The following is a 72,089-nucleotide window of genomic DNA, read 5'->3' on the forward strand; positions in this document are numbered from 1 at the left end:
AACTACAGAGGAATCTCCCTGCTGTCGACCATTGGGAAAGCCATCGCTAGAATTCTCCTCAATCGTCTTCTCCCCATGGCTGAAGAGCTCCTCCCAGAGTCACAATGCGGATTCCGTCCATTAAGGGGTACAAGGGACATGATCTTCACCATGCAAAAACTATAAGAGAAATGCAGGGAACAGCATCAACCCTTGTACATGGCCTTCTTTGACCTCACAAAGGCCTTTGACACTGTCAACCGCGAGGGACTATGGAGTGTCCTCCTCCGTTTCGGCTGCCCCCAAAGGTTTGTCACCATCCTCCGCCTACTCCATGATGACATGCAAGTCATGATCCTGACTAACTGATCCACCACAGACCCAATCCACATCTGGACTGGGGTCAAGCAGGGCTGCGTCATCGCGCCAATGCTCTTCTCGATCTTCATTGCTGCAATGCTCCATCTCACACTCAACAAGCTCCCCCGCTGGAGTGGAACTAAACTATAGAACCAATGGGAACCTGTTCAACCTTTGTCGCCTCCAGGCTAGATCCAAGACCGTCCCATCCTCTGTCATCGAACTACAATACACGGACGACGCTTGCGCACATTCAGATGCTGAACTCCAAGCCATCATCAACATCTTCACTAAGGCGTATAACAGCATGGGCCTTACACTAAACATCTGTAAGACAAAGGTCCTCCACCAACCTGACCCCGCCACACATCACTGCCCCCCAGTCATCAAAATCCAGACCATTTTCCATACCTCGGGAGCCTACTATCAGCAAGGGCAGACAACGATGATGAGGTCCACCACCACCTCCATTATGCCAGCGTAGCCTTCGGTCACCTGAGGAAGAGAGTGTTCGAAGATCAGGACCTCAAATCTGGCACCAAGCTTATGGTCTACAGGACTGTAGTGATACCCGCCCTCTTATATGGCTCAGAGACGTGGACCATATACAGTAGACACCACAAAGTGCTGGAGAAATACCACCAGCGCTGCTTCTGCAAGATCCTGCAAATCCACTGGGAGGATAGACGCACCAACGTTAGTGTTCTCGATCAGGCCAACGTCCCCAGCATCGAAGCACTGACCACACTCAACCAGCTCCTTTGGGCAGGCCACATTGTCCGCATGCTTGACACGAGACTCCCAAAGCAAGCGCTCTATTCAGAACTCCTACACAGCAAGCGAGTCCTAGGTGGGCAGAAGAAACATTTCAAGGACACCCTCAAAGCCTCCTTGATAAAGTTCAAAATCCCCACCAGCACCTGGAAGTCCCTGGCCCAAGACCGCCCTAAGTGGAGGAAGAGCATCCGGGGAGGGCGCTGAGCACCTCGAGTCTCGCCACCGAGAGCATGCAGAAATCAAGCGCAGACAGCGGAACGAGCGTGCAGTAAACGAGACTCCCCACCCACCCTTTCCTTCAACGACTGTCTGTCCCACCTGTGTCAGAGACTGTCATTCCCGTATTGGACTGTACAGTCACCTGAGAACTCACTTTTGGAGTGGAAGCAAGTCTTCCTCGAATTCGAGGGACTGCCTATGATGATGAATTTCGATACTATTTTTTCAGTTAAATTTTGATACTTAAAATGAAACCAAATGATTGAAGTTACATTGCACCCAAGTGCAAGTATAGAACTGCACCGACAAGGAGGCAAAGAGAGAAATGGAGAACTGCATAGAGTGAAATCAAAAGACAGGTGAATGAAAATTTCACAATTGTCTAATGCCAGCTTAAATTGTTGAATGTACCTTGGGTAGATCACCAAAAAGGGGCACGGCCTCTTCAGGCACAACAAACTAATTTTTTTAAACTGGAACTTCAAATAGGAGCTGCAGATTTTTTTTTCAATCTTGGATTGTGTGCATCACAGGCAAGGCCAGCATTTATTGCTCATCCCTGTGCTCCCACAAAGCTTTTAAGTAGGGAGTTCCAGGATTTTGATCCAGCAACAATGTAGGAACTTCCTACCTTACAACATGCTGAATTATTTTAAAATTTCCTCTTGAACCTTAATTCTAAAATACTTTTCATTTTTATTGATACAAAACAATAGAACTTTGCATCGGCTAATTTTGGACTAGAATTCAGGGTACAAGATTTCACTTTGGCATCTTCATTGAAAAATTACAGCTGAAGTTCCACTACACAAGTGTTAGATGAAAGTAAGTTTCCATGGAAACACTGTGCTTTTGATGCCAGACTGAAATGCTGCGTTCTGGCAGAAGACAAAGGTATTTGATTGTAATACTGAATCCTTAATCCTCTGAACAATAACCTTTTTATTTTACAGCACAGGAAATCCCGGCCCCTGAAGGTTATTGCCCCCAATCGGGGCAAAGGGCAATTTCTAGCCCAATGAGTCTCCCAGCTCTGCCGTCATAGCTCATGCAAGTGGCCAATTTCTCAATGAGGTATTGCATTACAAATGATAACCACTGTATTTGTAACAATATTTAACGTGTTACTGCCACTGAATGGTTGATTGAGTCAGAACTACATTGGAATGGGGCACAGAGTGTCGATTAAAGCATGAAGCAATAACCAAGAATTTTAATCAGCTTTGCAGAGTGGAACTTACTCATACACTGGGTATTGGTAGATGATACATGGGAAGTAAACATTATGCCGATTTTGTATCAATTAATAGAGCCTAATATTACTCTACCCAGTCTTAAAGGTACCACGAAGATGCAAAGTTGTGGTGTATAGGCCTGAATTGCATTAATATTCAAAACAAATATGACTTTGCTATCTGAAATAGAGTTCCAGACCTCAGAATTTTCTTAAACTATTTATGCAATTAAATGAAAATTAAATGGCAGGGATAAAAATATTGAGGTCTAGACATCCATTGCAGATAACATTTATTTTATACTCTTTGCAGACATCTTGGCCTTGAGGTCCCGCTATGTTGCGCTGTTTTTCAGCACAATTCACTCGAAATTGGCCAAACCAGCACAAAAGATCGAGGAACTTCAAGCGCAAATTCCGTCCAGCGTAAATCGGGTTTCTGCGATCTTTCGCGCTGGTTTAAAAACATTGCACTGGAAGACAGTCCCGCCCACAAAAACTTGCCACCCCACCAGATCAAATTAATCACCATGGCAAGTTTCTGCTAATTACGCCCTATTGCGGGCCTTCGTGGAGGCTCTTACAATTGGGCGCCTTTTTTTTAGGCTTAATGACTCTAAGAGGCACCATTTAAATATTAATAAAATAATGAATTTACTAAAAACTGACTACTGTACACCAATAAAACGAGCAAATGGTTCTGTATAGTTTTTTTTAAAAGTGATTTTCAGTTACTGAAAATCAATTTGCTCACAGGTGGACTAGACACTCTTATTAAAAATATTTTCAGCTGCATTAATGAAACTGCACCAGATTACCACTCTTAAATATATCAGGGGAATTTTTTTTTAATGCAAGAAAGCTGAAGTAAACAATTGCATTCTAAAACGCTGCCTGATTGTGCTGGTTCGTAGAAGATTTTACATTCAGGTGAAGGAAGAATCAAGGAGGTGCCATTGAATTCCATCTGCAAATGCAGGCAATGGACAGCAAGTCCAAAAGTTTGATTCTGCATGAAAATTGCTGATTTTTGACATGTGTATACAAGGAGATGCTTAGAGCAATTCCATGGGAAAAAACAAAGTCCAGTACAATACCTCTGTCATTCCACCCTGTGCTAAAGAATCCCGATGAGTGTCTTTTCAATACAACGAATATAGTTTTGACACAAAAGCAAAATATTGCGGATGCTGGAATCTGAAATAAAAACAGAAAATACTGGAAATACTCAGCAGGTCAGGCAGCATCTGTGGGGAGAGAAACAGAGTTAACGTTTCAGGTCGATGACCCTCCGTCAGAACTGGAAAAAGTTAGAGATGTAAAAGGTTTTTAAGCAAGTGTAGGGGCAGGGAAAGAGGGGGGAGGAGAGGGAGAACAAAAGGGAAGGTCTGTGATAGGGTGGAAGGCAGAAGAGATTAAGAGACAAAAGGGATGATGGTGCAAGGCAAAGGAGATGGTAATGGGGCAAGTTAAGAAACAAAAGGTGAGACTAGATAAGGTGTAAATGGCAGAATCATCAACATCTGCAGTGGGAAAGAGAAAAAAAGAAAAAAATCTGGGCCGAGGTTATGGTCTGAAATTGTTGAACTCGATGTTGAGTCCAGAAGGCTGTAAAGTGCCTAAACGAAAGATGAAGCCCTCAGATCCTTATTGTTTCTCGGTAGCAATAGGATTTGTGGCTGAGAAGAAGAACAGTACACACTGGGGAAAAACAGTTGGTAGAAACAAACAAAGGAAAAGAGAAGAGATATCTTTCAAAAATATGGATTTTTAATTCACTCACCAAATGCCTTTACTGAGTCCATGAAGGAAATAAAGTGAAAGACTGGTGTGTGTAGATCTGACAAAGGATTGTGCTGAAGGCCCTTAACTGCTCTGAAACATTCTGGAAACTCAGAACCTCAATCTGCAGTCCAATCCCATCAAGTTCTGCTCCCTCCTGTATTTTACGAAACATTTTCTTTTGGATCTGGTAGTTAATCACACAGACCAGACACATATATGCCAATCATTTCCAGCCCTCTGTTTGTGCTGTTGGTTCTGGGTCTTGGAAAACAGCTGATTTTGGCTAGCTGAAATTAACACCTCGTGCACAATGGCTGGAAAATATGGTAATAGTAACTTCAGCACTTGCTCTTATATGCTAGTTATACAGTTGTACAGTTCGAATTCCAACAAAAAGCCTTAGTTAGCCATCCACCCAGGTTACTGCTACCTCTACTTCCTTTAGCCCCACAGCAGCTGAGAACCAAACAGGAGTCATCTGAAATTACTAAATTCTCCAACACAAGAGGGATGGTCATGTACCCCTATATATATTTTCACTGAAGTAAATCATTGTCAAAAGCAGAGAATAAAAGTCAGATATTGGTATTAAACACCCAGGATATTATCACAAGCACGTATGCCAAGCTACCAGGTTCAAGCCATAGCTTCTACATAATCTCGCAATCATTGCTAAAGCGGATATTTGAGAATGGAAAACTATTAGGTGATTCGCTTCTTGTCTTACCTCTGTTGTTGCAATATGTTCTATGTATTAATTAATTAGTCTTCTGCTGAAGCAAGAGGCTACATAAAGGTGAAGTGATGGCTGGTGACTTAAGTTTCAAATTCTAGATTTAAATACATGGCCATTTATTATCCAGTGAGTGTGGGTCTTCTTTATGAACTACTGCAGTCCTGGTAGTGATGGTATTCCCACAGTGGTATAAGGTCGGGAATACCAGGATTTTAATCAGCCACGATGAAGGAACAGCACTATGGGCCAAATTTCCCCAAGAGTTGCCCCGTTTTTTTTTGGAGTAAATAGATTTTTTTGGAGTAATTTAAAAATCGCAAATTTCTCTATTTAACTTGCTCCAATGTAAGTCAGTTAGTTAGGTTTTTTTCTAATTTAGTTTGTTCTCTCCAAAAGGGGGCAGTGACAAGCCACTTACACCTCTTCTGGCCATAGAAGCAAATTTGGCCAGCTGAAAGTTACTCCAATCTAACTTCGGCCAGTGCACATGGCCACTTTTGTAGGCACAGAAAAACCGTACCTACATTTAAGAAATCAGCGCAGGTAGCCAGCGATGGTGGTGGGGGTGGGGGGAGGTGAGTTAGATTCTAAAGTCTTAAAGACCTTCACAACATCAGCACAACATCTTCAGCACAACAGCTGCACAACATCATCAAAAATAAATGAAAGATAAATCAGCTACTGAAAATAGAGCAGTCCTACCTTGCCGACTGCAGAACGCACCAGCTAGCCGCCCCCCCCCCCCCCCACCCCCACCAGGGCTAGGGTCAGCAGGCACACATGGCTGTAGGGGTGAGGGATTTTTACTTTTTACAGTTGGCTCTAAATGTTGTTGGTCCGAATGGAGGATGATTCAGTTTTGATGCAAAATATCTTTTATTGAAAATTTTACAGTGCACTTCAAAGATACCAACAACAGCAAAGAAAAGCTGCATCCATCCCTCACCCACATCTCGGGGAAAGTGCACTTCCTCATAGGGTCGGTGATGGTGGTAGCGGGGGGCGGGGGTGTTGGGGGCCCGGCTTGGGTCTGACCGGTGGCTGGTGCGTGGATTGAAGTGGGAGTGGCATTTGAGTGTCCGTCCTTTGTGCCCTTATTGCAGAAACTAGCTCCCTCATGGCATCTGCCATCGTCTGCACACCCTCTGAAATGCCCGCCCTCACTTCCTGTCTTAGTGCAGAGATTTCACCCGACAGTGTCGCGACCTCATCACACACCCCACTGACAGCCGCCACGAGTGATCTTATGAGGGCATTGGTCTCCTCACCCAACAACCTGATTAACCTCTGCTGAGGGCAGCATCTCAGGAGAGACTGGTCGGCTTCTCCTTCTCCCCCACATGAGGCACAGGCCGTTTCGGTGGGGAACTGGGTGTCCCAAGATGCAATTCCCGACTGCCACTGGGGCCTGCGACCTCGGAAGGTGTAAACCCATGGAATGTTGCCAAGGAACTCATGGAGGGTTCTGACAGTGTGATGTTCTGTGCTATGTCTTGATCCATATCGCGGTCAGCATTCTCCCGTGCACACACTTCCATGGGCCTCTCCTCCCCCCACCCGCCTTGGTCTGGAGCGCACGCATCTGGATCCTCTGGTGGATCTTCAGGATCTTGGGAGGAGTGTCTTCTTCTGCAAAATACAACAGAACAGCCAAATGGTTAGCAGCACAGGAGGGGGTAGTCTGACGCGTAGCAGGCCAGTCAGCAGGTTGATTTGAAGGGCGACTATGCATTTTAATGACTCGCCCTCACCCTCGCGTGTGGGTCCAGCTTGTGCAGAGCTGATTCTTTTTCTGCCGGTGCGACTCAGCAAAGCAGCAACCCTCTGTTCCAGGGGTGACAGTTGGTGCAGATTTGGTGGACCTCCTCGTGTTCTAGTTCTCTCCCTTTTGTTGTGGGCCAATTTCTTCTGCAAAGATGAAAATATTAATTTTCAGACATGGTGCGCTTCTGATGGGTGGGACACATACAGATGGTCACATTTTCCATTGCAATTCAATTTAAAGATGAAGATATTACTTACACTCACTACTTGACCAACGTCCTGCCATTTCTTCTTGCACTGGCTTCCAGATCTTCTGGTGTTGACCCCAGCGGCGTATTCTTCTGCAACGAGGTTCCATCTTTTTCTCATTTCCTTGGGTGAAACTTTTGACGGACCACTCTTGCTGATATCCAGCTCCAGCCATTTCTCCTCAATTACAGTCACTAATTTCTCCACCTCCTCATGGAGGAAATTCTTGGTTCATCTTGCATGCTCTTGTGCCATTCGTCTATTGGACTCACACGCAGGTAATGTTCAAAATTCACACTTCACACCTTTCTTCCACCTATCCAGCACTCCTTTCCAGTCCCTCAGCCACACAAAAATCAATATTCAAAGCTCACCTTTATATATGCTCCATTACCAATTATTCTGAGGACGCTCTCCCTTTAATTGGCCGATTGCCAAGCTTCCTGTTGCACTGCGCACATGCGCAAGCTGGACCGCCCATTGCGCATGCGCACACGCTCAAACGGTCATGCGTCTCCCTGCCGGCACTCCACAAAACGCTGGACCCAAGCTCCGCCCCTCCCCCCTGCCGGCCACGCTGAGCAAGCATGACCGAAGCTCCGCCACCCCCCCCCCCCCCCCAGGCTCTGCAGTGCCACGCCGATGCATCCGGACAACGAGGGAGCAGCCAAATTGAGAGGTACATTTTTGGTGCTTTTTTTCTCCCCCCATGAAGTTGGCGCACCACATCTATCTACGCCGCTCAAAGCGGCTGGGGAAATTTGGGGCCTATGTGTCCACACCAATATGGTATATGACTTGGAGGTGATGTCTTCCCATGATCCTGTCCTTCTTGAAGGTAAGGCTTGCAGAGCTGGGAGGTGCTGTTGAACATTAATCATAGAACTTTAGATCGCACATGAAATGTTCTATTGGATGTCATGAGATGCATTTTACTTACATCTTGGATCACCAGGAAAAGGATGATCCTTGTGCACAAGGATTAGCATTCATTTAAGAGCTGTTACAAAGAAGGAGAAAACACAGCAATATATGGCTGAAGTTGTTAACTAGATCCACAGGTAAACATCCATAAAACAATAAGAAAATTAATGTTTTCCCAGCAAATAAAATGAGGGAATTGACTTAATTTACAACCAAAAGAAGAGCCATTATAAATATAGTAATATTGATACTTTTTTGTCTAAATATACCTGTAAAATTAATCATAATTGTATTATGTTTGATATTTGAGGGGTTTTCTATTCTTATATGAATTGGGCATGTGACACTCTTTATTGGACATCTGACACGGTGTTGCAGCATCTGTTGTGCCTGAGGTGGGTTCCTACACATGCAGGCAATGTGAGGGAGCACGGGTGAGCCATCTATTCATTGGCAAGAAAAAGCTGCTTAAACCCTCCCAAAATATCATCCCTTATATTCTCATCTCTTTCATTGCTTTACCCATGTTCTGAATATCATCACAAAGCCCCTCAAATTCTCTTTGTTGTATATCCAGAAGATATATTAATGGACTTTAGGGTTACAAATGTTACAAAAAAGTTAGTGTTATATATTCTTCCATTCGTTAATTTTAGGCAAAAAGTAGAGGAAGTGTAACGTTTTGTATCCATGGCTACTTTTTCACTAAAATTAGTGAGCAAAGGAAAATACACCCCTTAATTGTGCAATCCATAGCCATTAAATGAGTTACAATTAGGAGCTCCGTAATATACATTTAAGCTGCTGTTGCCATCTTGTGGTCTTTTAAAAATAATATTACGCTCCGTAGTAACCATAAGATGAATTTCTGCCTTTTAGCAATTTTAATGGAGACTTATCATCACAAGCAAAACATTAGCTTGGTTGTTGTGCATTTGGGTAATACTTACACTTTTCTCAAATTCTGAAAAGTTTTTAACACGGCAGGATATCTTCAACTCCAAGAGAGTAAGCACAGTAACTAGGTTAATTGGGAGGGGCGGGGGAGAGGGGAGGTAGGGGGAGAGGGGAGATGGGGGTGAGGGGAGGCGGGGGAGACGGAGGGAGGGGAGGCGGGAGGAATGGGAGAGCGGAGGCGGGTGAGACGGAGGGAGGGGAGGCGGGGGGGGGGGATAGGAGCGGGGAGGCGGGGGAGAGGGGAGGTGGGGGAAGAGGGGAGATGGGGGAGACGGAGGGAGGGGAGGCGGAGGAAGAGGGGAGATGGGGAGACGGAGGGAGGGGAGGCGGGGGGGATGGGAGAGCAGAGGCGGGGGAGAGGGGATGCGGGGGGGAGGGGATGCGGGGGGGAGGGGAGGCGGGGGAGAGGGGATGCAGGCGGGAGGGGGGGGGGGCGGGGCGAACCTAAAAAAACCCACAAAAACATTCCCAAAATATTGCCCACGCCACAACACAAATCGCAAAAAAAAATGAAAAGAAAAACAATCACACTTACCTCAGGAATCCATTACCTATCTCTTCGCTGTTGACATTGTTGGATCACCCCGATTTCCCAGGTGGTCAGTGCGGGGTGTACGGGTCGGGCAATAGTCCAAACCCGCGCCGGAGTCGCAACCAGGGGCATTGCACACTGGACCCGAGGATCGCTACGGGGTGCTGGAGACCGACTGCCACCATTGCCACAGCTCCTGGATGAAAAAGGGAGCGGAGAGGAGCCGAAAATACGCCCCTATGCCTATAAAATACCATACATTTCATGTAGCTGCAGCTGGGTTTGATCTGGTTATGAGGCACAGAGATAGAGTGCAGGTTTTGGACATTGATCTCTGTGATTCAATGCTAATCTGTCATTGGGAACAGGTAACAATAATAATTTAATCATTTGTATATTGTGAAAGGGTCTCCATGGCGGAAGTTGAAAAGGGGGAGAAAAGGATCTGGAATGATCGTTGTCCACTGATTGTAAATCAATGTTAATCTGCAAAGATTGTATTCTGTTGGAAAATCAGATTGCTGATCTTCCCCACTATGACCTTTAGGCTAACTGACCTATAACTACTAGATTCATGCTTTACTCCTTTCTTGGAATACAGGAAGTACATTCTTTAGCTTCCAATCATCAGGTAATATTCCAGTATTTATGGAACTCTGAAAAATATTAACCAAAATATGCCTTTTCTTAATTAAATTATAAAGAGACACTGGGTTGCTGCAGTGTCATCAGACAAAAAAAAAAATAAAAGTGCCCCCTTTTAAAAGGGAAAAACCTATTAAAGAACTTAAGCAAAATCAAAGGAAAGTTATGGACTTAAATAATAATATTATTTCCATTATCCACCACGCTCTTCAGTTCCTGCTTTGCTCACCGATCACAGAGACCTCAAGCGTACCGGTGGACACCGCGTGCTCCTTCTCTGGGGCCACTTGGGCGCAGACAAAACTGTGGAAGGCAGGCAGGCAGCCAGAGCTGCCACCCCCACGGGCCGCGTCCAACCTGAACCTGTGGATGGCCACCTTGGTCAGGCCCAGAAGCAGACCCAAGAATAGGTCCTCGGACTTACCCGCTTCCCTCCGCACTGGGTGGCCAAAGTTCAGGCGTGTGGGACTGAGGTTGAGTCAGAAGTTGAGGAGCAGCCCCTTCGTATAATGAAAGGGAGGCTGCAACCTCTCACAGTTGGTCAAAATGTAGTACATGGAATCGTCCAGGCTGCAAAAGTTATAGGTGACCTGAGGTTCCGTGAGGTGACTTAAATACCTGTTTGACGGAACTGCTTCAAACAACACTCTCCACCCCAGATCCCCAGTGGTGCAGGGGAGGACTCCCGTATAGAGAGCCTCAACCAAAGTATGGGACAGATGCTAAATGTGACATTCCACTATTTTAACACGTGCTAATTTGTTTATTTTAACATCTTTAATAAAATAGCAGTCACATGAAAGTCGTACAAAGCATTAATACTCCAATACTTCAACAGTAATGGCTAGTCTTCAATGCCTTGAGGACTCTATGATGTATCGTTTCAGTACCTGGAGCCTAGTGGATATTTAATCCTTCCAGATGCTGCAGCACACATTTTTGATTAATTTCTATATATGTTATAGTTTACTCGACCTAATTAACTCAGACTGGAATTTCTCTATATGTTATTTACTGACATTTTAGGCACATTATTGGCTGCTGCCAGTTATTACTACATTGAGGATGCCTGGGAGTTAATGGTCTCCAAGATTTGTTGAACTGGGACATTAGATTAGAAATATTTACAACTGCAGTTGGTGGAAACATTTCAAATTGTGGTTCTCGAGCCTTCAATTTTGTCCCTTCTGATTAATGTGAGATGATGTGAGCTGTAACAATTACACTAAATGACTGTCAATAAAATGTTAGTTGCAATAATCATTTAAAGCAGCAAACTGCTTTAATAAGAACTGTATGACAAGGCCAGCTCTGATCACTTCCTTGACTTCCTCAAAAGACACATCACCAATCCCACTTAACACTGGCAAGACCAAAATCTCTCCTGCTTGGTTAGCTCACCAAAACTCCTTGCTCTTGCCCCGAATTCCATTACTGCCCTGGCTGCTCCCTCAGGCTGAACCCGACTGTGCACAATCTTGGTGTCTCAGTTGACTTGGAGCTGCATTTCAAATGCCATGCCCATTCCAAATACCATTACTTGCACAATATTGCCCAAATGAGCTCTTACCTCGCCACCACTACTGCTGAAATCCTCATCCATACTTTAATTACAATCAACTGATGCTCTCCATAATGTCCTCCCGACTTCCAAACTGCATTCATTCCCATTTGCCCAAAATTCCCCGCTCCAGCAAGTTCTGGACCATTATATTTACTGTGCTTAGCATGTTATTTAAAATCAAGTTGTGCTGTTGTTATTACATTCAGCAAATCTTCAATATTCAATGATTATCCATCTTAATCTTTACAAGTACACGTGTCAAAGTATTTGTTGAAATTAACCATGTTTGAATGTTTTCCACTAATTTTTCAACATGGGCTACTTGAGAGTTTGCTAGGCTGTTAATATTTCGACTTCACCACATTGCTAACATTATTTATCAATGTTTGTGGAACGATTGCCAATGACAAAATGGTTAACAACTCTCCAATTGAAACTTGCCTCATGTTACCGTGTGTGTCAACTGATGAACAGGCTATTCTTCTTGTACATCAAGATTTATTAAAAAAAGATATTCTGATGCGCTTCACAATCTTGGTCACACCGATGCCAGACATATTGATATCTGACAGTGCCATGCAAGTCCACTGAATAACCAGTAAGCATAGCATTGGTTTCCAGACCAGATTCTTGTGGGTTTAATCCTCACGATAGTTTGCCATTTGAATGTGCCTCTCAAAGCATGGATGAATTTCATCAATCGGCTCAGGCAGTTGGGTGAACTACTTTAGTATTGTGGAATATTTAAGTCAAGCTGATTGAAACTTACATTAATTGACCAACTCATCCCATTCCAACCTTCACTGCGTGGGTGAACTGTCGAGTCATCCATAGGCTGAGCTGCAATACTCTGGCAGTGAAAAAAATACCGGTTAATTGAGGAGGAGAAGAATATAAAAGATTCCTAATAAAACATGACTGGTTATGAAGCCAGGGTACATCAGACAATATAATAATGAAATGGAAAACAAATACTGCAGACTAAATATTCTAGTTATTTTATGAATATAGTGTATCTTGAGAAGAAGGAAATGTATAAATAGAAGTACCAGAATGCAGGAAAATATTGTAGTGTAAATGGTAGACGCACGCTACAATTTGTGCTTTCTTAGTGCCTTAGTTACACAACAAAAGCAATTACTCAGGAATTCAGTAAAAGTTGTTATTGGTAATGATTGTGCCTTTTTCAACTACAGTATAGAGGTTTTCAACAGAAATTGAAATGGATGATTGTATTTAATGGTTCAGAGATTATCTATAGCAAGAACAAGGCTTTGCAATTATTCCCAGCCACAATATTGTGACCATTGAACCCCAGAGGCTGTTATTTCTTTTTCTCTCAGAGATGTATGATTCATACCTGGTTATTAGGTGACTCAGTTTTCAAACATTCCCAGAGACTGACTGACTCAAATGTCAGCATCTTCCCTAGGGACAGAGAAACAATTGAACAAAACAAATTTAGCCCACACAAGCCATAAAGCCGGTTCATACTACAACTAATGATAATGGTCCTAGGAAGCCATGCTTAGATACTGCAAATGACTGATTAATGATATGCAGTCAATAATGATGCGTTTATTTAGGTTTTGATGCATGTTGTAAATTATGAATCACACTGTCATACCTGGTTTTATCCTCAATGATTTAACTTAGACACTGATGCAACATTAACCAAAATGTCAACTATAAAAACAAAAAATTACTTATAAATTGGATATAAGCCTGGGGCACAATCAAAACAGTACAAAAGATTTACAGCATTGTGTGCCTTTTTTCACCTCTGATTTTCTTCCCCTACCCCCTCCCTTGAAGGAAGGCACTTATGCTGGGGTACAGGCCCACAAAGGCACCCACTACGGTGTCTAGTACAAGTGGCCTTCTTCCAGCTTGAGCTTGATATTGAATATTAATGGGTTACCCCTAACTGTGGATTCATCACAGTTGAACCAGACTCTGACCTCATCCAGTGTCTACACTCAAACACTTCCAGCAGGATCACTGGTTAACAATTAGGATTGGGAATGCTGTTAAATTTATGTCCCTTCCTAGTTGGGGGCGGGGGGAGGCACGAAGGCCAATTACAGCATCCTTTATTGTCACCTTGGCTGTGATTAGGTAACTAGCACAAGCCACAAATGGAATATTAATTTAAAATAAATTAATAAACATAAAATAAATTCAATTGGATATTAAAATATATTTACATAGTATTTCTCAGATGCAGGCAGATAATTTCTTTCCATTTCACACCTCTTGTTTTGTGGATGAACAATGGTGGTGGATGTTAAATGGGGGAAAGCAGAGTGCAGCATTGGGGGCTTGGGTTGTGCTGTTGCCAGCAATTGAATTGTTCTTAAATTAAACTCTCCAGCTTTGACATCGAGCCACATAAGGAGATATTAGGACAGATGATCAAAAGCTTAGCCAAAGAGGGAGGTTTTAAGAAGGAGCGCGCGTGGAGAGAGACGGAGAGGTTTAGTGAGGGAACTCCGGGGCTCAGGGCCTTGGCACGGCCACCAATGGAAAGCGGGGCTGTGCAAAAACCAGAATTGGAGGAGCACAGAGATCTGAGAGGGTTGTGGGGCTGGAGGATGCTACAGCGATAGGGAGGGGTGAGGCCATGGATGGATTTGAAAACAAGGACAAAAATTTCAAAATCAAGGCAAGCACAGGGGTGTTGGATGAACGGGGCTTGGTGCGAGATAGGGCATGGGCAGCAGAGTTTTGGATGAGCTGTAGTTCACTACCAAAGCTCATCAACGCAGGTGACTGATTTACACGGGGCATTTACAAGGACACACAAGGGCTTTCAGATTAGTGACTTTTGAATTGCAGCATCTTATTGGAGCTAACACAACAATGAATATTTACAAATAAGAGATGCAGGAAGTGCACAGGCTACTGGTGAAGCATTGTATAGGGTATTCTGAAAGCATTCTTTAACCCTGATTGGAAACATCAAATACATTCTTGAGGAAGGTAACACGAGTTCTGACGAACTCCTGCTGGTCACGTCTCTGACTGTTACATCAGACAGTGTGTCACTTGCACGATGTAAATTGGCTGAAACATTTGCCTACATAATAAAGTAATTTATTGGATATGGATCACTTTTGAATATCCTGGTCACATATTAAAGGTGCTTTCTAAATGCTCTGCAAAGTTGAAATTAATGCTCATGTCATTTACAGGTCAGACTTTGTTTATTTCTCCCTTTTGAGTGTTTCAGGCTGCAAAATCTAGTGTTTGAATGAGTAGAGTCCTGGGCTAATCGGTGTTTAGTGTTGTTTGGCCAGGGTATTTTACAGATTGGAAAGCGCTCATTAGTTTCAGGCCGCTACTGAAAAACAGCCAGCAATAAATCACTGCTTTTGTTTAAGATTGTTTTTCCTCTGCAACAAGGTGTGGCATTGGTATGTGCCGGACATAGCATTTAGAATATTTTATTACTAGCTGACCGCTCTTGATGTTATATGTGATAAATCAGATGCGTTGTAAGGATAAGCGTGTTATATGTATTGCAAATGTATTATTTTGCTACGGTGAATCTGTGTCCCTTTAAGGGGAAGCTAGATAAGTACATGACGGAGCAAGGAATGGAAGGTTATGTTGATGGAGTGGGAGGAGGCCCGTATGGAGCATAAACACTGGTATAGACCGGTTGGACCGAATGGCTTGTCGCAGTGCTGTAAATTCCATGTAAGATCACAAAGTCTAAGTCCCTGAAATTCCAGGCTCCCATCTCTGCTGGCAGAAGAGCAGTGGCTCAGGAATCCTGTGTGCTGACATAGAAGGATGCAGATCCTGTCCTAAATCCCCAGGAATGGGGTCCTTTAAACCGGACAAAGTGGGTGGTTCACTCCTAGTAAGAGCGCTTTGGAGTCAGCTACCCGTGTCGCTGATGGAAGTTGGAGTGGCACCAAGCTGCTCTCACAGGGGATGCCGAGGCCCTTCCCGGGCTGAAGACCATCTCCAGTAAAAAAATGAATTGCTCTAAAGAGCAGCTATTTCAACATAATCAATCCTCTCCGAGATCAACAACCTTTCTCTGGGATATCTCACTCCTGATGCACAGTCGAAACTAATGTGAACTATCAGCTGGTGTAGGTTCTGCTGGGCCTATTTGGTAGCTCAATGGGCTGAATTTCCAGGGTAACCCAGGAACTACTCCAGACGTGCTACATCACATGGCAGGGGTGGAGAGGGGGGCTGGGTGGAAAAGTCGCTTCTGCTGTTCCCAGATGCAATTTAGGACACATGTTAAACAGGGCAGAAACCCGGCTCAACTCAGTTCCACCCCAACCCAATTTCTGACTTCCGACAGGTGATATGTGCACTCTGTGCCGTCTCTGCACCCTGGCATGTGATGTGAGCGCTCTGTGCCCCCTCCTGGCCCTGGCATTGGATGGGACTACTGTGCCCTTTATGGGCCCTGGCATGTGATGTGAGCGCTCTGTGCCTCCTCCTGGCCCTGGCATGTGATGGGACTACTGTGCCCTTTATGGGCCCTGGCATATGATGGGACCACTGTGCCCTTTATGGGCCCTGGCATGTGATGGGACCACTGTGCCCTCTATGGGCCCTGGCATGTGATGTGAGCGCGCTATGCTCTTTCTGGTCCCATGAATTTCAGGCCTTAATTGCTCTTAAGTAAACGGGCTCATATCAATAGAAATATAGATAGAGAGATGCTTACTTCACACATTACCAAAAACACATTTATTTATATATTTATATACACAGTACATACCCAAAATCAATCTTTCATTCGGATACTGACTAACCTGGTTTCACTTCCACCATTTGCTGTTTTTACTCTATAACCTACTTTTTCTATTACGTTAATTAGTTGCACGTTTTCACCATTCCTTCAACTCTCCAGAAACTGTATTAGAAATCACTCCAAAAAGTGACTGACTTGTTTTAGAATGCATTAATTGCAAAATATTTATCCTACGCTAAATGTTTCTCTCAGGAGAACCAGATTAGATCGGAGAAAACGCTACAACACAAATGATAACATCATATTTCCGTTAAATATGTTTCACATTTCGTGGAATTGCATCACATTCTAATTAATGGAACTATTTTTTCCTTTGAAATACCCTTTTGAAGAAAATATTCACAACATTAATACACATCACATAACAATTACTAAATTAGCCCTCATGTTGCCGCCAGGTGCACTGGACTCAAATCAAGAATGAAAATAATTCATTGTTAAATATGTTTTTTTACTTCTAACATAATTTACTTGAATAATATTCAATGGGTGGTATAAATACAGTGCATTATGAAGTTTCATGGGTTCAGATTCATGCAATGACCAGAGCTCGCAAGCACCTTCATTTCTTGTAAGTTATCAAGTCAGCAAACTTCTGAGAAATTAATCATTTCACTTACCAATTTAATGAGATGCCAGTAACTCCATTATAACCAATGAGTGCCTTGTGTATTTTGGATTATTAATGGTGTCATTGCCTATGCTATCATAGTAACAGTTTCAGGCAGGAGAAGGCCTTTGGTCATCTAATCCACCCATCTACAGTATTCCCTTGGTGTATTTCCAATAACCCTGAATCTCATTGTTGACAAGAACCTGTCTAGTTCCTGCATTTCCTATTTTCTTTTGTTGTAAACATGATCCCTTGTGCTCAAATTCTGAGAATGCAAGAAAAGCTTATTAGATCCAATTTGTCAAAACATTTCATCATTCTAAAAGAACCTCTCTAATTTAAACTTATGCCCCACCTCCATCCCCACTCCCACCCCCACCCCCAACCCACACCCACACTTCCACGCCTAGTTCTCTCCCTGCCTTTTAATTTAAAGTAATGTTCTGGCTTAATTTATTTCTACACCCTTAATGTTCTTATGTATGTCTTCAAGATGATCTCAGCCATCTCCTTCCCAGACTAAGCCTAAGAAGCTCAGGTTTCTCCATATTTTTCTCATAACTCAGACCCCTGACATTGGGGCTCGCAGCTTCGCGTTGCCTCCAGTGCTTGAATGTCTCTCATTTCTTGATGATCAGATCTGGGGATGCAGTATTCAAGGCACATCTGATTAGAGCACTGTACATTTGATTATTACTTCCTGAGTCACATTCTACTGTAGTTCAGTATCCCATTAGCTTTGTTGATTACCGTTCTGCATTGATTACCATCGGTAATGTTGAGTCTACTAAGACTGTTCGGTCTCTTTCAATTTTATCCGTGTTGCACGTTTGTGGGTATGTACACGCAGCAACAGGTACACAGGTAGCGTGCTGAGTCATTGTTCAACAGGATCAGGACCATCATAGCCACGCCTACAGGATTCATTGGAAGCCTCGGTATGTATGACCAAGTTCGCGAACCATTCAGTTCTTACATTGAGCGGATGTAAATGTTGTTTAGGGCCAATAAGGTTATTGAGATCAAAAGGTACAGATGAGAATGTTCAAGATCAAAATAAAGTAATTAATTAACGGAAGGTACACCCAGGGCCCCATCGTCCGAGGCTGCAGGTCCCACTGGGATGCTGCGAGCCACACCCAGGGTGAGGAGGAGGAGAGCTCAACAGCGCTCTCCTGAGGTGCAGGATCGAACAGATGTGGTTCAGATGATGGCAATGAGCGCAGAGAGCATTGATCTTACGCGATCACTCCTGAACACCATCAGTAGGGTGGGTGATGAGGTATCGGAACTGTCGGGAGAAGTAACAACACTCTCACAAGAAATGGGAATGGTGTCCGGGAACATGAGGGAGGGAATATCTCAGTCAGCTGAAACCATGTCGGTGCACAAGGGAGGGAATATCACAGGTAGTTCAAACACTCTCAGTGAACATGAGAGAGGGAATGTTGCAGGTAGTTGACAAATTGTTGCTTAACGTGAGGGAGGGCATTTCAATAGGTAGCTGAGACACTGTCGATGAACATGAGGGAGGGAATGTTGGAGGTAGTTGAGACACTGTCAGGGCACATGAGGGAGGGAATTTTGGAGTTTGCTACTGCAATAAGGGAACACTCCCAGACCCCGCAGCCATTGACAGAATCAACTGCCACTCCCACTCCAATCCCCAGACCTGCCTCTAAAGAGGCCCAAGCCGGGCCGTCCACATTACTACCTGCCCCCACCCCATCAAGAAGTGAAGTGCACATTACCCGAGATGTTCGAAAGAATAAGCTTGGTACCAACCCGAGAAACACTGCGCCACCGCCTGCAGGCAGTCTTAGAACAAGGTGGAGGAAAGATGGATGTAGCTTTTTTTTGCTACTTTTGTTGTTATTATTATTGTTGTTACTGTTGTAACTGTTCTCAAATTAAAAGCTTTTTGGAAGTTATGTAAATTTACAAGTTTAAAAGTTAGTAAGTGATCTTAAAGTTAGTAAGTGATCTCAAAGTTAGTAAGTGATCTTAAGTGAAAACTTTAAAGTTTGATACAAGAATAGATTTAGTAAAGTTAAGTACAAACAAATATTTGTTAAACTTTTGAATAAAATATATTTTAAATTGTAACTGAATCATTTACATTATTTGTTCCATTATTAACACAACTTTTCAAGTAAACAAGAATCATTTTCATCATGTGGGTCTGCTGCTGCCTCATGATGGCTAAGTTATGCAGCATGCAGCACACAAGTGAACTGACCGACAATCTCAGGGGAGTATAGCAAGAAGCCTCCGGAATGGTCCCGGCATCGGAAACGCTTTTTGAAGATACCAATGGTCCTCTCTGTTATGCTGCGCGTCACAATGTGCGACATGTTGTATTCCCGGTCAGCTTCCGTCCGGGTTACGCGTGGCTGTTGCTGAAACTTGCCAGATTTAACGCTCTCGCGTAGGATGAACCCATCATGGGTGTTCCCAGGGTATCTTGCATCAACTGAGATGATGTGATGCATGTTGTCACACACAAGCTGCACATTAATGGAGTGGAAGCCTTTTCTGTTCCTGTACATCTCAGAATCCTCCAAAAGCTGCTCGCTAGGCGATGTGGGTACAATCAATGCAGCCCTGTACCTTTGGGAAGCCAGCAATCCTGGAGAAGCCCACAGTCCTGTCACGCATTGCCTGGGCGGTCATGGGGAACTTTATGTAGTCATTCCCCATGGCATATAGTGCAGCAGTCACCTGCTGAATGCAGACATGTGTTGCATGTTGAGAAATGGCACACACATCCTCAGTTGTAGCTTGGAACGATCCAGATGCATAGAATGAAAGTGAAGCTGTAACATTCACGTCAACTGACAAAGCAGTCCTCCTGACGCTTCTAAGTTGCAAGTCCTCTTTTACTAACTCACAGATCTCAATTACAGCTTCTTTGTGGAAACGCAGCCTTCTGACAAAGGTACAGATGCAGGTACGAACGCCTGTCTCGATACACCCGACGTGGGTAAGGCCTCATGCCCAGCACCCTATGTGCTCTGAGGTTCCTCATGCGACGATGTCGAATCAATTGTCCCCTCCACAGCACCATGATGCAAAAGGCTTGCACAAGGTATGGTATTGCCCCCCTGCTTAAATGTTACCTTTGCAAGAAGCTCAAAGTGGCAGGCAGGCAGGACAAGGTTCATTGTTCTCTCTCCCCATAAGGTCTGTATGGACCTCATCCAGATCTGAGCAGGCGCAGTGATCGGGAATCCCCCCCCCCACCTCCTCCCACTCCCCCCCGGGCTTGATTTGAGGGGTAGTGCAGTCTTGTGATGCTTTCCGATCGCCTTCCACAGCCCCCCACCTATCCCCTCCGGGCTTCTTTTGCAGCCGAGCCCCAAGCCCCTGTATCCGGGCACAGGACCGATTCTGCCGGCCGACGCTCCCACCCTCCAGCCCTGTTTGCAGACGTCCGGTGGCGGCATGTCAGTTGAAAAAAAATATGAAAACTTACAGAATTCCATCAAACTTCCATTTACTGTGTTATACAGTTAAATCATTTTCTTTATTATGCATATTTAAGATTCTTGACTCCCTCCAAAACTTCGCTGACTGAAAAACAATGGTGTCTTACTGCGCTGCTTTTTCTTAACTCACCAGAAGGTTTTTCGGGAGTGGTCACATACGCCGACCTCGGAGAATTTTTTTTTGGGGGGGGGGGCAAACTTCCATAATTGATTAAAAACTGGTGCAGACATCAGGTTACGGCCCCTATGACACAAAAAAACGTAACTGAGTTACGCTGGCGCACATTCCTTGGGCAAGTTTTAATTGTTTAATTTACGCCCTAAAAAAGCGGCGCGCGCCCAAAAAAACGGCGCAAATCACTGCGGAAAATTGAGCTCCATAGAGTGGAACCTGTTCCTCACGACACTCTCGGAACCGTGCCGCGTGGGATCAGGTGTGGTGCATCTTCTGCCGTGTGTTGGCGACAAGGTTGCTTTTGGAAGCAGGGACAGCAGCCATGGTAATGATTCAAAGCCTGGGGACCCTGCAGGGATGGCAGCCATGGGAGGTTTCAAACCCCGGATACACAAGCAGGAACTAAAAGGAATGAAGGAACGATCCATGAGTGTTCACCATCCTCAGACTCGGATGTAGCACGTAACTTTGTGAACATTTTAAAAATGTGAGGCCAGCACAAGCGCAGCCTGTGGGGAGGGGGGCGGGGCGGTGAACGACAGACCAACAACTTCAGCATTTCCGCGTCGGGCTACGCGTTGCATAAATCCTGAAGTTGCGGTCGGTTTGAAAGGCGCAACGACGGCGAACGCTGCCAGTTCGAGGTCATCGTGGGACCGCCAATTCCGGCCCAACACACCCGGCGTGTCTCTGCACGGATTGCCAGCCCCCGCAGTGCTGCAGGCACTGAGGGACTGACCGGGAGCGGTGCAGGGAGAGCGACAGGAGCCACCGAGGGGACAGGGAGAGGAGAGGGGAGGGGGGAACGTTTGTCCGGACCCTCGGGCGCCGGGGAGGGAGCAGACGGTGACACGCAGCGGTGCGGGAAGGGTTTGAACAGCCCCCGCCCCCCGCCCGCCGCCGACCGCCCGCCCGCCGGATTTAAAACAAACAAGAAAAAAGACAAATCTCTTTCGGAGCGGCAGCATGAGCGAGACGGACATCGAGCCGCTGGTGCGCGGCGGTTACCGCTGCTCGCTGTGCGATGTCCGGGTCCCGAACAGTAAGTGGCGCCGAGGCTGGAACTTCCAACACGGGCCCAGACCTCAGCAAAACCTCCCGGAAAGAAAGACTTGGATTTATAGAGCGCCTTTCCCGAGTCCCCCTCCCCATCAATCAACCCGGACGTCCCAAAGCGCTTCTGCAGCCAAGAAGAACTTTCTAAAGTGTAGCCACTGTTGTCATGTGGGAAATGTGGCAACCAATTTGTGCACAGCAAGCTCCCACAAACAGCAATGTGCTAATGACCAGATTATCTGGTTTTGTGATGCGTGATTGAGGGATAAATATTAACCAGCACACTGGGGATAATTCCCCTGCTCCTCTTTGAAATAGTGCCATGGGATCTTTTACATCGACCTGTAAACATAACATAAGAAATAGGAGTAGGCCACTCAACCCCTTGAGTCTGCTCTGCCATTCAATAAGATCATGGCTGATTGGAACTTGGCCTCAACTCTACTTTCCTGCCGGTTCCCCATAACCCTCGACCCTCCTATAGTTCAAGAATCTGTCTACCTCCGCCTTAAATATATTCAATGACTCGGCCGCCACAGCTCCTGAGGTAGAGAATTTCAAAGATTCACGACCCTCAGTGAAGAAATTACTCCTCAACTCCGTCTTAAATGGGCAACTCCTTATTCTGAAACTATGCCCCCTACGAGTGGAAACATTCTGCAGCTACCCTGTCCAGCCCCCTCAGAATTTTCATGTTTCAATAAGATCACCTCTCATTCTTCTAAACTTTCGTGAGTACATGCCCAACGTGCTCAACCTTTCCTCGTCGGACAACCCCTTCCTCCCAGGAATCAACCGAGTGAACTTTCTCTGAACTGCCTCCAATGCAAGTATATCCCTCCTTAAATAAGGAGACCAAAACTATATGCAGTACCCTAGGTGTGGACTCACCAATGCCCTGTACAGTTAACATAGAAACATAGAAAATAGGTGCAGGAGCAGGCCATTCAGCCCTTCTAGCCTGCACCGCCATTCAATGAGTTCATGGCTGAACATGCAACTTCAGTACCCCCTTCCTACTTTCACGCCATACCCCTTGATCCCCTGAGTACTAAGGACTTCATATAACTCCCTTTTGAATATATTTAGTGAATTGGCCTCAACTACTTTCTGTGGTAGAGAATTCCACAGGTTCACCACTCTCTGGGTGAAGAAGTTTCTCCTTATCTCGGTCCTAAATGGCTTACCCCTTATCCTTAGACTGTGACCTCTGGTTCTGGACTTCCCCAACATTGGGAACATTCTTCCTGCATCCAACCTGTCCAAACCCGTCAGAATTTTATGAGGTCCCCTCTCACTCTTCTGAACTCCAGTGAATACAAGCCCAGTTGATCCAGTCTTTCTTGATAGGTCAGTCCCACCATCCCAGGAATCAGTCTGGTGAATCTTCGCTGCACTCCCTCAATAGCAAGAATGTCCTTCCTCAAGTTAGGAGACCAAAACTGTACACAATACTCCAGGTGTGGCCTCACCAAGGCCCTGTACAACTGTAGCAACACCTCCCTGCCCCTGTATTCAAATCTCCTCGCTATGAAGGCCAACATGCCATTTGCTTTCTTAACCGCCTGCTGTACCTGCATGCCAACCTTCAATGACTGATGTACCATGACACCCAGGTCTCGTTGCACCTTCCCTTTTCCTAATCTCATAGTCTGTCTCTCTGTTTTTAGCACCAAAGTGGATAACCTCACATTTATCCACATTATACTTCATCTGCCACGCATTTGCCCACTCACCTAACCTATCCAAGTCACTCTGCAGCCTCATAGCATCCTCCTCGCAGCTCACACTGCCACCCAACTTAGTGTCATCCGCAAATTTGGAGATACTACATTTAATCCCCTCGTCTAAATCATTAATGTACAATGTAAACAACTGGGGCCCCAGCACAGAACCCTGCGGTACCTCACTAGTCACTGCCTGCCATTCCGAAAAGTACCCATTTACTCCTACTCTTTGCTTCCTGTCTGACAACCAGTTCTCAATCCACGTCAGCACACTACCCCCAATCCCATGTGCTTTAACTTTGCACATTAATCTCCTGTGTGGGACCTTGTCGAAAGCCTTCTGAAAGTCCAAATATATCACATCAACTGGTACTCCTTTGTCCACTTTATTGGAAACATCCTCAAAAAATTCCAGAAGATTTGTCAAGCATGATCTCCCTTTCACAAATCCATGCTGACTTGGACCTATCATGTCACCATTTTCCAAATGTGCTGCTATGACATCCTTAATAATTGATTCCATCATTTTACCCACTACTGAGGTTAGGCTGACCGGTCTATAATTCCCTGCTTTCTCTCCCTCCTTTTTTAAAAAGTGGGGTTACATTGGCTACCCTCCACTCGATAGGAACTGATCCAGAGTCAATGGAATGTTGGAAAATGACTGTCAATGCATCCGCTATTTCCAAGGCCACCTCCTTAAGTACTCTGGGATGCAGTCCATCAGGCCCTGGGGATTTATCTGCCTTCAATCCCATCAATTTCCCCAACACAATTTCCCGACTAATAAAGATTTCCCTCAGTTCCTCCTCCTTACTAGACCCTCTGACCACTTTTATATCCGGAAGGTTGTTTGTGTCCTCCTTAGTGAATACTGAACCAAAGTACTTGTTCAGTTGGTCTGCCATTTCTTTGTTCCCCGTTATGACTTCCCCTGATTCTGACTGCAGGGGACCTACGTTTGTCTTTACTAACCTTTTTCTCTTTACATACCTATAGAAACTTTTGCAATCCGCCTTAATGTTCCCTGCAAGCTTCTTCTCGTACTCCATTTTCCCTTCCCTAATCAAACCCTTTGTCCTCCTCTGCTGAGTTCTAAATTTCTCCCAGTCCCCAGGTTCGCTGCTATTTCTGGCCAATTTGTATGCCATTTCCTTGGCTTTAATACTATCCCTGATTTCCCTAGATAGCCACGGTTGAGCCACCTTCCCTTTTTTATTTTTACGCCAGACAGGAATGTACAATTGTTGTAATTCATCCATGCGGTCTCCAAATGTCTGCCATTGCCCATCCACAGTCAACCCCTTAAGTATCATTAGCCAATCTATCTTAGCCAATTCATGCCTCATACCTTCAAAGTTACCCTTCTTTAAGTTCTGGACCATGGTCTCTGAATTAACTGTTTCATTCTCCATCCTAATGCAGAATTCCACCATATTATGGTCACTCTTCCTCAAGGGGCCTCGCACAATGAGATTGCTAATTAATCCTCTCTCATTACACAACACCCAGTCTAAGATGGCCTCCCCCCTAGTTGGTTCCTCGACATATTGGTCTAGAAAACCATCCCTTATGCACTCCAGGAAATTCTCCTCCATCGTATTGCTTCCAGTTTGGCTGGCCCAATCTATGTGCATATTAAAGTCACCCATTATAACTGCTGCACCTTTATTGCATGCACTCCTAATTTCCTGTTTGATGCCCTCCCCAACATCACTACTACTGTTTGGAGGTCTGTACACAACTCCCACTAACGATTTTTGCCCTTTAGTGTTCTGCAGCTCTACCCATATAGATTCCACATCATCCAAGCTAATGTCTTTCCTAAACTGTTGCATTAATCTCCTATTTAACCAGCAATGCTACCCCACCTCCTTTTCCTTTTATTCTATCATTCCTGAATGTTGAATACCCCTGGATGTTGAGTTCCCAGCCCTGATCATCCTGGAGCCACGTCTCCGTAATCCCAATCCCAGTTGTAGCAAGATTTCCCTACTTTTATACCCCATCCCCCTTGCAATAAAGACCAATGTTCCATTTGCCTTCCTAATTGCTGTACCTGCAAGCTAACTTTTTGTGTTTCATGTACGAGGGCACCCAGATTCCTCTGTACCACAGCATTCTGTAGTCTCTCTCCCTTTAAATAATATTTTGCTTTTCTATTCTTCCTATCAAAGTGGATAACCTCACATTATGCTGAGAGAGCAGACGGCGGCACCACCGACAGTGCAACACTCACCAGATACTGCACTGGAGTGCCAGCCTAGAATTTTCTGCTCAAGTCATTGGAGTGGGAATTAAACCCCTAATCTTCTGACTGCGAGGTGAGAGTGTCACCAACTGAGCCACTGGTTGACACAGTGGCAAATCACTGTTAGTGGGAACTAAGTTGGAGCCAGTTATCGTTGCGCTGGCCCGGGTTTACGGTGCTGTTGGGAATGGGTCAGCCTGAAGTCTTCACACTGATGTGAAGCCGTTTGAGTCGCAGTGTAACTACAGCCCGAGCCTGGCCTCTGCAGGAGGTCATTTCATTAGGCTTGGCTTGGAATCGGTTTGGACCGTGCCACCTCATCTATACTTTAGCTCAGCATTGATGGTGAAGGGGTTTGGACTTTTACACTGATGTTAAACGTGTGTGTGAAGGGAGCAAAAAAGTACGAGTCGCCTCTAGGAGGCAGTGTTTCTCCTTCACACTTGCAGATCCACACGATGCCAGTTTTTTTTCTGTGGAAAGATTACAGGTGGCCCATTGGAAAGCTTTGCAAACCGAGAGTGCGAGCTTACATGCAATCTGTTCTCACATTAACTGTGTACAGCTCCTTTTGTCGCTTGGAAAAATGCATCAGGTATTAAAGTACCAAAAAAGTTGGGACTGCCAACTATCCTTTGCAGGTACTGGTTTGAAACCTGGAATATAACATCTGTGATGTATCTCACCTTAAAAAAAAAATGAAACAAAAATCCACAGTGGATTTGTGGTCTCTTGTACTTACAATTTCCCTGATGGCAACTCTGATGTATTGCATTGCAAGACCTGTGATTAGAACCCGTTACTCCAAAAAAATCTAGCGGAGTTGTTACAGTAAAATAACTCAGTCCTTTTCTATTCTTCCTATCCGAGAAACAGCTTAAAGTTCACCAAACAGAAAAAAATGTAATATTAAAGGCTGTTGTACAAGATCTTCTGGACAGAAGATTAAAGAGACACTTAACTGAAGTGATATAAAGGATTAAAAATTGTTGTACATGTTCAAATAACTGCTAATGACTATTGTCATGAACTTGTTAGGAGAATGAAAATCTTGAAATTCAATTAAAATGGAGGATATATATTGCATACACATACCCACTCACCATTTAGTTGTATGCATGTTCTTCAGCATTACTCGTTTCAGTGGGAATAGACTGAGGAGTACTGTTCTATTCAGTAATGGTACATCTGTACTCTGCACTAAGATGTTGCTGAGGAGATGAAACCACTTGGCCCAATTTCTCTCTGGCTTCCAGCTGTGAACTAGATAAAATATTTAAATTACATAAATCAGATTTATAGTTTGGTGAAACAAAGTCTAAAAATTCTTTTAAAAGGGAACTAGCTGTTTGAAAAAGAAGAATATTAAAGGGTATGGGTGCACACAGAAGAGTGGGATTTGATGAGGTGTCTCATGGAATCATACATTGCAGAGGGAAGTCATCAAGCCAAACGTGCCTGTGGGAGTTTGCTGTGTGCAATTGGCTGCCGCGTTTCCTACATTATAACTGACTACACTTCAAAAGTACTTAATTGTCTGTAAAGCAATTTGCAACGTCCTGAGTTTGTGAAAGGCATAATATAAATGTCTGCCTGTCTATCTTTCTTTCTCAAATGCCTTTTAAAAGTCCATATACACACATCAACCGCCCTACCCTCATCAACCATCTTGGTTACTTCATCAAAGAACTCAATCAAGTTTGACAGATATGATTTGCCTTTAACAAATTCGTGCTGGCTGTCATTAACCCATGTTTTTTCAAGCAGGAATTAATTATATTTGGGATTATTGTCTCTGGAAGTTTTCTCATCACCGTCATTTGCCTGACTGGCCTGTAGTCACCGAGTTTATCCCTTTCTCGAACAGGGGTGTAACATTTACAATCCTCCAATCCTCTGGCATGACTTCCATATCCAAGAAGGATTGAAAGATTGTGGCCAAAGCCTCTGCATGGAGCTGTTGTCTTCTCTACTTTGAGCAATGCCAAACTCATTATTTATTTTTATATTATCCAATGTATCTGCTACCTCCTCCTTTACTGTGATATTGGCAGCATCCTCTTTTGTGAAGACAGAAACAAAGTACTCATTTACTACTTCAGCCATGCCCTCTGCCTCCACAAGAAGATCTCCTTTTTAGTCCCTAATCAGCCTCACCCGTTGACTATCATTTTATATGTTTATAAAAGACTTTAGTGTTCCCTTTTATGTTTTCTCTTCTCGTACATTCTCTTTCCCCCTCTTATTTCCTTTTTGAGTTCTCCTCTGAACTTTCTGTATTCTGCTTGATTCTCTACTGTATTATGAATCTGATAGTTACCATTCGCCTCCTTTTTTCTGTTTCATTTTAATCTATATCTTGAGTCAGCCAGGGAGCTCGAGCAATGTGTCTAGTCTGTACCCAAATTATCTCCTCTTTGAAGGCCTCCAATTGCCCATTTAATGTTTGACCTGACAATCTATGTCTCTAATCTACCTGGCCAGATCCCTCTTCAGCTCACTGAAATTAGCCCTCTACCAGTTGCGTATCTTCCCTTTGATTGTTCATTGTCCCTTTCCATAACTCATGGAGAAAAGCAACAACACACAATTGATGGGCCGAATGGCCTGTTTCTGTGCAGTAAAGTTCTACAGATTCCCCCTTTAAAAAAAAAACTGCTCTGGGGTGACTGCTGAATTGCAGAACTCCGATGCTTTGTTAGAAAATGTCTTTAAAGCAAAAAGTAACTATACCCAAATATAGATTTGTCTAATTTTGTTTTACATATACTCTGGCAAAGCAGGGCATAGGCGATTGCTCTCTATTTATAGTGCATGCACTTTTATGTTTCTAGGTCCCACTTTAAATGATCACCTTAAAGGAAAGAAACATCAAAAACTTCTGAGTGTGAGAACGACCAGGAAGTCCCAGCAAGAGAAGAGCGTGTTTGTGAGTGGTTTCCCCAAAGGCACGTCCAACCTGGAGATCACCGATTACTTTCAGAACTTTGGCGTAGTTGCAAGTGTGATAATGGACAAAGACAAAGTAAGTCCCAACCCAGATGAGTTCATTACGATCCGAAATTAGATCTGATAACTGTGCAGCAGATTAAAAATCGAGAGAAAATAATGCGATAGAATCTTTGAAGCAAATTGGAAAGTGCCAATACCAGTTTTCTGCCACTAGAGTGTGCTCTAGTTACATAACTTTATTGAGAGTCTCTAAAAGCAAACGTGTCTATAAGTTACATTGAAACGCTCATGCCTGGCTTATAGCTGCAAATAAATGAAAAGAAGTGGATAGCTTGGCTATTGTTTGCCGCTGGAAGCATCTTAAATTTAGTGAAGTCAGATAAACAAAGCTCAGCTGCAGGCTCTCTACTGCGTCAGCTGGTTAAGCCACTGAGTAGGGTGACCCACTATGGTTGGAGGCATTTTTGGGGGGGGGGGGGTTAAATCACGTGACATTATGGCCACATGGCCTTTGATCACACAACATTTGTGAATGTTATTGCATTTACCTTATAAAAGTTGGGTTCCTGTAGTTGAATATTTTTGCTTATGATTTTGTGCTAGTAGATGATGAGAGTAAGTCTGAGAACTAGGGTGTGCTATTCCCGAGTAGGCGAAGAGGGAGGGATTCGACGAGGGGTAACCAGAGGTTGGAAGAACTTTGATTCCACTAATATTAACTCACCACAATTGTGCTGATAACTAATAATAATAACAACACTCAGATTTGCCTCATCACCAATAATAAAATAACTCACGGACAGCCAATTGTAACTGGTAGCAATAGGTGTAACGCCTCAATATTCCACATGTAACTAGTAGTAATCCTATAACCCGCTGATATTCACCCTGAAACCACTGCTAGAATCCCCCTGCACTGCACAAGCTATTTTTAATCTTTCTCACTATCTCCTTGGACTCTGGTTTGGACTCTATGTGAAGGTGACAACTCTGAACTGGGAGCCTCAGTCAGAGCCAATCTGTACTTGGACTTCACACATCAAAACTGAGAGCGCGCACACAGGGCAGTGGGCTGTGTTTGGGGCATGTCATCCTAAACGCAGCTCAGCGCCAACATTTCTAAACTACTCCCTGATCTCTTACTCCATCAAGGAGAATTTTCATAGAAGGATAGAAATGACATTACAGGAGGGCTTTCTCTCCAGATCATTTTCTATTCCTCCTTTTCAAATATTTATCCCATTCCATTTTAAAGATGTTCTAATCTCTACCTTATAGACACTAGTGGTGAAGCATCCCATTGTCTAATCATCATCATAGGCAGTCCCTCGAAGCGAGGATGACTTGCTTCCACGCCAAAAAGGGATGAGTTCACAGGTGTTTCACTGAAGGACCTAATATTCCAGGTCCCGAACTACATGTTGAAGGGTGGAAGATGCCTGTGCGTGGATTTTTTTAACGTGTGGTGGCCGTTGCACACCAGCCACCACACGGGCTTGACAGAGCTAGGTCTTGGTCCAGTGGCAAGGATTACCCAAGACGACTGGAGACCAGCTCTGCTTCACGGACCTAGTACACACACATATCGCAGTGTGGACTGGCCCGTGATGATCTAATAGACCACAGGGCAAGATCCTTTCTTCTCCCTTCCCTCTTGATTCTTCCTGTGAGAATCCTTGTTTCCCATTCATCCACCAGTGAAAAAAATCTTTCACTGTTTACCCACAGTAAAGCTTCCAGGTTTCACTCACCACTTTACTGGCTGTTTCTCTCTTGGTGCTGCTCCCAGTCACCACTTTGCTGCTCCTGGCTCTGCAGGAAATGCTGGGCCCCATGCCCATCCCATTCCTCAGTCTCACTCTCTCTTGCCCTCCCCATTCGAGTCCCCATCCCTCTGGACCCCAATACCTCACTCTCCACCTGATCCCAAAACCCCCCATTCCCCGATCTTCCATCCCGGACTCTATGATCCCCGCCTGATCACCCTCCCCCATTCCATTCCATTCCATTCCTGACTCCCGAGTGCCCCCACTGGACTCTCGATTGTTCTTGGGACACCAGCTGGTCACAGCTCTCTGGGACAGTGACGTCAGTGCTGTGGCAGGAAATTTAAAGTGTAAAGATCTTCAGCAGCAAAGCCCTAGAAATCCATACCCCATTCCAGGAGCCGACCGGGAAATCAGGGAGGGCTGGCAACCCATTTAGTGAGTAATTAAGCTATGCAAGTGAGGAAGGTCTTGTTTGATCCCTAGTTTGTGCTTTTACCTGTTCCTGAAGCCCAGTTAGGCACTAAAGGGAACTTTATTGGTAACCTTACCTTTGTTCTGATGCAGCACATGATCTGATCGTTGCCTACTTAAGAAATTTGCGATTGGTTAGAAATAGAACAATTTACTGCTTTGAATATAACTTATTAATGGCTTCCATGTGAGGTCACTATGAAGCTACTTTTTATTTATGAAACCTTTGTGTAATTTATTGTATTACCATCTGCAGGGCCTCTATGCAATTATAGAGATGGGAAGTACTGAGGAAGTAGAAAAAGTGCTGTCTATCGCACAGCACTATATGAATGGTCAGAAACTACGAGTGAAGCACAGAGAGAACAAGGAGTTCAAATATATTCCAAAGAAGAAGCAGGACCCTGGGAAAAAGCAGTTGATTGATTTTGAAGAACTGTCACAGGCTCTCTGTCAAGTAGTTGATGTAAGTACTTTACCTTGTGGATACCATCAGTTAATTAAAATAATGGTTTAAGATTTTTGGCATGTAATGGTGCAGCTTGAAGGTGGTGTGCATTAGTCAACCCCCAAAGTGTATTTTCTCCATACTGCCCTCCGCCTGCTGGAGAGGCTCAGGGAGGGAAGGAAAATTGGAAGACAAGTCAACGAAGACACTCTTGTTCATTTCCCAGCAGTGAAGGCCTTGGAGCAGGCGGCCTGAATGCTGCCTTGGTTAGAGGAAAGAAAATGCATTTAAAAAGGGGTTTCAAATGTAAATGAACAGCCAATAGAAAATTAAATGCAGTAATCTGCCGGGAATTTCCTCGTGTGTTCCCCTGATCAGCTGCTCTCACGGAATTTGCGCCGAGGATATAATGATGATCATGTTAGTGAGCCTGTCAGTGCTGACGTGGTGCAATGCTGAGCATGGGTGTGTTCTGTTTAGATTATTTTCTCTGTCAGTATAATTTTGATCAAACACTGAAAGACATTTTATCCATAACTTGTTACTATTAATTCCATACCGTTTTCATCTGCTGTGGCTAGCATTTTAAGCATTAAGAGCAGTATTGGGTTGAGGATTCACTGTATACATGAAGATTCAGATGAGACTTTACAGGTGTTTCCTATCCTTTGGAGGTTAATTGATATCTCTTGATGAAACTTTTACCCCTCCTTACTACATAAGAACATAAGAAATAGGAGCAGGAGTAGGCCATTTAGCTCCTCGAGCCTGCTCAGCCATTCAATAAGATCATGGCTGATCTTCTACCTCAACTCCACTTTCCTGCACTATCCCTATATCCCTTGATTCCCTTAATATCCAAAAATATATTGATCTCTGTCTTCCATATACTCATGAGCTTCCACAGCCCTTTTGGATAGGGAATTCCAAAGATTCACAACTCTCTGAATGAAGAAATTTCTCCTCATCTCAATCCTAAATGGCCAACCCTTTATTCTGAGACTGTGACCCCTGGTTCTCGACTCCCCAGCCAGAGGAAACACCCTCCCTGCATCTACCCTGTCAAGCCCTGTAAGAATTGTGTATGTTTCTATGAGATCACCTCATTCTTCTAAACTCTAGAGAATATAGGGCTAGTCTACTCAATCTCTCCTCATAGGACATTCCCCCCCATTCCAGGAATCAGTTTGGTGAACCTTTGTTGCATGAAGTATATCCTCCCTTGGGTAAGGAGACCAAACCTGAACACAATACTCCAGGTGTGGGCTCACCAGGGCCCTATATAATTGCAGAAAGACATCTTTACTCTTATACTTAAATCCTGTGACACTAGAGATAAAAGGTGGCATTGGGCTAATGAAGTGCTCAGCGATTAGGATTTTTTGCAAAAAATGTTTATATTTGTGATGAATGCTTGTCTGGCTGTTCCAACCTATTTCTTTACAACAGGAAGCTGCATATCTAAACATCATACATCTGAACTGACCTGTCTGTCCATGGCTTATGCAACTGGAGTGGACCGGGCTTCATTTAAATGCCATTACCAGGTTATTCCAGCAAAATCCTTTGTTTAGTGCTCAAATCCAGCTTCAGCTATTATGTGAAGAATTCTACATGGTAACGTCGCCCACAAAGAGAACCATTGCTTCCTCTTCGTCCAGTTATTCTAGGGATTATGTCTCTGTGTCGTAATTTTTACTTTATGGTTTTCTATATAATTTTCATTTAAGGGAATTATATACTTTATGAAGTTAAGTAAACAACTTATTCTAATGAAAATACTTTAATAGGACAGAATCTTGCTACGAACAGGTAATTTAGCTGATGCCTTGCACCTGGAACTTAGTTATTATTGTTCATTAGTATATTGGAGAAAAGTCCAGCAAAGTAGACAGCAATTCCAAATGAGACTTTGTGGTGTGGGACAAGGCAAATAATGAATAATTTATTCATTATCATAAGAAGAGAAAGTAACATGTTGGTTTTGAAAAGTGTACCTTAGCAACAACTATGTGGATTGGGAGGAAAGATGTCAAAGAACAATCTTCAGTGATATGGAGCAGATGCAATATGTTTACAAGTCTTAAACTATGCTAGCATGTCTGCCTCATTATTGAGATTGAGATCCATGGACACACTATAATTAAAATTGCTTTTTGGAAAAAAATTGTTGGAGAGAAATGATACCAAGGAAGTTGAATGCCTCATTGTAGTTTCCTCCTCATGTAAATTCCTTGTTAGCCAGGGGACCAACCCTGGTTCAGTGAGGAGTGTAGAAGAGCATACCAGGAGCAGCATCAGATGTACCTAAAAATGAGATGCTAACCTGGTGAAGCTGCAACACAGGCATGCATGCTAAACAGTAAAAGCAACATGCTATTGACAGAGCTACGTGATCCCACAACCAACGGATCAGATCACAGTTCTGCAGTCCTGACACATCTAGTCGTGAATGGTGATGGACAATTAAACAACCAACTGGAGGAGGAGGCTCCATGAACATCCCCATCCTAATGATGGTGGAGCCCAACATGTGAGTGCAAAAGACAAGGCTGGAACCATTTACAGCCAGAAGTGCCGTGTGCATGTTCCATCTCGGCCTCCTCCTGAGGTCCCCACCATCGCAGAAACTACTCTTCAGCCAATTCGATTCACTCCATGTGATATAGAGAAACGGCTGAGCGAACTGGCTACAGCAAAGGCAATGGATCCTGACAACATCCCTGCTGTCATGCTGAACAAGCCACGACTCTAGCCAAGCTGTTCCAATACAGCTACAACACTAGCATCTATGCGACAAAGTGGAAACTTGCCCAGGTATGTCCTGTTCACAAAAAGTAAGACAAATCCAATCTAGCCAATTACTGCTCCATCAGCCTACTCTCAATCATTAGCAAAGTGATGGAAGGAGTCAGCAACAGTGCTAACAAGCAGCACTTACCAATAGTCTGCTCATCAATGCTCAGTTTGGGTTCCGCCAGAACCACTCGCTTTCAGACCTCATTACAGCCATGGTCCAAACATGGATAAAAGAGCTGAATTCCAGAGGTGAGGTGAGAGTGACCACCTTGTCATCAAGGCAGCATTTGACTGAGTGTGGCATCACGTAGCCACACTCAGTAAAATTGAAGTCAATGGGAATTGGGGAAAACTCTCCTGGTTGGAGTCATACCTAGCACAAAGGAAGATGATTGTGGTTATCAAGGCCAATCATCTCAGCCCCAGGACATCGCTGCAGGAGTTCCTCAGGGCAGTGTCCTAGGCCCAACCACCCTCAGCTGCTTCATCAATGACCTTCCCTTCATCATAATGTCAGAAGTGGGACTGTTTGCTGATTATTGCAGAGTGTTGAGTTCCATTCGCAACTCCTCAGGTAATTAAGCAGTTCGTGCCTGCATGCAGCAAGACCTGGACAACATTCAGGCCTGGGCTGATAAGTGGCAAGTAACATTCGCGTCATACAAGTGCCAGGCAATGATCATCTCCAACAAGAGAAAGTCTAACCATCTCCTCTTGAAATTCAACTGCATTACCATCATCAAATCCCCCACCATCAACATCCTGGGGTTCACCATTGACCGGAAACTTAACTGGACCAGCCATATAAATACTGCGGCAACAAGAGCAGGTCAGAGGCTAGACATTCTGCAACAAGTGACTCACCTCTTGACTCCCCAAAGTCTTTTTACCATCTACAAGATACAAGATAGAACACTTTGCACTTGCCTGGATGAGTGCAGCTTCAACAACACCGAAGAAGCTCGACACCCATCCAAGACAAAGCAGCCTGCTTGATTGGCACATTATCCACCACCTTAAATATTCACTCTCTCCGCCACCAGTGCACTGTGGCTGCAGTGTGTACCATCTACAAGATTCACTGCAGCTGTTCGCCAAGGCTTCTACCACAGCACCTCCCAAACCCGTGACTTCTACCACCCAGGAGGACAAGGGCAGCAGCACATGGGAATAAGAACATAAGAACATAAGAACATAAGAACATAAGAACATGGAACAGGAGTAGGTCATCTAGCCCCTCGAGCCTGCTCCGCCATTCAATAAGATCATGGCTGATCTGGCCGTGGACTCAGCTCCACTTAACCGCCCTCTTCCCGTAACCCTTAATTCCCTTATTGGTTAAATATCTATCTATCTGTGACTTGAATACATTCAATGAGCTAGCCTCAACTGCTTCCTTGGGCAGAGAATTCCACAGATTCACAACCCTCTGAGAGAATAAATTTCTTCTCAACTCTGTTTTAAATTGGCTCCCCCGTATTTTGAGGCTGTGCCCCCAAGTTCTAGTCTCCCCGACCAGTGGAAACAACCTCTCTGCCTCTATCTTGTCTTTCCCTTTCATGATTTTAAATGTTTCTATAAGATCACTCCTCATCCTTCTGAACTCAAACGAGTAAAGATTGAGTTGACTGGGTCTATCACCACTGACAACTTCCCCTCCAAGTCACAACCATTCTGACTTGGAAATATATCGCCATTCCTTCATCGTTGATGGGTCAAATTCCTAGAACTCCCTGCCTAAGAGCAAGTACCTTCACCACAAGGACTGCAAAGGACTCAAAAAGTTGACTCACCACCATTGACTCCAAGATCAATCAGGGATGGGCGACGCCCACATCCTGTGAATTTATTTTTAAAGCTTGCATTATGGCTGCCTCACATCAGTAAGAGCTAACCTATCTCTGGCATCAGCCCACACTACATGGTCAGATCCAATCGAATTTACCTACATCGCCATGGTTATCTATGTACAAGTAAAGCTGTTGATTACTGCTCTTGTTCAGAGTAATTGCATCATATCTATACTTTCTTGTGCGACAGGTTGATGAACAACTGAAGCAGTTATTGCAGTTGTTTGAATTTACAGACAGTGAGAAAATGCTTAGGAAGCTGATTGTGTCGCTGATACAGGAGGTCTTCTTAGAATTCTTCCCAAGTAAGTGGTCTTAATTTATTACCTTAATGTATTATTGCTTGATCTTTTAACAATTGAGTTGCACTACAGATATGGGGGCCAAGTTTCGGCCTGAGTTGCTCCTGTTTTTTTTGGAGCAACTGGTTTAGAATGGAGTATCTTAGAAATTGCAATTCTCAGCATTTAGTTTGCTCCAGTTCTTGTCAGTTAGAACAGTTTAGTTTGGAACAGATTTTTTTTTTCAAAAGGCCCCCCCCAGTGTGTCTCTCTGTCTGTCAGTGTCTCACTCTCTGTCTGTCAGTGTCTCACTCTCTGTCTGTCAGTGTCTCACGGACAGAGAGAGAGACTGACAGACAGAGTCAGTGTCTGTTTTTGACAGAGGAGAGGCGGGGGGGGAGGAGAGGGAGAGGGGGGGGAAGGAGACCTGAGTATTTTTACTATTTTTCAGTATTGTGCTCATCATCTTGGATATTAGCGCACCTGGAATCAGCATCAAGCACTCCCTGCACGGGTGCTAATGCCCAAAGTTCCATCTACTCTGTGCTAACAATGTGCCACAGCACCAATCTTAGAGTAGCACCTGCTATGGCACAAGAATTTCCTGCTCTCGGAGTTCCAACATTGTGCCTGATTAGAGGTCGTTTTTACACTGGGCTCATGGACTGACTCATTTCTCATTCAACCCGTATAGCCAACAAACAGAGGAGACGTTCATCCCATCAATCTGGGGTGGATTCAAACCCAGCTTTCAGAGTTGAAAGGCTGATAGTTAAACCCTCTGTACCATACAGTTTCTCAGCAGGCATTATTTCAACCATATGTTGGGCGAACTTATTTCAGGCAGGGAATGGTTTTTCTTTAGATTTTATTGAAAGTATTTATATCTTTTAATTTACTGACAGTTGGAACAAGGGGCCATGGTGGCACGTGGCTTAATGTGTTTTTGTATTTAGGTTGTAAAATCTTGCCCTTTGGATCATCGGTGAATGCATTCGATATCCATGGCTGTGACATGGATTTGTTTCTGGATCTTGAAAACGCAAAGACTTTCCAGGCAAATGCCAGTGCTACAGCTGAAGCCAAAGTACATTTTACATTTCTTCTTTGAGAAATCCAGTAGGACTGTATCTACACAATGTTCAAAAATATTAGAGGGTTAGGATTTTTCCAACTGTTGTGTATATGTCTGTACCTACATACTGAATCCTATTTTAAAGAACTGAGCATCCCCAAAAGTGTATTAAACATTCCAATTTGGACTTGCATTAAAGGAACACCCCAGAAAGTTGTTTAGAAAACGGGCTCAAGCACATGCCATAAATTCACTTTCGATGGGATATGGTCAGTTTCTAGCTGTCTAGCTTAGAAAGCTATCTTGCTTTACTAGAAAATGTCCATGACCAACTTTGAATGATGAAAAGAGACAAATGAATCCACTTTTATTAATAGGTTTTGTCATACAGTTATTTAGCAACACATTTCCGAAGTAGCCTGCGTAATCTATCTGCTGCAACCCTTTAGTTCTTCTAAGAGTAACGGTACTATTGGTGTGAAGTAGTTTCTGAAAGGACAGTCTCACTCCACTTTGCTCTAGTGACTTGACTCTGGACTTTAACTTTAATGTCTGGTTTGTAGTTCTGTTAAAGTTGTAGTCATCATCATCATCATCATAGGCAGTCCCTCGGAGTCCAGGATGACTTGCTTCCACTCTAAGGGCCCAAGTTTCGGCCTCAGTTGCTCCTGATTTTTTGGAGCAACTGGTGTAGAACAGAGTATCTTAGAAATTCAAATTCTCGGCAGTTCTAGTCAGTTAGAACAGTTTCACTTTGGAACAGAATTTTTTTTTTCCAAAAGGGGGCGTGTCCGGCCACTTACGCCTGTTTTCAAAGTTTCGGCAGTGAAAACTTACTCCAAACTAACTTAGAATGGAGTAAGTGAAGATTTTTGAATGCTCGAAAAAACCTTGTCTACACTTTAGAAAATCAGGCGTAGGTTACAAATCAGGCGTAGGGAAATGGGGGGAGGGGGGTTTAAAGGGAAGTTTACAAACATTAAACACTTCAGTTTTACAAATAAAGAGCCATCATCAATAATATATGATAAAAACATCAATAAATCAACCAATAAAACAATCAAAAAAAATTATTAAGAAATAATTTTTAAAAAAAATCAATAAATAAAACATTTTCTACTTACCGACTTCAGCACCGGGAGCCCTCCAACAGCGTGCTGGGATGCCCCGCCCAGTGTGTCTCTGTCAGTGTCTCTATCTCTCTGTCTGTCTGTGTGTGTCTCTCACTCTCTGTCAGTGTCTGTGTTTCTGACAGCGAGGGGAGGGGGAGGATGGGGAGGGGGAGTGGAGGGGAGGAGGGGTGGTGGAGTGGGGAAGAGAGGGTGGGCGGGGAGGGGGTGACAAGTGAGGGAGGGGAGGGGGGTGAGGAGAGGGAGGGAAGGGGGTTGAGAAGGGAGGGTGGGGGGGGGGTGAGAAGGGAGGGGGGGTGAGAAGGCAGGGAGGGGAGGGGGGGTGAGAAAGGAGGGAGGAGAGGGGGGGAAGAGAAGGGAGGGGGGGTGAGAGAGGGGAGGGGGGAAGAGAAGGGAGGGAGGGGGGAAGAGGAGGGAGGGGAGGGGAGGGGAAGAGAGAGAGGGAAAGAGGAGAGAGAGAGAGAGAGAGAGAGAGAGAAAGGAGAGGGAGGCTGAACGGGCCCAAGTCTTCGAGCTTAGACTTACTGGATTGACAGGTAGGTGGCGTCGGGTCGGGAGCGCGGGTCGGGGCGGGAGGGTCAGTCGGGGGGGTGGGTTGGATATCGGTCGGGGGGGGGGGGTGTAGATCGGTCGGGGGGGCGGGGCAGATCGGTCGAGAGCGGAGGTCGGTCGGGGAGGGGGGAAGGTCAGGAGCGGGGGAAGCGGAGGTCGGGTCGGGGGTGGTGGGGGGGAGCGGGAGTCAAGTTGGGTCGGGTCTGGTCCGGAGGAAGCAGGAGCTGGGCGTGGGAGGAGCCTTATGCACGCAGGAGAATCTGGAAGTTTCTTTCAGGCGCACTTTGTGGCGCGAAAAACGGGCGTCCAGGTCGGGGCTGCGCTGTTCTAGGCGCGGCCCGAAACTTGGGCCCTAAAAGTGAGTTCTCAGGTGACTGAGGAGTCCAATGTGGGACCTACAGTCTCTGTCACAGGTGGTGCAGACAGTAGTTGAAGGAAAGGGTGGTCTGGGAGCCTGGGTTGACGCACGCTCCTTCCGCTGTCCACGTTTGGTTTCTCCTTGTTCTCGGCGATGGGATTTGAGGTGCTCAGCGCCCTCCCGGATGCTCTCCCTCCACTTTGGACGGTAGTAGGCCAGGGATTTCCAGGAATCGGTGGAGATGTTGCACATTGTCAAGGAGGCTTTAAGGGTGTCCTTGAAGCGTTTCCTCTGCCCACCTCGGAGCTCCGGCAAGAGCGCTTGCTTTGGGAGTTTTGTGTCAGGCATGCAGACGATGTGGCCTGCCCAATGCAGCTGATTGAGCGTGGTCAACTCTTCGATGCTGGGGATGTTGACCTGAGCGAGAACACTGACGTTGGTGCGTCTGTCCTCCCAGTGGATTTGCAGGATCTTACGGAGGCAGCGCAGATGGTACTTCTCCGGCGCTTTGAGGTGTCTGCTGTATATAGTCCATGTTTCTGAGCCATATGGAGGGCGGGTATCACTACTGTCCTGTAGACCATGAGCTTGGCGCCCGATTTGAGGTCCTGGTCTTCAAACACTCTCTTCCTCAGGTGACCAAAAGCTGCGCTGGCGCACTGAAGGCGGTGTTGGACCTTGCTGACAGTATGCTCCCGAGGTATGGAAAATGGTCCACGTTGTCCAAGGCCCAAGTTGTAGTAAATGCACACTAAATCCCACCCATGAAGATTTATACAAATTGAAGGGCTAAGAGACAAAAGATAAGAGTTAAGAACAGTAATAACAACGGATCCGAATAACATGCTTTATACTTTTACAGGAGGTTATAGGAATGAAACAAGATGCTCAGTCTGAAACTCAATCTGAGGACTCGACCTTGTCTGACATAGACCTAGAAACTTCAACATCAGCTGAGGTGCTTGAACTTGTAGCGACTGTGTTGCAGAAGTGTGTTCCAGGTGTTCACAAAGTTCAAGCTGTCACCACTGCCAGGCTACCTGTGGTGAAATTTATCCATAAAGAATCAGGCTTGCAAGGAGACATCTCTATCAATAATAGGTACTGTTACACCAAACTAAAATAGAGTTTTATATTTATAAATTGTGTATAATCAGGACTATCCTGGAGAGCAAAGCTAGCTTTTTATCCCTCCACTACCAACAAATTTCCGGAAACCTCTCTTTTATGTCCCCTCCACCCTCGCCTTCAACAAGTGCGAGGCACTCGTGGACATCTTTGCCACTAAGATTGAGACTATTTATTCAGCTGGCTTTTCTGTTTCCCCAGCACCTTTGTCCTGAATCCACGTCTCTATCTCTAGTCTCTCTTCCATCTCCATGATACCTTCTCTGAGTTCATCTTGTCCATGAGCGCCAACTCTTGCTTCCTTGAGTCCATTGCCACGAAACTGCTGACCTTCCTCACTGGCCTTCATTCTAGCTAACATTGTAAATGGTTCCTTCCAACTACTATCCTGCTTACCTTGCAAACTACCATCCCGTCTCTGACCTCCCATTTCTCTCCGAAGTCCTTTTTGTTGCCCCCACTCCCTCTCCAAATTCGTGCCCATTTGAATTGGCACTTATCAAAGTTGCAAATGACATCCTCTGTGACTCTGATCGTGGTGCATTACTTCTCCTGACTCCTCTGCAGCCTTTGACATGGGGGAAATCACACCATTTTCCATTACAGGCCTAGCCGAATTTAACAGCAGGGCCTGATTAGAATTTCAGGTAGGCCTGCGGCACTAGGCTGCAGCGAGAAGGGAGGGAAGGATCAGGTAGGGGCTGGGGGCTGGAGGAAGATTGTGGGAGAGGTGAGGAGAGAAGAATGGGGTCGGTCGGAGCATTGGGAGGAAAGAGCGGATCGGGGCTGGACTCAGAAGCATCAGTGGGAAGGGAAGAATGGATCGGGCCGGACTCTGGAGCATCAGGGGAGGGAAGAACAGCGGGGCCAGTGCATTGGGAGGGAGGGTGAAAATATCGGAGCCGTGGGAGAGAATATCGGGGCCGGACTCGGAGCATCGAGTGGGGGTGGGGGGAAAGGAGAGAAGATCGGGTCGTACTCCAGAGCATCGGGGGAGGAGGGAGAGAAGAGCGGGCCAGAGCATGGGGATGGGGGTGTGAGGAGCGGGGCTAGCCTGAGGATTGTTGATGGGGTGGAGGAGGGGGAAGTCCGGGATGGTTCTTGGAGGCCACACGGGGGTGTCTCTGATCGCAGGGGTGGGTTAAGCAGGGACGCTGGATCCAGGAGGTAAGTGTAACGATACTTAACTCCTGCATCCAGCAGTCCTCGCTTTACTTTAGCTGGCGGGTTTCATGAGGCCTACAAACCCAACCACCTACAGTTACATTTAAAATGCTGGTTAAACCTGAGGCATGCCAGCCTCATAATTATATTTAAATGAGTGACCTGCCTCCTGGGAGCGGGTTGACTGCCCGCCTCCCATCCCACCTCCTGTTAAAACTGGAAGTGTGCGAGTTGTAGTCGGGATTCAGTTTTTTAATGTTATAACTTCCCACTCAACCCCAACCCACCCATTTTTTGGTGTTAAAATTTCTCCCATTTCTTTATTTCCTCCTTTGGCTTGGTGTCCTCTGTGAAGCACCTTGTGTTCATTTTTTCATTAAAGGGCAGCAGTGTGGTTATTTGGCTTCAGTGTTCCTGAGTACTCTTGTCCAGTCCTCTATCTTTCACAAACATGCACATCATAACGTACAAGTTAGATGTAACTTGATAGAATGTTACTTGTGTTCTCAGTATATATCTCCAAGATGGGCCTCTCTATAAACCAATGATCTTCAATTTTAGTTATCTGTATAGTTACAGTTATCTTTGCATTTACCATGCACAACAAACGAAAACAGATATTTTTGATGGCTTGCTTGAAATTATTGCTTCAAGAATAATAGAATGATCTACTTACAATCTATATTAACGTCTTGGAAGAAGGGACCGAGTGTAACGTAGCCAAGTTTGCTGACGATACAAAGATGGGAGGAAAAGCAATGTGTGAGGAGGACACACAAAATCTGCAAAAGGATATAGACAGGCTAAGTGAGTGGGCAACAATTGACAGATGGAGTATAATGTTGGAAAGTGTGAGGTCATGCACTTTGGCAGAAAAAATCCAAAGAGCAAGTTATTATTTAAATGGAGAAAGATTGCAAAGTGCTGCAGTACAGCGGGACCTGGGGGTACTTGTGCATGAAACATGAAAGGATATAGTATGCAGGTACAGCAAGTGATCAGGAAGGCCAATGGGATCGTGGCCTTTATTGCAAAGGGGATGGAGTATAAAAGCAGGGACATCTTGCTACAGTTATACAGGGTATTGGTGAGGCCACACCTGGAATACTGCGTGCAGTTTTGGTTTCCATATTTACAAAAGGATATACTTGCTTTGGAGGCAGTTCAGAGAAGATTCACTAGGTTGATTCCGGGGATGAGGGCTTGATTTATGAAGAAAGGTTGAGGAGGTTGTGCCTCTACTCATTGGAATTCAGAAGATTGAGAGGTGATCTTATCGAAACGTATAAGATTATGAGGGGGCTTGGCAAGGTGGATGCAGAGAGAATGTTTCCACTGATTGGGGAGACTAAAATTAGGGGGTATAATCTTAGAATAAGGAGCTGCCCATTTAAAACTGAGATGAGGAAAAATTTCTTTTGTCATAGGGTTGTGGATCTGGAATTCGCTGCCTCAGAGAGCTATGGAAGCTGGGACATTGAATAAATTTAAGACAGAGATAGACAGTTTCTTAACGGATAAGGGGTTATGGAGAGCGGGCAGAAAAGTGGATCTGAATCCATGATGGGATCAGCCAAGATCGTATTAAATGGTGGAGCAGGCTCGAGGGGCCGTATGGCCTACTCCGGTTCCTATTTCTTATTTTCTTATGTTCTTATCTGTTTATATAGGTTGGCTGTACGCAACACAATGTTTCTTCAATTATGTGCTTTATTGGATCAAAGAGTGAGGCCTCTGGTTTATGCTGTTCGCTACTGGGCAAAACAAAAACAACTAGCTGGTAAGAAAAGCTCCCATAGCTGCAGTTCAGTGTATATAGTCTTGAAGACTAGATGTATGGAGTACGCACCTAACCAGAGTGAATTAATTGAGGATAAAGACTTCAGACTGAATGAGAAGTTTAACCTAATTGAAAGACCATCTAAAGTTACTATCCACGTAACTGCTTGGGTACAGCATATTTAGCAATATTAAAATGTGATTGGGCAATTTTTTCCCCCCAAATTGAAACAATCAAGCCTCTTTGTTTTTTTAGTCTGACAGTTGTTTATTTCAAAGTGATTTTGATTAATAAAATCATATCTCATTTGCTTTACCCCAAAGTTATATATTTTAGTAAATATTTTATAATAACTTGTTAGCAAAATTAAAGTCCATGGGATTAAAGGGATAGAGGCAGCTTGGATACAAAATGGGCTAAGGGACAGTAAGCAGGGAGCAGTAATAAATGTTTGTTTTTCATATTGGAGGGAAGTATACAGTGGTGTTCCCCAGGTGTCAGTATTGGAATTACTGCTCTTTTTGATATATATTAATAACCTGGACTTGGGTATACAGGGCATAATTTCAAAGTTTGCAGATGATACGTAACTCGTAAATGTAGTAAACAATGAGGGTTGTAACAGACGTTAGGAGGACACAGACACAGTAAAATGGGCAGACACATGGCAGGTTAAATTTAATGCAGAGAAGTGTGAAGGGATACATTTTTGTAGCAAGAATGAGGAGAGGCAATATGAACTAAATAGCACAATTATAAAGAATGTGCAGAAACAGAAACCTGGTGGCATATGAAGGCAGGACAAGTTGAAAAAAGCATACAAGCTTCTTGACTTTGTAAATAGAGGACTCGAGTACAGAGGCAAGGAAGTTATGCAAAAACGGTATAAAATACTGGTTAGGCCTCAGCTGGAATATTGTGTCCAATTCTGGGCACCCCACTTTAGAAAGGATGTCAAGGTCTTGGAGAGGGAGCAGAAGAGATTTACTAGAATGGTACCAGGGATGAGGGACTTCAGTTATGTGGAGAGACTATATAAGCTGTGGTTGTTCTCCATAGAGCAGAGAAGATTAAGAGGAGATTTGATAGAGGTGTTCATAATCATGATAGAGTAAATGTGGAGAAACTGTTTCCAATGGCAGAAGGGTCAGTATCCAGGGGACACAGATTTAAGGTAATTGGCAAACGAACCAGAGGCGATAAGAGGAAACATTTTTTTACACAGCGAGTTGTTGTGATCTGGAATGCATTGCCTGAAAGGGTGGTGGAAGCAGATTCAATAGCAACAGAGAATTGGATAAATACTTGAACAGAAAAAATGTATAGGACTACGGGGAATGAGCAGCGGGATGGTGGGATTAATTGGATAAGCTCTTTCTAAGAGCCGGCAAAGGCATGATGGGCTGAATGACCTCCTTCTGTGCTGTATCATTCTATGATTCTATCAACTTGCAGAAAATAAAAGGAAGAGAATGTATTACAGGTGTATGGCGAACATCATTATTTGTAAAATACTAGTGACCTAGCTAAAGCTTCTTTAGCATAGAGGAGTTTGCTATAATGCAATCCAAAAGGATGTAAATTGGCATGATTTTCTTCACAATTGCTAATGCTTTTGCTTGTATTATTTCACTGACCTCCATTTGCTGTGCCTATTGTTAGAGATGCCTTTTCAGAAAAGTTTTAAAGCAACGAAGGAAGAATTTATCAGGAGGCATGAATGGTGCAGTGGGATAGTACATTATCCTGCCGCCTTTTGTAACCTGGGTTTTGAATTCAGCTACAAACAATAGAGCATGTCTTATCTGAAATGAGTTTGCAAAGTGTCAACCCACTTCAGGGTCCACAATACAAAATTGCTTATAATTTTACACTACTTTTCCTCTGAATTGTCAGCCTGAGCAAAAGGGACTATAATTATAAATAAGGACAGAAATGGGGGGAAATCACACTGGCGAAATAAGGGGTTGCCCTTCTGAGTTTGTAGTTAAGGCACCATATTAGAATAGAGTAGAGACGGCTTTATTATTTGTGTGACTGTTGCCGTGCCCGACATGGAGTAATCAATGAGCAGCACTCAATTTCACAGCAGTGATATTTCTTGCCTTGAAAGGCATAAACAGTCACCCAACAATGTGAGCATAGATAGTGTTGGGACTACGCCACAGGTCTGTTAGTCTTTATGAAGAGAAGGTTAATTTATCAGAACTAGAAGCTGGGAGATAAGTAAGCTGTTTTTATATGACTGATCAAATGAGGAGGGAATGCTGTACTAACGCTTGCCTTAAAAAGTAGTTAAATGGTTAAAGAGCTGGTGAAAAGTTTTGTTTTAAACGTTTGAAAGAAGTAACAAAATGGTGGCTAGTATACTGCTCAGTCAGTCACTCAGTGAAAAGACACTGGGAAGTCAAAAAGGGTGAAAATAGTCACAAAATGGAAGGGAATGAAAGGGAGAAAAATGGAGCAGACATCAAAAGTTTGAAGATTAACTTCAACTTCAGACCACACACTGCACTGTTCCAAGGAGAAAGACAAAATACTGGAATTGTTAAGGAGGACAAAAACAAATGTAACTTTATGGAATCATAGAATTATACAGCACAGATGGAAGCCATTCAGCCCATTGTGCCTGTGCTGTTTCCTTAAAAGAGCTATTCCCGCTCTTTCCCCAAAGCAGTGCAAATGTTTTCTTTTCAAGTATTTATCCAATTCCTTTTTGAAAGTTTCTATTGAATCCTCTTCCACCACCCTTTGAGGCAGTGCGTTCAGCTAATAACTCGCTACATAAAAAAAAGTTCTCCTGGTCTTCTGCTCTCTGCTGACCAGTCTCTGCTGTGGTCCCAACACCTGCCCCCCCCCCCCCTGCCCCCCCCCCCCCCCCCCCCGTTGTTCCACAGCCCCCCCCCCCACATTGTGCAATATCCTTCCGACATTTGACCAAAAGCAAAACACTGCGGATTCTGAAATTAAAAACAGAAAATCCTGGAAATACTCAGCAGGTCAGACAGCATTGGTGGGAGAGAGAAACAGAGTTAACGTTTCAGGAGTTCTGATGAAAGGACAGTGACCTGAAACGTTGTAACTCTGTTTCTCTCTCCACAGATGCTCTCTGATCTGCTGAGTGTTTCCAGTATTTTCTGTTTTTATTTTATCTTCCCGACACTTGCCGTCTGTGCTCTCGCACGAAGAGTAAGTGCCTGGTTGAGGTATTGGAAGAACTGCATGAATGAAGAGTTGTCCACATTCATTTCTTAGTTTAGATTAAACCTGCTTACTCCACTTGTCCTGATAGTGAAGTGGTAAAATGTACTATATAGTATACAGCAGTGAGCCATGCAAAACTACGAGCTCGAGCTTAATCCTTGGTCTGTGCTGAAAACGGGGAAGCAGCCGGATGCAAAAAGTGAAGTTAGTACAGGATCAGGCTTGGCTGAAATGGCCTTCGTGATTGAATTATACATCAGTGCTTACTGTTCACACGTAGAATCACCTCTTGGAATCCCGGAAGATTGGAAAATCGCAAATGTAATGCCCCTATTTAAAAAAGGAGGCAGACAGAAAGCAGGAAACTATAGACCAGTTAACCTAACATGTGTCGTGGGAAAAATGCTGGAGTCCATTATTAAGAAAGCAGTAGCAGGACATTTGGAAAAGCATTATTCAGTCAAGCAGAGTCAGCATGGTTTTATGAAAGGGAAATCATGTTTGACAAATTTGCTGGAGTTCTTTGCGGATGTAACGAGCAGGGTTGCTAAGAGGCAACCAGTGGATGTGGTGTATTTGAATTTCCAGAAGGCATTCGATAAGGTGCCACATAAAAGGTTACTGCACAAGATAAAAGTTCACTGGGTTGGGGGTAATATATTAGCATGGATTGAGGATTGGCTAACTAACAGAAAACAAACAGTCGGGATAAACATTTTCCGGTTGGCAAACAATAACTAGTGGGGTGCCGCAGGGATCGGTGTTGGGCCTCAACTATTTACAATCTATACTAATGACTTGGATGAAGGGACTGAGTTTTTATGTAGTCAAGTTTGCTGATAATACAAAGATGGATGGGAAAGCAAAGATAATACAAAGATGGGTGGAGGAGGACACACAAAATCTGCAAAGGAATATAGACAGGCTAAGTGAGTGGGCAAAAATTTGGCAGATGGAGTATAATGTGGGAAAATGTGAAATTATCCACTTTGGCAGAAAACATTTAAAAGCAAATTATAATTTAAATGGAGAAAAATTGCAAAGTGCTGCAGTACAGAGGGACCTGGGGTCCTTGTGCATGAAACACAAAAAGTTAGTATGCAGGTACAGCAAGTAATCAGGAAGACAAATGGAATGTTAGCCTTTATTGCAAGGGGGATAGAGTATAAAAGCAGAGAAGTCCTGCAACAACTGTACAAGGTATTGGTGAAGCCACTCCTGGAGTACTGTGTGCAGTTTTGGGCTTCTTATTTAAGGAAGGATATACTTGCTTTGGAGGCTATTCAGAGAAGGTTCACTAGGTTGATTCCGGAGATGAGGGGGTTGACATAAAAACATTAAGAAATAGGAGCAGGAGTAGATCATACGGCCCCTGAAGCCTGCTCCGCCATTCAATGCGATCAGGCTGATCCGATCATGGACTCAGCTCCACTTCCCCGCCCGCTCTCCATAACCCTTTATTCCCTTATTGGTTAAGAAACTGTCTATTTCTGTCTTAAATTTATTCAATGTCCCAACTTCCACAGCTCTCTGAGGCAGCGAATTCCACAGATCCACAATCCTCTGAGAGAAGAAATTTCTCCTCATCTCAGTTTTAAATTGGCGGCCTCTTATTCTAAGTTTATGCCCTCTAGTTCTCGTCTCCCCTATCAGTGGAAACATCCTCTCTGCATCCACCTTGTCAAGCCCCCTCATGATTGTATACGTTTCGATAAGATCACCTCTCATTCTTCTGAATTCCAATGAGTAGAGGCCCAATCCACTCAACCTTTCCTCATAAGTCAACCCCCTAATCCCCGGAATCAACCTAGTGAACCTTCTCTGAACTGCCTCCAAATCAAGTATATCCTTGTGTAAATATGGAAAGATATAACAAAAACTGCACGCAGTATTCCAGGTGTGGCCTCACCAATATCCTGTATAACTGTAGCAAGACTTCCCTGCTTTTATACTCCATCCCCTTTGCAATAAAGGCCAAGATTTCATTGGCCTTCCTGATCACTTGCTGTACCTGCATACTAACCTTTTGTGTTTCATGCACAAGTACCCCCAGGTCCCGCTGTACTGCAGCACTTTGCAATCTTTCTCCATTTAAATAATACTTGCTCTTTGATTTTTTTCTGCCAAAGTGCACAACCTCACACTTTCCAACATTATACTCCATCTGCCAAATTTTTGCCCACTCACTTAGCCTGTCTGTGTCCTTTTGCAGATTTTGTGTGTCCTCCTCATACATTGCTTTTCCTCCCATCTTTGTATCGTCAGCAAACTTGGCTACGTTACACTCGGTCCCTTCCTCCAAGTCGTTAATATCGATTGTAAATAGTTGGGGTCCCAGCACTGATCTCTGCGGCCCTCCACTGATTGAGTAGGTTGGGACTATACTCATTGTTCAGAAGAATGAGAGGTGATCTTATCGAAAGATATAAGATAATGAGAGGCTCGACAAGGTGGATGCAGAGAGGATATTTCTACTCATAGGGGAAACTAAAACTAAGGGGCATTGTCTCAAAATAAGGGGCTGAGATGAGAAGGAATTTCTCTGAGGGTTGTAAATTTGTGGACTTCTCTGCCCCGGAGACCTGTGGAGGCTGGGTCATTGACTATATTTAAGGCAGAGATAGACAGATTTTTGAGCGATAAGGGAATAAAGGGTTATGGGGAGCAGGCAGGGAAGTGGAGTTGAGTCCATGGTCAGATCAGCCATGGCGGAGCAGGCTTGAGGGGTCAAATGGCCAACTCCTGCTCCTATTTCTTGTGTTCTTGTGTCACAGGACTGATGTACCCATTTAGCCATATCTCAGTTGCCTTCAACAGAGGCGGTGTTAAGGGAGAAAATCAGAGGGAAAATTGGAATAGGTAAATGCTCTCGTCAGGACTTTAAGCACATTTTCCATTAAACTCTCCATATACTTAATACTTTTTTAAAATGTTAAACTTTATATAATGTTTTTGAAAATTGTGCACATATTGATATTTGGATATAACTTTGTAACAAAGTTATTTTTTGTTAGTTTTCTTTTATCATTACATAATTATACTGATTCCATTCTGCCCATATATATATATGATGTTTGCACTTAGTGGCTTGCCTGAGAATGTCCAATCAACGTCACAAGTCAGGTAGATACAACTTTCATTACTGGGACTTAAATCAGAAACCACAAGTGCTTTAAAGCTGCAGTACCAGCTTGCTAACTTCAGGTTTAGCTTTAGTCAGTATGTACCAAGGACTGATCGACTAATGACAAATTGACTATAATCAATGAAAGAGAATTGAAGAAGTGGTATTTTGTGTCATCAGAACATTCACCGAGAAATAATCTGCAATTGAATACTGGAAAATTGCAGGTTCAGTTTATATTGTAAAATCTGATTTTTCATTGTTAGTGAATTAATAACATTGCGGCTGCTATTTAACTTTTTAAATCGTGGTTTGACAAAAATGCTTATATCTCTTTGGCTACATATGATTTTATTTTTCACTTTTATCTCAGGAAATCCTTTTGGAGGGGGGCCATTGATGAATAATTATGCAGTGACTCTCTTAGTTGTGTTCTTCCTTCAGAACAGGGCGCCTCCAGTTCTTCCCACTGTAAACCACTTAAAAGAGCTTGCAGGTATGGATATAAAAAAAAACAGAACTTGCACTCAAAACTACTTCTAGTACAGTTAAAAAGACAAATAAAGTTTGCAACAGATCACCAAAAGGTTTTTCAATGGGTTAACCAAATGCATTTCAAAATTTCCTAACTATTGGAAGTTATTTCAGTTGAGTAAAATTCAAGAGAGTGAGTTTCATTTTTTGTTCTTCACTTTACTCAATACTTTCAAGATCCCAGTACCATGTCTTCAAATGCACTTTAAACCTGCACTTTGTAGTTTTGCTGAACTAGTCATTTTTATAAAAGTACAACAGTGCCATTTTCTGGTAGAAATATGGTACTACAAGAACAAAGTTGTGTTTGAGCACTGTCTTTGCTGATCAAGGACAGATTTGAATTCAATCCAGACTGCTGGGCTGAAGTCTTCTCTTTTGGCTGCAAGGTCCTACATGAAATGAGATTGAGCAGTTTCAATCCAGCACAAAATTGCATATTAGACAGTACTAATTGGGCTATCTTATTTCGAATAGTTACAGTTCAAGTGGAAGTGTTACACTGAAGCAGTGGAGGGTGTTCTGAGAATGGGGGTAACGCATATTGTTGGGACAGTGTAGGAGAAGCTTTCCCTAACCTTGAGGGTGCTTGTTACGATCAGCAGGTGCAAACATTCTAACATTCCTTACATAGAAACATAGAAAATAGGTGCAGGAGTAGGCCGTTCGGCCCTTCGAGCCTGCACCACCATTCAATAAGATCATGGCTGATCATTCACCTCAGTACCCCTTTCCTGCTTTCTCTCCATACCTCTTGATCCCTTTAGCCGTAAGGGCCATATCTAACTCCTTCTTGAATATATTCAATGAACCGGCATCAACAACTCTCTGTGGTAGGGAATTCCACAGGTTAACAACTCTCTGAGTGAAGAAGTTTCTCCTCATCTCAGTCCTAAATGGCTTACCCCTTATCCTTAGGCTATGTCCCTGGTTCTGGACTTCCCCAACATCGGGAACATTCTTCCTGCATCTAACCTGTCTAGTCCCGTCAGAATTTTATACGTTTCTATGAGATCCCCTCTCATCCTTCTAAACTCCAGTGAATACAGGCCCAGTCGATCCAGTCTCTCTTCATATGTCAGTCCTGCCATCCCGGGAATCAGTCTGGTGAACCTTCGCTGCAATCCTTCAATAGCAAGACCGTCCTTACCTCGATGAGCACAACATTTAACATCTCCAAAAAAGTTTAAAAACATGAAGCGCAGAAGAGAACTAAATCAAAATGCTGTGAATGCTGGAAATCTGAAATAAAAACAGAAAATGTTGGAAGCACTCAGAAGTTTAGGTAGCATCTGTGGAGAGAGAAACCGAGCTATTTTAGAGTTTGTTCCCTCACTTTGTAGTTCTTAAAATGTGAGGTGGCACTTGTTTAGTGCCATGGGGTGGAAAGACACACATTAGTTTTTCTGCTTTTCAAAGTTGCTGTTCCCTGTTGTGCTGCATGGGAGAGATGCTAACTGGAAACTTGTATGGAAAGCCTCCACTGGACTGCTGTCTTGTACAATCTAACAATAAACTAAGAATGGCATTTGCAATGAGCTGAAAGCAGACTGGCTGCCATAGCTTGCCCTCTTAGCCATAGGACTAGACATGGTTTGAAAGGAGAGATGATGAGTATGTAAAAGACAGTGTTGTCTGCAGAGGAGGAGCATACCCTCCAAGTACTCAATAAAGTATATGGAACATTTTGATGAGGCCGGGATAGCACAATATCAGGAATGGTAGCATAGTGGTTATGTTACTCGACCAGTAATCCAGAGGCCTGGACTAATGAACGTGAGTTCAAATCCCACCATGGCAGCTGGGGAATTTAGATTTAGTTAATTAAATAAATCTGGAATAAAAAGTTAATATCAGTAATGATGATCATGAAACTATCGTTTTGTCATAAAAACCCATTTGGTTCACTAATGTCCTTTAGAGAAAGAAATCCGCCGTCCTTGCCTGGCCTATATGTGACTCCGACCCACAGCAATGTGCTTGACTCTTAACTGACCTCTGAAATGGCCTAGCAAGCCACTCAGTTGTAAAAATCCATTACGAAAACAGTAATAAGAATAAAGCCGGGCGGACCACCCGGCATTGACCTCGGCACCGGCTACGGACACAATGGAACACTTAGCTCAGTTGACCCTGTAAAGTCCTCATCAACAACATCTGGGGACTTGTGCCAAAATTGGGAGAGCTGTCCCACAGACTAGACAAGCAACAGCCTGACATAGTCATACTCATAAAATCATACCTTTCAGCCAATGTTGTGGTTTACAGTTGAGAGGGAGTGGCCCTGGGAGTCCTCAACATTGATTCCGGACCCCATGAAATCTCATGGCTTCAGGTCAAGCATGGGCAAGGAAACCTCTTGCTGATTACTACTGTTTTCACTCATCTGATGAATCAGTACTCCATGTTGAACACCACTTGGAAGAAGCACTGAGAGTAGCAAGGGCATAGAATGTACTCTGGGTGGGGGAACTTCAATGTCCATCACCAAGAGTGGCTCGGTAGCAGCACTGACCGAGCTGGCCGAGTCCTGAAGGACATAGCTACCAGACTGGGCTTGCGACAGGTGATGAGAGAACCAACACGAGGGAAAAACTGAAGTCAATGGGAATCGGGGGGGAAAACTCTCCACTGGCTGGAGTCATACCTAGCACAAAGGAAAATGGTTGTGGTGGATGCAGGTCCGATCATCACAGCCCAGGACATTGCTGCAGGAGTTCTTCAGGACAGTGTCCAAGGCACAGCCATCTTCAGCTGCTTCATCAATTACCTTTCCTCTATCATAAGGTCAGAAGTGGGGATGTTCGCTGACGACTGCACTGTTCAGTGCCGTTCGCAACTCCTCAGATAATGAAGTAGTCCATGCCCGCAGGCAACGAACCTGAACGACATTCAGGCTGATGAGTAACATTCACCCCACCACAAAAGTGCTAGGCAATGACTATTTCCAACAAGTGAGAGTCTAACCACCGCCCTTGACATTCAACGGCATTACCATCGCCAAATCCCCCACCATCAACATCCTGGAGGTCACCATTGACCAGAAACTTAACTGAACCAGCCACGTAAATACTGTGGCAATAAGAGCAGGTCAGAGGCTGAGTATTTTGCGGTGAGTGGTTCACCTCCTGACTCCCAAAGGCTTTCCACGATCTATAAGGCACAAGTCAGTAGTGTGATGGAATACTCTCCACTTGCCTAGATGACTGCAGCTCCAACAACACTCAAGAAGCTCGACACCATCCAGGACAAAGCAGCCCGCTTGATTGGCACCCCATCCACCACCTCAAACATTCACTCCCTCTACCACCGGCGTACCGTGGCTGCATCTACAAGATGCACTGCAGCAACTCGCCAAGGCTTGTTTGTCAGAATCTTCCAAACCCACAACCTCTACCACCTAGAAGGACAAGGGCAGCAGGTGCATGGGAGCACCATTTCCTCCAAGTTCCCCTCCAAGTCACACACCATCCTGACATGGAAGTTTATCGTTGCTGGGTCAAAGTCCTGAAAATCCCTGCCTAACAGCACTGCGTGAGTACCTTCACCACACGGACTACAGCGGTTCAAGAAGGCCACATCTGGAGTATTGTGTACAGTTTTGGTCTCCTAACTTGAGGAAGGACATTCTTGCTATTGAGGGAGTGCAGCGAAGATTCACCAGACTGATTCCCGGGATGGTGGGACTGACCTATCAAGAAAGACTGGATCAACTGGGCTTGTATTCACTGGAGATCAGAAGAATGAGAGGGGACCTCATAGAAACGTTTAAAATTCTGATGGGTTTAGACAGGTTAGATGCAGGAAGATTGTTCCCAATGTTGGGGAAGTCCAGAACCAGGGGTCACAGTCTAAGGATAAGGGGTAAGCCATTTAGGACCGAGATGAGGAGAAACTTCTTCACCCAGAGAGTGGTGAACCTGTGAAATTTTCTACCACAGAAAGTAGTTGAGGCCAATTCACTAAATATATTCAAAAGGGAGTTAGATGAAGTCCTTACTACTCGGGGGATCAAGGGGTATGGCGAGAAAGCAGGAATGGGGTACTGAAGTTTCATGTTCAGCCATGAACTCATTGAATGGCGGTGCAAGCTAGAAGGGCTGAATGGCCTACTCCTGCACCTATTTTCTATGTTTCTATGTTTCTATGTTTCTATGTTTCTATGTTTCTACGTTTCTATGTAGCTCACCATGCCCTCCCCAAGGGCAATTGGGGATGAGCAATAAATGCTGGCCTTGCTGGTGACGCCCACATCCCATGCCACATTTTATAAAACTCACAAAGAAATCTGTTTTATGATTGTATTGCTAAGTTTAGATTCTCTTTGAGGCATTTATGGCTGGTAAATTAAAAATTGTAATTGAACTAAATCAAACAAGAGAATATTTATTCTGACAGGTGTGCATTGGGGAAAGTTAACACTTGGGTTAGTCCCTGAAGCTTCAGTAGATAATTGATCTTGGAGAAATGTATATAGTACCTTGCGACTTGTCATACCTTGTAGGTAATACAAGTTTTAACTAATCATATTTTTTATGTCTATATTTAAATGATGTACAATCTTTAATTGAAGTGGAAATTAACATGAGGATCTTTTTATTAAGGTGAGGAAGACCAATGTGTTATTGATGGCTGGGACTGCACTTTTCCAAGTGACCGCTCTAAAATTGAACCCAGTGCAAATTCAGAAAGATTATGTAAGTATTTAGTTGTTACTGATTTTTATTTTTAATATAAATGCTTAATCATTTTTATTTTGATGCAGTATATTAGTTACATAATTATATGCGTACATAATGAAAAGTGCTGTTTGTTTCTTTTTTAAAACTTTAAAATTAGGGGGCACTGGGTGTTCAGTGAATTAAATACTAACCTTTCAGTTCTGTGACCTGGGTTTAACTCCATTGCAGATTGAAGTTCTGCTCCGCCTGCTGGCTGTCAGGGTCCTGCATGAAATGTGTTTAGGTCATCTTCATCCAGCCCCAGGTCAAAACTGCTAATTTTGAACTAATTACCAATCTTACTCAGAGCAACCATAGAATGATTTATATGGAAAGTGGAGGAAGTTGGAGCAGATTAGAGGGTAACTTCACTCTGCATTTAACTGCTTCACTTGACTTGTGTTTGTTGCTGATAGTGGGTGCCTGAAATGAAAACTAAAATCTTCATCATCTGATAAGGGCAGTTTAAAAAAAAAAGTAAAAATTTTGCACTGAATTTGTGAATTTGACCCTGGATGCCTTAACAATTTATTTGTCATGACAGGTGTGCTTCTCACAGAGTTCTATAAATTTTATGCACAGTTTGACTTTGCTGGAACTGTCATTTCGCTGAGGGATGGTAAAGTTCACCTTGTAACTGCCTTTATTGGTCCTGAATCAGACAAGAAGCTCAGACTTGGGCCAATTAATATTCAGGATCCGTTTGAACTGAGTCACAATGTTTCTGGAAACATTAATGAAAGGACAGGACAAAAGTTTAAGCGGCAATTGGATGAAGCCTCCAAATACTGTCGTAGCCTGCAGTATCAGAGAAAATCCAACAAAGGGAAGATTTGGGGCATAGTCAGGTTGTTTCAACCTCAAAGTAGCACTGACTGTTCCCCTGCATCTTCTCCAGTAGTGGATCATAGTCCAGGCAAAGAATTGAGCCATACTGAGAATATGTTAACTATTCCCTTCAAGCTGTCGTGCCTTTCTGAGCAAACTAGGAAAAGGCTGCATGGTTCTCCAGATTTCAGAGAAGTCTGGTTTGACAAAGTGTGTCACGCTGTTCTATACGTGATGGAGTCTGTCCTTAAATGTAGTTGTTCATGTACTGAGGGAAATCATGTGCAAACCGACAATGTAAAGATCAATAGTTTCAGTGAAACTCAAAGCAAAGAAGAAGAAAAGGACAACTTTGGATTGAAGAGACAGTACCCTGTGGAAGAGATACCAGAAACATCAAGCACCAAAAAAGCAAGGATTGAAGCCCCGCAGTACCAGAGAGAAGTGACATGGCACTGTGCTGTTTGGAACAGAGTATGGGTTGGACGGAGAAAAATGAGACGTCACCTCCATTACCGAACAAATGAATCTGCTGCAGACACTAGCGTGATTATCAGTTCCTTGGAAATTGAAGCAAAAGTTACTGAAGCTATATTGCAGCAGGAAGAGAATGGGGATAAATCCAGCCCGTTAATAATGTTTACACTCAGTGCCTTTCTGGTTGGAGGTAATGAAGACACAAGGACCATGATCAGAGTCACCCCCATTCAACACACTACTTTATTTCTGGAATTCTTTCATTTTCTAGAATCATTTGTTCCTAAGATGACTGAAAAATGCTTTGAGAAATCTGATTAAAACATTAAGGACGTGGCATTGATGTAATTGCATTTGATATGTCTGCATTCTTTAATAGCTACTTTTTCATAAAATGGTAAATTGACTTCTGAAGTATTATTGAAAGCTTTTTTACTCGAATGTACGTATTGCGTTTTTCTTAGCAAAGCATTGAATAAATCTAAATATGTCATATAAATAGTATAACGATTAAACCACGGATCAAAATAAACGCATTGGAAAGCAAAAATGCAGTGGGGTGACCCTGATGCTGAAGCTCATTACACCAACTTTCTGTGGCAAAGAATGATGTGTGGCTTCTTTCCTTTGCACAGTGATCTGAGCTGGGGTTATCCAGGGAGAAATCTAGTAAAGGTGTTTCCTGTAATGGAGAGAAACATCAGAGAGCAAAAGATTTCTACATTGACTTGCTTATTTTATTGACTTGGCAAGTTTGAGCTTAATGGGGATCTCAAGCTTATTCAACAGACATGATTTCAAGATGGAAATTGAATTTTCTCTTCAATTTATGGGCATGTGCTTGTGACACTGCACTCAGGGATTCATAAGGTGAATTTTGCCCTTGCTTTTGGGCACCGTAAATGCTCTTTTCATTCCACTGTAGATTATCTGCTTTTTGTACTGATTTGTTTGCTTTTGTTCTTGTACTGATCTGGCAAAGAAAGCTTTTTTTCTGATTCTTGTACTCTTGCATCAATAAAATGATTCTAGGGTTATATGTCAAAGGTTAAGTTTTTGAATATCACTATAAAAAAATTGGATTTGGGATTTTGCCCATAAGCAGGTATTTGGCTGATATTCACTAGCTGAACATTTGATATTGATGCATAAGTTCAACGATGCAGGTGAAAGCTAATTTTGTAATACAGACTAAACTATTGGGGATAAGGAAGTGATGTGTGGCCTTCCTTCCTCTCTCTTCCTGATTATTTCTCAAACTTGGATTAATTATATCACTCATTCATTCATCGTTGTGAATGTCCTTCATCAAAAACATCAGAGTGTGAGGGTAGTCATTCTTATTAAAAGATGCTGTTAGCGTGGAATGAAAGAAAAAAGAAAGACTTGCATTTATATAGTGCCTTTCACGACCACTGGACGTCTCAAAGCGCTTTACAGCCAATGAAGTACTATCTGGAGTGTAGTCACTGTTGTAATGGGCAATAAGTTGATGATTTTGTGGCTATAATCAAGTTTGAAGGCTCCGATGGCACTTTTCGTGAGTGTGTGTCAGAACAGGGAGGGGGGAACCCTTTCTGATTGGTAGGAGGTGGACTGGACACAGGTGGCCAATATTGGAAGGAGGGGAGGAGAGGAATCTTATGAAGTATCATCACTCCATTATTTTTGAAAATTTTAAACATTGTTGAGGATTACAATTATCCCCATTTTTCGTACTCGACAATTGCACAAATGATTAGGAAAACATTTGGAACAAACTTAATTAACACCTTTTGAAATGTAATGCATGAAACACAAATGGAATTTAATGAAAATCTATAATCATGTGTTTCCTGGAATTCTGCTGTAGTTTTAATTTTGAACTTTCCCATCCTCAGAACTACATTGTGGATCTGATGAATGTTTAATCACTTTACATTTAGCATTCCAGGCTCCATCATATATACATCTTTAAAATGAAATTATCAGTTTTATAATGAACATATACAAATGGATATCCTGTGGCATTGCTCCTGATTGATACGGTGTTTTGTAATGAAAGGTGGTTATACCATCCATCTTGCACTGTAGAGGTGTGCTTAAGGTGGCCTGTGCCTGGATGAAGTTTAATTGCTGTTTGGTAAGTGAAGTTTACAGATCAGAAGGAGGTTGTATATTTCTGGCACCATGTCAGAATAAAATGACAAACATCTCGATCACGTGTTCTTTTGTGTTTTTGATACTTGGAGTGTGACATTTGAAATATAGTGGATGCTCTCAAAATTTTTATACATATGTATGTGTGTGTATTTTTATAGTTTGAATTTGTTAGATTTCTACAAAGTGTGTTTTAAATTGCTTAAATGTTAATTTTGAAAATAAAGTTTTCTGATACTTGATATTTATGATGCTAATATTTTACTTACCTATATTCTCTCCCCAGCCATTGAATGTTGTTAAACAAGGCTGCACTGATCAAAACATTTAGCTTCTGTCTGGCTGTTCACAATATTGACCCAGAATTTGCGGTCGGAATGACTGCGAACGCTCATTCCTCCTTTGAAACTGAACGCAACTTTAAAAAAAAACATTATTTATGATATGTGGCCATCGCTGGCAAGTCCAGCATTTATTGCCCATCCCTAATTGCCCTTGAGAAGGTGGTGGTGAGCCACCTTCTTGAACTGCTGCAGTCCTTGTGGTGAAGGTGCTCTCACAGTGCTGTTGGGTAGGGAGTTCCAGGATTTTGACTCAGCGGCGATGAAGGAACAGCAATATATTTCCAGGTCAGGATGGTGTGTGACTTGGAGGGGAACTTGATGTGGTGGTGTTCTCCTGCGCCTACTGCCCTTGTCCTTCTTGGTGTTAGAGATCATGGGTTTGGGAGGTGCTGCCGAAGAAGCCTAGACGAGTTACTGCAGTGCATCTTGTTGATGGTACATATTGCAGCTAAATTATGGATTAAAATGATTAAATCTTAGAAGATGTCATGTGAACCGTACATAAAACAGACCATTACTGTGCAACTCACAAGAGGATTACAGATGAGGAAGACCAATCTGCACCTCTTAGTTCATCCATCCAGAAATACCCTACATTTTCCTCTCCATTGCAGCATCTAATTGCCTCCAATATATCTAGAAATCAATTTCATGTGTTGGTTACTCTGAAGAAAAACTTCCGTTAGCAGTCTTAAATTTATGTTTTGCTTGTTTGAACCTGTGTTCCCATGACCTTTCAGTAGAGTTTAATATTCTGAATTTGCCTTTTCCATACCCTTATCTGCCTTGTATTCTTATTGTCTCTCAGATGACGCCTTTGCAGGCTGAAAAGCCCAGGTTTCTCCAATCTTGCCTCGTAACTTGAATCTCTGACATTAGGGATCATTGCGGCTCTTCTCTGCACTGCCTCCAGTGTTTGAATTGCTCCCTTGTTTCTTGGTGACTAAAACTCAAGCCGTTGTCTGACTAAAGCACTGCACCATTTAATCCTGGCCTTTTCTAACTTATACTCTACTGATTCAACTATGTAATTTTACATTCTATTGGCTTTGCTAATTGCTGCTTTGCATTGGTTGGACATGTTAAGCATCAAATCTACCAAAACAGTTCTGAAATCTCTTTCAATCTCATCCGTGGCTATTTCAACACCGTTCATGGTGTATGTATGCTGTCCATTAATCCTTATGTGCAGTAATTTAGACCTGCCCGCATTAAATTTATCGGTCATGTTCCTGCCTCGGTGTATATTTTGTCCAACTGTGTTCTGTAATTTCTGAACTGGGTCTTTCAATTTCACTGTCCCTCTTGAGTTTGGTATCATTGGAAAATTGAATGAGGTAAAGATCCGGAAGACTTAATCTAGTTGAGCAATTGTAGTATGCCAACTTTATTATACAGTAAGAGGGAGAAATTGACTAACACCCGACCCCCCCCCCTGCAAATGAGCGTGTGGCGATTAACCTGTGTTGCAGGCAGAACGGTAAATTTGTGCTGCCTGTTGCTTTATGTGATTGCTGCTGTTCATTGGCTGCACTCATCAGGAGGGGGCCCAATATCACGAGTGGCTAACGCTACTTAAATGCAGCCTGCACCTCTTAAAGAGGCGGTGCGCTATGGCTGCAAGAAGTGGTGGCAGTCATTTGAAAACTGAATCTGTGCTGAGATTCCTTGAGCAATGGCTGAACATGCAAGAGAGCGTGCTTTCAGACACTGCAGTGGCGGTCTTGGTGGAAGAGGTGGAAAGAAGTTTTGTGACTGGAAGGATGTTTCCCGTGGGGTTCCGCAGGGCTCAGTACTGGGTCCCTTGCTTTTTGTGGTATATATCAACGATTTAGATTTGATAGGGAGTATGATTAAGAAGTTTGCAGACGACACTAAAATTGGCTATGTGGTTGATAATGAAGAAAGTCATGGAATGCAGGAGGATATCAATCTACCGGTCAGGTGAGCAGAGCAGTGGCAAATGGAATTCAGAGAAGTGTGAGGTGATGCACTTTGGGGGGGCTAATAAGGAAAGGGTATACACATTAGGCAGTAGGCCACTTAATAGTGTAGATGAACGAAGGGACCTTGGAGTGCTTGTCCACAGATCCCTGAAAGCAGGCCGGGTGGATAAGGTTGTTAAGAAGGCATACAGAATGCTTGCCTTTATTGGCCAACGCATAGAATATAAGAGCAAGGTCATGCTTAAATTGTATAATACTTTGGTTAGGCCACAGCTGGAGTACTGCGTGCAGTTCTGGTCGCCGTATTATAGGAAGGACGTGATTGCACGAGAGAGGGTGCAGAAGATGACCTTTTGTTGGACGGCACAGATATAATGGTAAGTACTGCAGGGAATAGAATACGGCCAGCGTGATCTCCTGGACTAGTTTCGATCGCCTGGATGGATCGGAGAGGAATTTTACCAGAGTTTTTCTTCCTAAATTGGCCTGGGTTTTTATCTGGTTTTTGCCTCTCCCAGGAGATCACATGGCTCTGGTTGGGGTGGAGTGTAGAATGTTTCAGTATAAGGGGTGTTGCAGTTGTGTGAGGCGGACTGGTTGGGCTGGGTGCTCGTTGCCTTTCCGTCATTGTTCATAGGTTTATATGTAACCTTTGGGGCTGCTGACCAAGGGCCATGCGGCTCTTTGTCGGCCGGCGCGGACCCGATGGACTGAAATGACGACCTCCTGCGCTGCAAATTTCTATGTTTCTATGTTTTTCTATGTACTGTATCCGCAGGGAGGCAGGGGGCCCTCCAGACAGATGCTCAGGAGACCAATGGGAACAAGTAGCGGTGGAGGTCAATGCCAAGGGTGTGGCTCCAAGAACATGGATGTAGTGCAGGAAGAAGTTTAACAATATGACATGAGTTGTCAAGATGAGTGTTCATCTTCAAATGGTATATCCTACCATCTACACCATTAGCCTCATCCACTGCTCAATTCACTACACCCATACCACACGCCTACCAACAATATCAATCAGTACTGAACCCTGAAATTCATATGCTTTATCTCACTCTCACACTTGGCACTGTTGCAAACCTCACACTCACAGCTCGCACACATTGGCAACTATTGAGCCATGACTGCCACATCACCCACACATATTGCAGGACACTCACTGACACACTTCTCTCTTACAAGAGAAGGTGACGCATAACAGCAGGCAGCAACAAAACTGAAGGAGGAATAGCGCTTCTGCATGTTTTAACCCCTATGAGGAGACAGTGCTGATCATCATGGAAAGGGGCTCACTGAGGCTGTGGCCACTGGCGGGACTGAAGACTATAAACAAAATTATATATTTTTTAAAAATCTCAGGCACCAATTAAATTCTGAAGGAATAAGACTCCACACTTATAAAATTACATGTTCCGTGCCAGAGAGGTTGTTTGGCAGTAATTATGACTTACTGCACTGTTAAAAATTCACTTACACCAAAATGCACCACCCCAAACTTTTTCTGCCATGCTTAGTGGGTAACTAATTGGTAAGTACTGCAACTTCACGCCTTTACATGGATTTTAATGCCGAGTCGAACGGTGAGCTGCTGTTAAAGCGCATCCTGTGGAGGAACAGGGTAACTCTGACAACAACTTCCAGATTTCTGCGTTTAACTGCGCATGTGTGGACTTCATAATAACAGTGAACTTCACCGTGGAAAATCCGGGCCAATGATTTTCCCTTCAGGGAGTGGAGTGAAAACTAAAAGAATGCAGAGAAAATGTAACCTCACAATGCTATCATGAAAGGCAAATGAACAGTCAAATTGTATCACAGGCAGAGATCTGGGAAGAGCTCTCATTTTGTTAGGTGGGATGGTCTCTTGGCATAGGGAACAAAAAATAAAATTAATCTTTTTCAACAACATAAAAGGAGGTCTGGAGTAATCTACCAAGTAAAGAGATTTATTTTAGATTCAGGTTGTACATGTGAGCTGTGATTTTGGGCTCTGTAGGGATGGAACAAGTGGCGATCCGTCTTTGTCGAGCTCTACCCATAATGTGCATTTCCTGCAGGTGAATTGAACGTTACAGGAAGTTCCTGCTCGAAAAAGACCGAGGCATCATTACAATATTAAACTTAAGGCCTGCTGTCATGTAGATGTTCCTGTTACTTCTCAGTATTTACACTGCATCACACACTCCATCCAGCATCTTACAGATGTCCATAAGTAAAGGGCATCCAGGATTACTAACCTAATATATGAAAATATAAATTGAAGGGGCCAGAGGTCATTAACCATTGGCTTGAAAGGGTGTTTTGTCAATGGTTTTGTGTTTATTGTGCTTCATTTTTTTGATCAGTTCATTGAGCAAAATTTGTGCTACGGTTTCTGTTGCTATATTTCGCTTAAGTCCTCGGAATATGAGCAATGGGGGTTATGGGATTCCTCCTATTTTCATGGTTTTAGGAAGAAAAGCATGAGCATCGGACAGATGACAGGCAGTTGAGATTTTACCACAAGATTCAATGCCTACCCGCCTTTAGCATTCGACCTGCAAATACCGACACAGTAGCAGTTACCTGGATTTGTGTGAAGCATTTTGTTTGCATAGGCTCCAAATTAACACCGAGGCAGTGACAGAGGGTGTCCACGCACAGGCATCTTCCACCCCCTCACTTGGAGTTCAGGACTGGAACATCGGGTCCCTCATTGAAACATCTGTGAACTCATGTGGAAGCAAGTCATCCTCGTTCGAGGGACCACCTATATTGATGATGATGCTGCATGCTGCAGTCTGGTTGTAATCAAACTCCAGCACAGGTACTGCACTGCCAATGGCACTTCAGTCCTTACCTTTTATGTCCCAGGGAAACCTTCATGTAGCATAATGCCCACTTCTCCAGCCATTGAAACAGGGTCAGATGCTAGGCTGCTCAGTCATTTGCCCCCTGCCTCTGTATCGTAACAACAACAATAACAATCACAACTTGTCTTTATATAGCGCCTTTAACATAGTAAAATGTCCCAAGGCGCTTCACAGGAGTATTATACGACAAAAAATTTGACATCGAGCCATATAAGGAGAAATTAAGGCAGATGGCCAAAAGCTTGGTCAAAGACGTAGGTTTTACGGAGCATCTTGAAGGAGGAAAGAGGTGGAGAGGTTTAGGCAGGGAATTCCAGGGCTTAGGGCCGAGGCATTAGAAGGCACGCCACCAATGGTTGAACAATTATAATCCGGGATGCTCAAGAGGGCAGAATTAGAGGAGCACAGACATCTCGGGCGGAGGGGTTGTGGGGCTGGAGGAGATTACAGAGATAGGGAGGGACAAGGCCATGGCAGGGTTTGAAAACAAGGATGAAAATTTTGAAGTTCCTCCATAGTGACTTTCCTTTCACTTCATTTTGCCCGGTGCTTCTTCCCCCTTCAGCCTTACCAATAGCTGTATGCTGCCAACGGATTGAAGTGTCTCTTGAGCCTTTCAAAGGGCTATAAGAATTCTTATACAGCCAATTTCCTTTAAGTGGCTGCATCTGACATGCATTTCACGCATCAGGATTTAAAGGTATCTTTCTCTCCACGCCTTAGTCTAGCTCCTGCTTTAGGCAAAAGCTGTACTGGAAGCCGTAGATAATTAATGAAATGAGCTGACTCAGACAAACTGCATAATAGAACATAAGAAATAGGAACAGGAGTAGGCCATCTGGCCCCTCGCACCTGCTCCGCCATTCAATAAGATCATGGCTGATCTGATCATGAAGTCAGCTCCACTTCCCTGCCCGCTCCCCATAACCCCTTATTCCCTTATTGTTTAAGAAACTCTCTATTTCTGTCTTAAATTTATTCAATATCCCAGCTTCCACAGCTCTCTGAGACAGCGAATTCCACAGATTTACAACCCTCAGAGAGAAGAAATTTCTCCTCACCTCTCTTTTAAATGGGTGGCCCCTTATTCTAAGATCATGCCCTCTAGTTCTACTCTCCCCCATCAGTGGAAACATCCTCTCTGCATCCACCTTGTCACGCCCTCTCACAATCTTATACATTTCGATAAGATCATACCTCATTCTTCTGAATTCCAATGAGTAGAGGAATAAGGGGTTATGGGGAGCGGGCGGGGAAGTGGAGCTGACTTCATGATCAGACCAGCCATGATCTTATTGAATGAGTAGAGGCCCAACCTATTCAACCTTTCCTCATAAGTCAACCCCCTCATCCCCGGAATCAACCTAGTGAACCTTCTCTGAACTGCCTCCAAAGCAAGTAACTATGGAAACCAAAACTGCACGCAGTATTCCAGGTGTGGCCTCACCAATACCTTATATAGTTGTTCCCTGCTTTTATACTCCATCCCCTTTGCAATAAAAGCCAAGATACCATTGGCCTTCCTGATCACTTGCTGTACCTGCATACTATCCTCCTGTGTTTCGTGCACAAGTACCCCAGGTCCCGCTGTACTGCGGCACTTTGCAATCTTTCTCCATTTAAATAATAACTTACTCTTTGATTTTTTTCTGCCAAAGTGCATGCTGCAATCTGATTATAATCAAACTCCAGCACAGGCCAGGAGCCAAAAATCTACCTTCTAGATTCAAGGACTAAGTAGGAAATGTTGTGCTTACCTAAATCAGCAGTGTCAATTTGGTACCATATGCTTGTAGAGGTGACATGTTTGAGTATATTGTTGATGATTTCCAAACATGAGCTCGTTATTGTCAATTCTTTTTCACCTAATCCATTTAACACACCTTCAGAAGTTTCAACAATTGTATTGAATAGTCCTTGTGCAGCTTTCAGTTTGATCTTAGTACAGAAAGTAAATAATTTACTTTTTTACAATTATCATCCATTCTGCAAACCTTTTTGGAGCAATACCTGCAATACAAGTAACGCAGATAAAGATTGCAATCACATTTCCTTGTAAATTGTGCCAACAAAATAAGTTATCTATGTCAATGACAGCTGTTCATTAAGGTTTTACATATCATATAATTATCTCTTTGGGAGACACGCACCCCTAAACCTAAAGAAAGTTACACTTAAACGGATTAATTTTTATGTAAAGTGCAAAATAAAATTGCACAGCAGTTAATAAGAACATAAGAACATAAGAATTAGGAACAGGAGTAGGCCATCGAGCCCCTCGAGCCTGCTCCGCCATTCAACAAGATCATGGCTGATCTGGCCGTGGACTCAGCTCCACTTACCCGCCCTCTCCCCATAACCCTTAATTCCCTTATTGGTTAAAAATCTATCTATCTGTGATTTGAATACATTCAATGAGCTAGCCTCAATTGCTTCCCTGGGCAGAAAATTCCACAGATTCACAACCCTCTGGGAGAAGACATTCCTTCTTTAAATTGGCTCCCCCGTATTTTGAGGCTGTGGCCCCTAGTTCTAGTCTCCACAACCAGTGGAAACAACCTCTCTGCTTCTATCTTGTCTATCCCTTTCATTATTTTAAATGTTTCTACAAGATCACCCCTCATCCTTCTGAACGCCAACGAGTAAAGACCCAGTTTACTCAATCTATCATAAGGTAACCCCCTCATCTCCGGAATCAGCCTAGTGAATCGTCTCTGTAACCCCCTCCAAAGCTAGTATATCCTTCCTTAAGTAAGGTGACCAAAACTGCACACAGTACTCCAGGTGTGGCCTCATCAATACCCTGTACAGTTGCAGCAGGACCACACTGCTTTTGTACTCCATCCCTCTCGCAATGAAGGCCAACATTTCATTCGCCTTCCTGATTACCTGCTGCACCTGCAAACTAAATTTTGGGATTCATGCACAAGGACCCCCAGGTCCCTCTGCACCTCAGCATGTTATAATTTCTCCCCATTCAAATAATACTCCCTTTTACTGTTTTTTTTCCCCCCAAGGTGGATGACCTCACATTTTCCGACATTGTATTCCATCTGCCAAACCTTAGCCCATTCGCTTAACCTATCTAAATCTCTTTGCAGCCTCTCTGTGTCCTCTACACAACCCGCTTTCCCACTAATCATTGTGTCATCTGCAAATTGTATTACACTACACTCTGTCCCCTCTTCCAGATCATCTATGTATATTGTAAACAGTTGTGGTCCCAGCACCGATCCCTGTGGCACACCACTAACCACCAATTTCCAACCCGACTCTGCTTTCTGTTAGCCAGCCAATTCTCGATCCATGCTAATACATTTCCTCTGACTCTGCGTACCTTTATCTTCTGCAGTAACCTTTTGTGTGGCACCTTATCGAATGCCTTTTGGAAATCTAAATACACCACATCCATCGGTACACCTCTATTCACCATGCTCGTTATATCCTCAAAGAATTCCAGTAAATTAGTTAAACATGACTTCCCATTCATGAATCCATGTTGTGTCTGCTTGATTGCACTATTCCTATCTAGATGTCCTGCTATTTCTTCCTTAATGATAGCTTCAAGCATTTTCCCCACTACAGATGTTAAACTAACCGGCCTATAGTTACCTGCCTTTTGTCTGCCCCCTTTTTTAAACAGAGGCGTTACATTAGCTGCTTTCCAATGCGATGGTACCTCCCCAGAGTCCAGAGAATTTTGGTAGATTATAACGAATGCATCTGCTATAACTTCTGCCATCTCTTTTAATACCCTGGGATGCATTTCATCAAGACCAGGGGACTTGTCTACCTTGAGTTCCATTAGCCTGTCCAGCACCAACCCCCTAGTGATAGTGATTGTCTCAAGGTCCTCCCTTCCCACATTCCTGTGACCAGCAATTTTTGGCATGGTTTTTGTGTCTTCCACTGTGAAGACTGAAGCAAAATAATTGTTTAAGGTCTCAGCCATTTCCACATTTCCCATCATTAAATCCCCCTTCTCATCTTCTAAAGGCCCAACATTTACTTTAGTCACTCTTTTCCGTTTTATATATCGGTAAAAGCTTTTACTATCTGTTTTTATGTTTTGCCCAAGTTTACTTTCGTAATCTATCTTTCCTTTCTTTATTGCTTTCTTAGTCATTCTTTGCTGTCATTTAAAATTTTCCCAATCTTCTAGTTTCCCACTAACCTTAGCCACTTTATACGCATTGGTTTTTAATTTGATACTCTCCTTTATTTCCTTGGTTATCCATGGCTGGTTATCCCTTCTCTTACCGCCCTTTTTCACTGGAATATATTTTTGTTGAGCACTGTGAAAGAGCTCCTTAAAAGTCCTCCACTGTTCCTCAATTGTGCCACCGTTTAGTTTGTGTTCCCAGTCTACTTTAGCCAACTCTGCCCTCATCCCACTGTAGTCCCCTTTGTTTAAGCATAGTACGCTCGTTTGAGACACAACTTCCTCACCCTCAATCTGTATTACAAATTCAACCATACTGTGATCATTCATTCCGAGAGGATCTTTTACGAGGAGATTGTTTATTATTCCTGTCTCATTACACAGGACCAGATCTAAGATAACTTGCTCCCTTGTAGGTTCTGTAACATATTGTTCTAAGAAACAATCCCGTATGCATTCTATGAATTCCTCCTCAAGGCTACCCCATGTGATTTGATTTGACCAATCGATATGTAGGTTAAAATCCCACATGATTACTGCCGTTCCTTTTTCACATGCCTCCATTATTCCCTTGATTATTGCCCGCCCCATCGTGAAGTTATTATTTGGGGGCCTATAAACTACGCCCACCAGTGACTTTTTCCCCTTACTATCTCTAATCTCCACCCACAGTGATTCAACATTTTGTTCATTAGAGCCAATATTGTCTCTCACAACTACCCTGATATCATCCTTTATTAACAGAGCTACCCCACCTCCTTTCACTTCTTGTCTATCTTTCCGGATTGTCAGATACCCCTGTTGGAGTGGCCCCCGGCCTGCGAGGACCATCCGAGCAGGCCGGGGAGCGGAAGGAGCAGTGTGGCGGCATACCACTCCAGGGAGCAGCACGTGCTGGAGCAGGAGAGCAACGGCAGTGAAAAGGGACGTCACCAAGGTCCAGGTCGGTGATTGGAGTGTGGGCAGGTACATCAGGAGCGGCGAGGTCAGGGCGAAGGAGCAGTAAGAGATTGTAGAGGGATGTGATCGGGGCCCAGGAGAGGCACGTGTTCGGGGCCCAGAAGAGGCGAGGGCCCAGGGGCAGCACGGGCGATACGTGTGCGCACTGGGTCCGTGCAGCAAAGCTGGTCTCCAGTCGTCTTGGTTAATCCTTGCCACTGGACCAAGATCTAATCAAGCCCGTGTGGTGGCTGGTGTGCAATGATCACCACACGTTAAAAAAATCCAAGCACAGGCTTCTTCCACCCTTCAAGATTTAGTTCGGACCCGGAATTTTAGGTTCCTCATTGAAACATCTGTAAACTTTTTGACGTGGAAGCAAGTCATCCTCGATTCAAGGAACTGTCTATGATGATGATTACTGAAAAATAAAACCAATGTACAAACTTGGAATGAGAATAGAATGCATTACTTCAATTCCTTGGATTGGATAGTTTAGAGGCTAATTGGCTTGAGCTATAATTACATTCTTCATGGGTGATTTATCTCTGTATAGAAAGAGGCGTTACATAAAGAACAATACAACTTTGAACATACCATTCCACATTTTTCCAAGATGATCATAATCAAATATCTGCTGCAAATCCGGAGCTTTCACATGAAGTCACATTGACACTAAATATTATTGCAGCTGCTGAAAAAGTGCAGCAAGAGGTGCAGGCAATGAATCTGAGATGCCAATACAGCAGAGAAATGTTCCTCCTTACCAACCTCTTCAGAAAAGAATGGTGTCATGGTTTCCTCGACCCTTTTTCCTTATCGAGGTCATCCTCTATTCCTTCAAAAGTGTGAGATTGACTATGGATTTGGGGAATGCAAGAGTTAAGAACAGACACTTGAAAGACATTTCCAAACACATACATTTCTCACTGTTAAACCCAAAACATTATATAAATAACATGTAAAGAAGATTGGAAAAGACAGCAAGCCCATCCAATCTAGACATGATGCAGCAATGGACCTACCCCTAAGTGCTGGAGAATGTATGTTTGCTTTTTCTGTGAAATGAAGACATAGAAACATAGAAACATAGAAAATAGGTGCAGGAGTAGGCCATTCAGCCCTTCTAGCCTGCACCGCCATTCAATGAGTTCATGGCTGAACATGCAACTGCAGTACCCCCTTCCTGCTTTCTCGCCATACCCCTTGATCCCCCGAGTAGTAAGGACTTCATCTAACTCCCTTTTGAATATATTTAGTGAATTGGCCTCAACTACTTTCTGTGGTAGAGAATTCCACAGGTTCACCACTCTCTGGGTGAAGAAGTTTCTCCTCATCTCGGTCAGAACGGCAAATGCAAGCCTTAATTGTAATATTGGCCTGTAATTTACGACCAGCGGCGAGAAGCCGTGTGCCCCGAAGAAAGCTGCCCACAAAGATCTTACAGTCTCTGTGACAAGAAGTTTGCCTTTTTCGACATGCAATTGAGATCAGTGCAGTGTACTGAAGAATTCCAGAGCACGAGAGCTATTATGACGTCAACAAATTGTCACAATGCAGAATTCTCACAGACAGCGAACCAGGAAATGAAAAGCAGCTTTTATTCTGACTTAAAAAAATTGTTCTAGAGAACAAAATAAAGATTGGGGCTCTCACATGGGGAAATGGTAAACCTTAAATAAATATAAACAAACTTTTTAAAAAAAAAGGGTTTTTAAAGTTTCTTAAAACTTGTAATTTTTATTATAATGGAGAAGTTAGACGCTTCGCAAAATTAAACTTAGTTTTTCAGAACCATAATGTTTGTTTAGCAGTCAATACGCTGTTAAAACCCCAGTTACACCCAATCCACCAAGATCTGACTTTTAATGGGATATTTAATAGCAATATTACTGCAGAAAAGCCCAAATTTTCATCAGTTTCACTGTGAGGGGTGGAGTGGCGGTTTGGGAGGGATAGGTGGGTGGGTGGCTGGGTGGAGGAGGGCAGTGGTGTTCCACAGCGCAGCCAGTGTCGGAACAGTGAATGACTAACCGTAACTTCAGGATCTCCGTGTTGGGATGCATATGTGCATCAATCTGAAGTTGCAGTCAGTTTCAAAGTGGTAATAGCAGTGAATGCTAGGTAGTGAATCTTTTTTGCTGCCACTCCAAAAAGCCTGTTTCTTTCCCTGAATGGGAGGCATAATTCATATATTGCAAAGGTGACCAAATGGTGCAAAGGATGCCATTTATAAATTACCTCTTTGTTCGTAATGTAGTTTTCGTTCTTTGACTGACAAAATATCTCGCCGAATGTGAACTTTTTCAAAATCATGCAAAACCATCTTGGTTTCCAAAGCTCTACAGCTGCAATCACGTTTGCCATAAGTCCTGCAGAACCCAAAAACATTTAAAACTGAGATTAGCCAGTGCAACACACCTTGAGAAGAACATTCATGTCCTTTCTAAACGCACAAAGTGGTATGTCGAATAAGCAACATAACCGCATTCCACATATGTCGTAAAATAGAATTAGCTGATGATCCACTTGTTGCTCTTAACATTTATGATTTAATAAAGGATACTTGCAACAGGAAATGGCTAAAATGTTATTTAGAATTCAAAATACATAGGGCTAGAACCTTCACTTTTGTGGTTGGGCAATATTTCCGGCGTGAGCGTGAAAAAAGGGTTTTCAGATCGCCGGCTTCTCAGCCATTCTCTCGTTGCCCTTTTTTAAAATTGGGCATTACCGTGAGTGATATAAAATGGGTGGTAACGTTAAATTTTTTTGACCTTCTGCTGTAAAGTGTGGCCATCCTTAGCAACGGCATGGCAATGCTCGATTCCCGCGATTCAGGAGGTCAAGGATCATCATGACATGCGCAGAAGAGGAAATAGAGAGGGAGCTCAGAGGGACTGAAGGCATGTCTGGGTGTGGTGTGGCTGCTTTGGGAGGAAGGAGGGAGACTTTAGAGCTTTACAGCAAGTAGGCAAACAAAAATGAGCTGTTAACCAGCCACATATTTTACCGAATTTGGCCTATAATGGAGAGAGAGGAGAAGGCATCATAGCACACTGTGGAGACTGACGCTGGAGAGAGCAGTGAGGTGGAAGAGGAGCACATTGGAGGGCGTAAAAGAGCCAGGAAGTTCACGAACAAGGCAAATGCCTCCCTCCTGCTGGAGGTCGAGGGAAGCCCACTCCAAAGGCATACCAGAGTTTATGGACCGAGATAGCAGAGGTGGTCTAGTCGG

The 72,089-nt window shown here is 43.6% G+C and overlaps 1 protein-coding gene across 2 annotated transcripts; it reads left to right on the top strand.

Annotated features, from left to right (window-relative positions):
• The first annotated feature begins 21,689 nt into the window (after positions 1–21,689).
• tut1 (terminal uridylyl transferase 1, U6 snRNA-specific) lies at positions 21,690–58,847 on the top strand. Of its 2 annotated transcripts, XM_070864422.1 has the most exons (10): positions 21,690–21,829; positions 28,656–28,846; positions 31,270–31,479; positions 36,301–36,415; positions 37,348–37,478; positions 40,369–40,607; positions 43,469–43,578; positions 50,280–50,402; positions 55,045–55,137; positions 55,706–58,847. In XM_070864422.1, exons 1-10 carry the CDS (start codon positions 21,754–21,756, stop codon positions 56,785–56,787), a joined length of 2,370 nt encoding a protein of 789 aa, XP_070720523.1. In that variant the 5' UTR covers positions 21,690–21,753; the 3' UTR covers positions 56,788–58,847. The 2 variants fall into 2 exon arrangements, with proteins under 2 accessions (XP_070720523.1, XP_070720524.1); XM_070864423.1 differs by lacking the exon at positions 50,280–50,402.
• The last annotated feature ends 13,242 nt before the right edge of the window (positions 58,848–72,089 follow it).

Source organism: Pristiophorus japonicus, chromosome 21 (assembly GCF_044704955.1).
Source record: "Pristiophorus japonicus isolate sPriJap1 chromosome 21, sPriJap1.hap1, whole genome shotgun sequence".
Taxonomy (NCBI): Eukaryota; Metazoa; Chordata; class Chondrichthyes; family Pristiophoridae; genus Pristiophorus; species Pristiophorus japonicus.

Excerpts from the sequence above, each read along its gene's own strand:
- tut1 (XM_070864422.1), top strand. The coding sequence starts at position 21,754 with ATGAGCGAGACGGACATCGAGCCGCTGGTGCGCGGCGGTTACCGCTGC. Across the intron at positions 21,830-28,655 it reads CGATGTCCGGGTCCCGAACA|GTCCCACTTTAAATGATCAC; the intron begins GTAAGTGGCGCC and ends TTATGTTTCTAG. Across the intron at positions 43,579-50,279 it reads AAAACAAAAACAACTAGCTG|GAAATCCTTTTGGAGGGGGG; the intron begins GTAAGAAAAGCT and ends CTTTTATCTCAG.